At 58.8% G+C, this 65,985-nt stretch overlaps 2 long non-coding RNA genes across 2 annotated transcripts; both read left to right on the plus strand.

Annotated features, from left to right (window-relative positions):
- Positions 1-31,205: 31,205 nt before the first annotated feature.
- Positions 31,206-37,573, plus strand: LOC142359247 (uncharacterized). The gene is made up of 3 exons (XR_012762213.1): positions 31,206-31,311; positions 36,585-36,694; positions 37,366-37,573. It is a non-coding gene; the product is annotated as an uncharacterized LOC142359247 (long non-coding RNA).
- A 12,262-nt stretch (positions 37,574-49,835) lies between these two features.
- LOC142359246 (uncharacterized) lies at positions 49,836-56,287 on the plus strand. The gene is made up of 3 exons (XR_012762212.1): positions 49,836-49,865; positions 50,647-50,756; positions 55,965-56,287. It is a non-coding gene; the product is annotated as an uncharacterized LOC142359246 (long non-coding RNA).
- Positions 56,288-65,985: the final 9,698 nt, after the last annotated feature.

Consider the following 65,985-nt stretch of genomic DNA (forward strand, 5'->3'; position numbering starts at 1 on the left):
GCCTGGCGCTGCGGGTGAGGAAGGCTCCGTCTTGGTAGCCCGCAGCAGGCCAGGCCGCCAGCGTGCCCCGCAGGGTCTGTATGTGTCACCAGCAGCAGCATGGTCCGGTTGTGGAGCGCGCGAGCGCGGCTGCGTGCGTAGGGAGCCTTGTCTCGTAAGAGCTGCGAGACATGGACGTTTTGTCTTAGGTGGGGGACAGCCAAGCGACCGGAGTTACTGAAGAGGAATGGAGGAGAGCAGGACAGAGAAGCGTCTGAAGCGGCAGAGTCTCCCGGGAGCGCGGAGAGCGAGAGCCGCGGTGAGTGGCGGGCCCTCGGGGCCCTGTCGCCCCTCTTCTGCGTCCCGAGCTGTCCCCTGGATCCTTCTCTCTCCCACGCTGCTGTGATTTTTTTTTTTTTCTTTTTCCTTTTGTTTTCCTTTCCCTGTACCTCCCGTCTTCTGTCTGTGTTTGTGTTCTGCTCACTCTCCCTCTTTTTCTCCCTTCAGAATTTCTCTAGCCGGCTCCCTGTCTCTATTTGTCTGTCCTGCTGGCTGTCCGGTCGTTTCTTGCTGTACCTCCCTGTCCAGCCGGCTCTCTTTTTGCTCTCCCTTTTTGCCTTTCTCTCCTTCTCTGTCCTGCTTCGTGGCCCTTTCTTCTCTTTCTCTCCCTCTCTGTTCTCTAGCCCCTTGCTGGTTTGTTTTGGGGTTTCCCTGCACACACGCCCCCCGCCCCTTTCTTGGTCTCTTTGTCTAGATCTGACCCTTTCTTTGTTTCTCGGTCCCTTTTTTCCTGTTCACTGTCCTTTTTCTCTCTCTGTCTGTGTCCCCTGCGCTCCGTTGCCATCTTTATCTCTCCTTTCTTCTTCATCTCCTCCCCCTGCCCCCGTCTCTCTCTCCCTCTTTCGCGCTCACCGGCCCTACATTTTCGTGCTCCGTCTCTGCAAGGCTCCTCGTCCCTGTATTTCTTGATTTCTCTACCTCTCTGGCGTTTCCTTTCGACCCTTCTTTCTCTCTGAGCTCCTCGGTCTTCTCCCTTGTCTTATTTTCCTCTTCCTAGTGCTCTGCCCTGCTCCCCATCGCTTATTTTCTCTCTCCGTTTCTCTGCCCTGCTCCCCGTCCCTGTCTGTCTTTCTCCGTCCCCCTCTGCTGCTCCACAGCAGAGTTTTTCCTTTCTCCGGCTCTCTGACCCCCTCCCCGCCCACCCAGGTTGACCGTCCCAGGTTTTGTTCTGCGTCTCCATCCTGCCGCTGTCCTCATCTATCCTTTTGTGCCCTTCTCTTTCTGTCTCTTTTCGTGTGTCCCCGCTGCTTTTTTTCCCATCTCTGTCCAGCTCCCTGTCCCTTTCCTTTTTCCTCTTGCTGTCCTTTTGCCCTGCTTCCTCTTGCTGTTTTTTCTGCCTTTCTCTCTCTGCGCCATTCCCTCTCCCATCCTTTCTTTCTCGATCCCCCTGTGCAGCTCGCTGTCCCTTGTTTCCTTTCTCTCTTCCTCGGTATTTTTTTTCTTTCTCCATACCTCTCTCCCGCTGCCCGTCACGGTCGCATTTCTCCCCCCAACGCTGTCCTGCTCTGTCCCTTTTCTCTCTCTCTGTCGTTTTGTCCCGCTCCCTGTGTTTGTTTTTTAATTCCTCCCTCAGGGTCCCTCAGCCCGGTGCTGTTTTTTCCCTTCTCCGCCTCTGTCTCCTGCTGCCCAGCTGAGGCTTTTCCCCCTCCGTCTCTGTCCTGCTCCCCCGTCTCTTACTTGTGCCTGTCTTTCACTTTGTCCTGCCTCCTTGTCCCCTTTTTCTCTCTCAGTATCACCTTGTCCGCTCCCTGTCCCTGTCTTTCTCTGACAATCTGTCCCGCTCCTTGTCCTTCTCTTTCCCTTTGCTGTTATTCCCCGTCCTTGTTCTGGCCTTTCTTCCTTCTCTTTCTGTCCTGCTGCCCCAGTGCCTCTTTTTCCACCGCTGTCCTGCTCCCTGGCCCTTGTTTCCTCTCGCCGTCCCTCTGTCCTGCTTCCTGTCCCCAGTTTTTCTGTCTCTCTTTCTCGATCCTGCTGCCTGTCCGGTCGTTTCTTGCTGTACCTGCCTGTGAAGCCGGCTCTCCCTTTTTGCCTTTCTCTCCTTCTCTTCCTGCTTCCCGGCCGTTCTTGTCTTCCTCTCTGTCTGTCCTCTATCCCCTTGCTGGTTTGTGTTGGGGTTCCAACCCTGACCACCCACCCCCTTCTTCGTCTGACCCTTTCTTTGTTTCTTAGTACGTTTCTTCCTGTTGCCTGTCCTTTTTCTCTCTCTGTCAGTGTGTCCTGCACTGCGTGGGACGGTGGTGGGAGGCTGAAAAAGGGTGGGAAGCTGGGGGGGGCGGAGTGGAGGCTGGAAAGAGGTAGGAGGTTGCAGAGGGGTGGGAAGCTGAATTAAGTAGAGGCCAGCAAAAAGGGAGTTAGGAGGCTATCGAGGGGTGGGAGGCGGGGGGGGGGGGGGGGGGCGAGGAGGGGGGAGTAGAGGCCAGGAAAAAAAAGGAGGCCGGAAAGGGGTGGGAGGCTGCAGAGGGGTGGGAGGCCGGGGGCGAGAGTAGAGGCCAGAAAAAAGGGGAGGCCGGGGGGTGCGAGTAGAGGCCAGAAAGGCCCGTTTTTGTGGCTTCTTCCCTGTCTTTATCTCTCTTTCCTGCCTTGTTTACTCCTCTGATTCAAGTTCTCTCTCGATCCGTGTGTTCTGCTTCCCACTCATCATATTCTCTCTTTTTCTCTGTCCTGTTCCTGAGGCTTCTTGTCTAGGAAGCCACGTCTCGTATGAGCTCTAAGACAGCCACATGCATTTTCTCTCAGGTGGAGGAGAGCCAAACGATTGGAGTTGCGGAAGAAGAAGGGAAGAGAGAAGGGGAGAGAAACATCTGAAGTGTCAAAGTCTCCCGGCAGCACCGAGAGTGAGAGCTGCGGTGAGTCGTGGGCCCTCGGGGCCCTGTCACCCCTCTTGTGCATCCTGGGCCCTCCCCGGCTCCCTCTCTTTCCCCCACTGCTATGATTATTTTTTTTTTCTGCTCTTGTGTACCTTCTTTCTCCATCTGTCTCTGACTTGTCCCCATCTTTTAGGTCCTCCCTCTTTCTGCCCTGCAGCCCGTGGCATTTTTTTCCTTCTTCCCCTCTTTCTGTTCAGCTCCCGGTTACTAGTTTTGCTTTCCTCCTACTCTGTAGCCTGTCAGTACTTTTGCTGTCTTTGGTGCTCTCTGTCTGGCTCCTCGTCCCTTGATTCGAGGCCTTCCTTCTCGGCTCCGTAGCACGTCACAGATCTACTGCTTTCTCCATGTCTATTCTATTCTATTTCCTCATCTCTCTTTGTCCAGGTCCCTGCCGCTATTCTTTTTTCCTCTGTCATGCTGCAGGGTTTTTTTTTGCATCTCCTTCCTGCTCCCCGTTCTTCACTTTCGGTCTGTGTCCTGCTCCCTCTTCTTCTTTCTGCTGCCGCTCTTGCTCTCTTGCTGCTGCTTCTTTCTCCGTCTCTGTGGGACTGCCTGTCCCCGTCCTTCTCTCGCCGTCCCTTTCCCTGCTTGGTGCTTTCTCGTTCCACCGCCGCTGTCCAGCCACCTGTCACTTTTCTCCTCTCTTGTAGTGGCCTGCACCCTGCTCCTCATTTTTGGCAGCCTCTGCCGAGCAGCGCGTCTCTCCGGGAGGCGACGGACGGACTGTTCGCCGCTGGATCAACGGGCGCAGCTGCGGGAAGGAGTGCCGAGGTGTCGGAGGGGCAGAGGGAGCGTCGGGGGCCCCGAGCCCCGGAGCAGAGCGGCTCCCGGGACTGGCTGGGTGCGTGACTGAGTAAAGACCTGCGGTCCCTTTTGCCCTGGCGGCTGCGTTTGTGCTTGGTTTGCACGGGACGAGGGGCTGCGCCAGAGGCCAGGGGAGGAGGGGACGGGCTGTGGGGCTGGGGCGACGGCCCCCTGTTCCTGCCGGGGTCCAGCCGTGGGCCGGGGCCGGGGGAGCCCCAGGTGCGGGCAGCGGGGCTGATGGCGACGGCCCCTCCCTGTGCCGGTGGAGGGCCCGGTGCTGCCGTGGCGCGGGTGGCCGTGGAGGGGCCGGTGCTGCCGTGGCGCGGGTGGCCGTGGAGGGGCCGGTACGATCGCTGCTGCCACCCGGTGAGCAAAGTTCGGTACTGCGGCTCGGGCGGCGCCAATGCGCGGTGGCGCCGTGTCCAAGAGCTCGCTGCTGCCACCCGGTGAGCAAAGTTCGGTACTGCCGCTCGAGTGGCGCAGGTGCTTTGCGCGCTGGGAGGAGCCGTGCCCTGTGTGTCCGGCGCTGCAATAAGGAACGCCTGCCTGCTTGCTGAAGTGCCCAAAGGGCTTCAGAGAGTCTTTGTGTTTGCCCAATGACGGCATGGTGGGCTCCAGCCGTGGGCCGGGGCCGGAAGAGCCCCAGGTGCGGGCAGCGGGGCTGATGGCGACGGCCCCTCCCTCTGCCGGTAGAGGGCCCGGTGCTGCCGTGCCGGGCCCGATGCGAGCCGAAGGAGGAGCGGAGCCATAGCCGGGTTGCGGCTGCAGCGAGGGAGAAGGTGAGCGCGGGGTATGGGGGGGGGGGTTGGATGGAGCGGCGGGTCCCGGGGAAAAGCCCCCGGGAGGGCGGGGTCCGTGTCGGGGGCAAGGAGCGATAGGGGTGCGGCGCCGTGTCGGAGCCGCGAGTCGGGGTCTGCTCGGAGCCGGAGCCGGCGCTGGGAGCCGCCCCCGCCCCCGCTGGCGCCGCCCCCGCCCCCGCCCCCGCTGGCGCCGCCCCCGCCCCCGCTGGCGCCGCCCTTGCCCCCGCTGGCGCCGCCCTTGCCCCCGCTGGCGCCGCCCTTGCCCCCGCTGGCGCCGCCCTTGCCCCCGCTGGCGCCGCCCCCGCCCCCGCTGGCGCCGCCCCCGCCCCCGCTGGCGCCGCCCTTGCCCCCGCTGGCGCCGCCCCCGCCCCCGCTGGCGCCGCCCCCGCCCCCGCTGGCGCCGCCCCCGCCCCCGCTGGCGCCGCCCCCGCCCCCGCTGGCGCCGCCCCCGCCCCCGCTGGCGCCGCCCCCTGGCCGCAACGCGGTACTGCAGCCCGGCGTTCGGCTCAGAGTGTGGCCCCTCCGGCGCGCCGTCGGCTCGTGGCGCATGCGCGGTGCAGCGGAGCAGCATGGCGGCGGGCTGGTGTTCGGTGCCGGGGCGGCGGGGGAGCAGAGAGGCCAGCGGTGAGGCGCGGGCTCCCCTCCAGCGGGTGCGGGGGTGCGTGGTGGCTGCTCGAGGGTGGTGGGACGGGAAGCTTGGAGCCGGCCGCTGCGGCAGGCTGCAGGAGGCGAGCCGGGTGCGGGCAGCCCCGGGGCCAGAGGCGGGAGGTGACGGAAGGGAATGGGAGAAGGAGGTGGGCACCCCCCCCCCCCCAAGTCGGCAGTGCTCCCCCGGTCCCGCTCGCCCCGCGCAGCCGCCCCCAGCTGCAGCACGTCCCCTGAAGCCTGTGTCCCGGAGCGCCCGGCCTCCCCCAAGGCCCGTGGTGCGGGCTGCCTCGGCCTCCCTGAACGCGGTCGCCGCTGCTTGTTTATGTGTGGCAGGGGCCGCGCTGAGTTCGCGTTTGTCCGTTCGTGCCCTGGGGATGCCGTTGGCTGCGCCCGCTCCGGGCTTTTGTGGGCTGCGTGTGCCGGGCCCCGCTGTGCTGGCGGCGTGGGGGCGAAAAGGGAGAGGCGGAGCGCTGAGTGGCTGCGGGCAGGAGGTGGCGCGGCTGAAGCTGGAGAGTCCCGAGAAGGCTGAAGAAGAAGAAGAAATGGAAGGCCAGCTGGCTGGCAGCTGCCTGGCGCTGCGGGTGAGGAAGGCTCCGTCTTGGTAGCCCGCAGCAGGCCAGGCCGCCAGCGTGCCCCGCAGGGTCTGTATGTGTCACCAGCAGCAGCATGGTCCGGTTGTGGAGCGCGCGAGCGCGGCTGCGTGTGTAGGGATCCTTGTCTCGTAAGAGCTGCGAGACATGGACGTTTTCTCTTAGGTGGGGGACAGCCAAGCGACCGGAGTTACGGAAGAGGAATGGAGGAGAGCAGGACGGAGAAGCGTCTGAAGCGGCAGAGTCTCCCGGGAGCGCGGAGAGCGAGAGCTGCGGTGAGTGGCGGGCCCTCGGGGCCCTGTCGCCCCTCTTCTGCGTCCCGAGCTGTCCCCTGGATCCTTCTCTCTCCCACGCCGCTGTGATTTTTTTTTTTTTTTTTCTTTTTCCTTTTGTTTTCCTTTCCCTGTACCTCCCGTCTTCTGTCTGTGTTTGTGTTCTGCTCCCTCTCCCTCTTTTTCTCCCTTCAGAATTTCTCTAGCCGGCTCCCTGTCTCTATTTGTCTGTCCTGCTGGCTGTCCGGTCGTTTCTTGCTGTACCTCCCTGTCCAGCCGGCTCTCTTTTTGCTCTCCCTTTTTGCCTTTCTCTCCTTCTCTGTCCTGCTTCATGGCCCTTTCTTCTCTTTCTCTCCCTCTCTGTTCTCTAGCCCCTTGCTGGTTTGTTTTGGGGTTTCCCTGCACACACGCCCCCCGCCCCTTTCTTGGTCTCTTTGTCTAGATCTGACCCTTTCTTTGTTTCTCGGTCCCTTTTTTCCTGTTCACTGTCCTTTTTCTCTCTCTGTCTGTGTCCCCTGCGCTCCGTTGCCATCTTTATCTCTCCTTTCTTCTTCATCTCCTCCCCCTGCCCCCGTCTCTCTCTCCCTCTTTCGCGCTCACCGGCCCTACATTTTCGTGCTCCGTCTCTGCAAGGCTCCTCGTCCCTGTATTTCTTGATTTCTCTACCTCTCTGGCGTTTCCTTTCGACCCTTCTTTCTCTCTGAGCTCCTCGGTCTTGTCCCTTGTCTTATTTTCCTCTTCCTAGTGCTCTGCCCTGCTCCCCATCGCTTATTTTCTCTCTCCGTTTCTCTGCCCTGCTCCCCGTCCCTGTCTTTCTTTCTCCGTCCCCCTCTGCTGCTCCACAGCAGAGTTTTTCCTTTCTCCAGCGCTCTGACCTGCTCCCCACCCCCCTCCCCCCTTTTTCTCTCTGTCGTTCTTCCTGCTTCCCTGGACCTCTCTCTCTGCAATCTCGAGTCCTACTCCCTGTTTGTATCCCACTGTCCTGGTCCCCATCCCTCTCTTTGCCTCTCTATCCCTTTGTCCCTGTTTTTTCTTTCTCCGTCTCTCTGCCCTGCTGCCTAGTTCTGTCCGGTTCCCTTTCTGTTTGCTGGGTTGTTTTTTTTTTTCTCTCTTCATTCTTCTGCTTTGCTCTGTGTTCCCTCCCTCTCACTCCTGCAGCGTCCTGCTGTGTGTTACCTGTCCTTCTCCCTCTTGATATTTTTGCTCTTGCTCTGTCCCTCTGTCCTGCTGCCTGGAAGTAATTTTTTCTTCTCTGCATTTCTGTTCTTCTGACCATGGCTGTTTTTTCATTCTCCACCTCTCTCTCTCCTGCTCGCCAGCCTCGCCTTTCTCTCCCTGACGTTCTTTCCTCTTCCCAGTCCCTCTGCTTTTGTGTATCCTTGCACTCCACTCCCTCTGTCACGCTGTCTTGCTCCCCATCCCTCCCTTTCCTTTCTACCCTTCCGATGTCTGTGTCCCCCAAGCCCGCTTTGTACGTGTCCCTGTCAACACCCTTCTGTCACTCTTCTTCCCTTGCTGCTCTTGCTCTTTTTCTCTCTCTTCCTCTGTGCTGCGGCCCATCGCTGTTTTTAACTCCTCCATCCCTTTGTCCCGCTCCCTGTCCTTGTCAGTTTTGCCCTGTGCTCCAGGCTTTCCTTGTTTTCTGCATCTCTGTCCTTTTCCCTGTACCCTTTTTCTCTCTGCTCCTCAGTCCTTCTGCCTCGTCTTGTTTTTCTCTTTCTGCCGTCCCTCTCTTTTTGTCTGTGACCCTCTGTGCTCTTCTCCTTCTCCCTCTCAGTTTGCGGTTGTCCTATGTGTCCCCCTCTCTGTCTCTCTCTTCTGCTGTCCTGCTCCCCAGCCCCGTTATTTATTGCTTCACCCCTCGGTCTTGCTCTCAGTCCCTGTTTTCTCTCGTGCTCCGCCTCGCTGCCGTTCTCTCTGTTGCTCTCGTTTGCTGTCTGTCCCAGCGTCCTGCTCCCTGTCGCGCTCTCTGTTTCACAGTCTGGCGTCGTGTCCCTCACCTGTTTTCTCTCTCACTCTGTCCTTCCTCCTGGCTTTTCCTTGTCCCTCTGGCCTCTTACTCGTCGCTACTTTTTTCTTCCTTTCTCTACCTCTCTGCCTCTGCCCTGTCGCTTTCTTCCTCTCTCTCTCTGCAATGTTTCTTTCTCCATCTGTGCCCCCCTCCCTGTCCCTTTTCTCTTGTTCTCTCTGTCCTCCATCCTCCCCGTAACTCTTTGTCTGTGTATCTCCATACTGCTGCCTGTCCCTTTGTTTCTCGCTATATGCCCCTGTCCAGCTTGCTGTCCCGTTGTTCTCCTCTGTGCTGAACCGTGGCCTTTTCTATCATCCTGCAGCCCATCACCGATTTTACTTTCTCCACCTCTTTGGCCTGATCTGTGTGTCTCCTGCCCCCGTCCATCTGGCTTGTTCGCTCTACTTGTGTCTCCCTCCAGTGTTCTTTATTCCTCCGATTCAGTTTCTCTCTTGATCCATCAGTTCTGCTGCCCGCTCGTCGTTCTCTGTCTCTCTCTCTTTCCCTCTGTGCTGTTCCTGCGCGTAGCGCGCGAGCAAGCGAGGCTACGTGCCTGGGGATCCTTGTCTCGTAAGAGCTGCGAGACATGGACGTTTTCTCTTAGGTGGGGGACAGCCAAGCGACCGGAGTTACGGAAGAGGAATGGAGGAGAGCAGGACAGAGAAGCGTCTGAAGCGGCAGAGTCTCCCGGGAGCGCGGAGAGCGAGAGCCGCGGTGAGTGGCGGGCCCTCGGGGCCCTGTCGCCCCTCTTCTGCGTCCCGAGCCGTCCCCTGGATCCTTCTCTCTCCCACGCTGCTGTGATTTTTTTTTTTTTTTCTTTTTCCTTTTGTTTTCCTTTCCCTGTACCTCCCGTCTTCTGTCTGTGTGTGTGTTCTGCTCCCTCTCCCTCTTTTTCTCCCTTCAGAATTTCTCTAGCCGGCTCCCTGTCTCTCTTTCTCTGTCCTGCTGGCTGTCCGGTCGTTTCTTGCTGTACCTCCCTGTCCAGCCGGCTCTCTTTTTGCTCTCCCTTTTTGCCTTTCTCTCCTTCTCTGTCCTGCTTCGTGGCCCTTTCTTCTCTTTCTCTCCCTCTCTGTTCTCTAGCCCCTTGCTGGTTTGTTTTGGGGTTTCCCTGCACACACGCCCCCCGCCCCTTTCTTGGTCTCTTTGTCTAGATCTGACCCTTTCTTTGTTTCTCGGTCCCTTTTTTCCTGTTCACTGTCCTTTTTCTCTCTCTGTCTGTGTCCCCTGCGCTCCGTTGCCATCTTTATCTCTCCTTTCTTCTTCATCTCCTCCCCCTGCCCCCGTCTCTCTCTCCCTCTTTCGCGCTCACCGGCCCTACATTTTCGTGCTCCGTCTCTGCAAGGCTCCTCGTCCCTGTATTTCTTGATTTCTCTACCTCTCTGGCGTTTCCTTTCGACCCTTCTTTCTCTCTGAGCTCCTCGGTCTTCTCCCTTGTCTTATTTTCCTCTTCCTAGTGCTCTGCCCTGCTCCCCATCGCTTATTTTCTCTCTCCGTTTCTCTGCCCTGCTCCCCGTCCCTCTCTCTCTTTCTCCATCCCCCTCTGCTGCTCCACAGCAGTGTTTTTCCTTTCTCCAGCGCTCTGACCTGCTCCCCACCCCCCTCCCCCCTTTTTCTCTCTGTCATTCTTCCTGCTTCCCTGGACCTCTCTCTCTGCAATCTCGAGTCCTACTCCCTGTTTGTATCCCACTGTCCTGGTCCCCATCCCTCTCTTTGCCTCTCTATCCCTTTGTCCCTGTTTTTTCTTTCTCCGTCTCTCTGCCCTGCTGCCTAGTTCTGTCCGGTTCCCTTTCTGTTTGCTGGGTTGTTTTTTTTTTTCTCTCTTCATTCTTCTGCTTTGCTCTGTGTTCCCTCCCTCTCACTCCTGCAGCGTCCTGCTGTGTGTTACCTGTCCTTCTCCCTCTTGATATTTTTGCTCTTGCTCTGTCCCTCTGTCCTGCTGCCTGGAAGTAATTTTTTCTTCTCTGCATTTCTGTTCTTCTGACCATGGCTGTTTTTTCATTCTCCACCTCTCTCTCTCCTGCTCGCCAGCCTCGCCTTTCTCTCCCTGACGTTCTTTCCTCTTCCCAGTCCCTCTGCTTTTGTGTATCCTTGCACTCCACTCCCTCTGTCACGCTGTCTTGCTCCCCATCCCTCCCTTTCCTTTCTACCCTTCCGATGTCTGTGTCCCCCAAGCCCGCTTTGTACGTGTCCCTGTCAACACCCTTCTGTCACTCTTCTTCCCTTGCTGCTCTTGCTCTTTTTCTCTCTCTTCCTCTGTGCTGCGGCCCATCGCTGTTTTTAACTCCTCCATCCCTTTGTCCCGCTCCCTGTCCTTGTCAGTTTTGCCCTGTGCTCCAGGCTTTCCTTGTTTTCTGCATCTCTGTCCTTTTCCCTGTACCCTTTTTCTCTCTGCTCCTCAGTCCTTCTGCCTCGTCTTGTTTTTCTCTTTCTGCCGTCCCTCTCTTTTTGTCTGTGACCCTCTGTGCTCTTCTCCTTCTCCCTCTCAGTTTGCGGTTGTCCTATGTGTCCCCCTCTCTGTCTCTCTCTTCTGCTGTCCTGCTCCCCAGCCCCGTTATTTATTGCTTCACCCCTCGGTCTTGCTCTCAGTCCCTGTTTTCTCTCGTGCTCCGCCTCGCTGCCGTTCTCTCTGTTGCTCTCGTTTGCTGTCTGTCCCAGCGTCCTGCTCCCTGTCGCGCTCTCTGTTTCACAGTCTGGCGTCGTGTCCCTCACCTGTTTTCTCTCTCACTCTGTCCTTCCTCCTGGCTTTTCCTTGTCCCTCTGGCCTCTTACTCGTCGCTACTTTTTTCTTCCTTTCTCTACCTCTCTGCCTCTGCCCTGTCGCTTTCTTCCTCTCTCTCTCTGCAATGTTTCTTTCTCCATCTGTGCCCCCCTCCCTGTCCCTTTTCTCTTGTTCTCTCTGTCCTCCATCCTCCCCGTAACTCTTTGTCTGTGTATCTCCATACTGCTGCCTGTCCCTTTGTTTCTCGCTATATGCCCCTGTCCAGCTTGCTGTCCCGTTGTTCTCCTCTGTGCTGAACCGTGGCCTTTTCTATCATCCTGCAGCCCATCACCGATTTTACTTTCTCCACCTCTTTGGCCTGATCTGTGTGTCTCCTGCCCCCGTCCATCTGGCTTGTTCGCTCTACTTGTGTCTCCCTCCAGTGTTCTTTATTCCTCCGATTCAGTTTCTCTCTTGATCCATCAGTTCTGCTGCCCGCTCGTCGTTCTCTGTCTCTCTCTCTTTCCCTCTGTGCTGTTCCTGCGCGTAGCGCGCGAGCAAGCGAGGCTACGTGCCTGGGGATCCTTGTCTCGTAAGAGCTGCGAGACATGGACGTTTTCTCTTAGGTGGGGGACAGCCAAGCGACCGGAGTTACGGAAGAGGAATGGAGGAGAGCAGGACAGAGAAGCGTCTGAAGCGGCAGAGTCTCCCGGGAGCGCGGAGAGCGAGAGCCGCGGTGAGTGGCGGGCCCTCGGGGCCCTGTCGCCCCTCTTCTGCGTCCCGAGCCGTCCCCTGGATCCTTCTCTCTCCCACGCTGCTGTGATTTTTTTTTTTTTTTCTTTTTCCTTTTGTTTTCCTTTCCCTGTACCTCCCGTCTTCTGTCTGTGTGTGTGTTCTGCTCCCTCTCCCTCTTTTTCTCCCTTCAGAATTTCTCTAGCCGGCTCCCTGTCTCTATTTCTCTGTCCTGCTGGCTGTCCGGTCGTTTCTTGCTGTACCTCCCTGTCCAGCCGGCTCTCTTTTTGCTCTCCCTTTTTGCCTTTCTCTCCTTCTCTGTCCTGCTTCGTGGCCCTTTCTTCTCTTTCTCTCCCTCTCTGTTCTCTAGCCCCTTGCTGGTTTGTTTTGGGGTTTCCCTGCACACACGCCCCCCGCCCCTTTCTTGGTCTCTTTGTCTAGATCTGACCCTTTCTTTGTTTCTCGGTCCCTTTTTTCCTGTTCACTGTCCTTTTTCTCTCTCTGTCTGTGTCCCCTGCTCTCCGTTGCTATCTTTATCTCTCCTTTCTTCTTCATCTCCTCCCCCTGCCCCCGTCTCTCTCTCCCTCTTTCGTGCTCACCGGCCCTACATTTTCGTGCTCCGTCTCTGCAAGGCTCCTATTCCCTGTATTTCTTGATTTCTCTACCTCTCTGGCGTTTCCTTTCGACCCTTCTTTCTCTCTGAGCTTCTCGGTCTTCTCCCTTGTCTTATTTTCCTCTTCCTAGTGCTCTGCCCTGCTCCCCATCGCTTATTTTCTCTCTCCGTTTCTCTGCCCTGCTCCCCGTCCCTGTCTCTCTTTCTCCGTCCCCCTCTGCTGCTCCACAGCAGTGTTTTTCCTTTCTCCAGCGCTCTGACCTGCTCCCCACCCCCCTCCCCCCTTTTTCTCTCTGTCGTTCTTCCTGCTTCCCTGGACCTCTCTCTCTGCAATCTCGAGTCCTACTCCCTGTTTGTATCCCACTGTCCTGGTCCCCATCCCTCTCTTTGCCTCTCTATCCCTTTGTCCCTGTTTTTTCTTTCTCCGTCTCTCTGCCCTGCTGCCTAGTTCTGTCCGGTTCCCTTTCTGTTTGCTGGGTTGTTTTTTTTTTTCTCTCTTCATTCTTCTGCTTTGCTCTGTGTTCCCTCCCTCTCACTCCTGCAGCGTCCTGCTGTGTGTTACCTGTCCTTCTCCCTCTTGATATTTTTGCTCTTGCTCTGTCCCTCTGTCCTGCTGCCTGGAAGTAATTTTTTCTTCTCTGCATTTCTGTTCTTCTGACCATGGCTGTTTTTTCATTCTCCACCTCTCTCTCTCCTGCTCGCCAGCCTCGCCTTTCTCTCCCTGACGTTCTTTCCTCTTCCCAGTCCCTCTGCTTTTGTGTATCCTTGCACTCCACTCCCTCTGTCACGCTGTCTTGCTCCCCATCCCTCCCTTTCCTTTCTACCCTTCCGATGTCTGTGTCCCCCAAGCCCGCTTTGTACGTGTCCCTGTCAACACCCTTCTGTCACTCTTCTTCCCTTGCTGCTCTTGCTCTTTTTCTCTCTCTTCCTCTGTGCTGCGGCCCATCGCTGTTTTTAACTCCTCCATCCCTTTGTCCCGCTCCCTGTCCTTGTCAGTTTTGCCCTGTGCTCCAGGCTTTCCTTGTTTTCTGCATCTCTGTCCTTTTCCCTGTACCCTTTTTCTCTCTGCTCCTCAGTCCTTCTGCCTCGTCTTGTTTTTCTCTTTCTGCCGTCCCTCTCTTTTTGTCTGTGACCCTCTGTGCTCTTCTCCTTCTCCCTCTCAGTTTGCGGTTGTCCTATGTGTCCCCCTCTCTGTCTCTCTCTTCTGCTGTCCTGCTCCCCAGCCCCGTTATTTATTGCTTCACCCCTCGGTCTTGCTCTCAGTCCCTGTTTTCTCTCGTGCTCCGCCTCGCTGCCGTTCTCTCTGTTGCTCTCGTTTGCTGTCTGTCCCAGCGTCCTGCTCCCTGTCGCGCTCTCTGTTTCACAGTCTGGCGTCGTGTCCCTCACCTGTTTTCTCTCTCACTCTGTCCTTCCTCCTGGCTTTTCCTTGTCCCTCTGGCCTCTTACTCGTCGCTACTTTTTTCTTCCTTTCTCTACCTCTCTGCCTCTGCCCTGTCGCTTTCTTCCTCTCTCTCTCTGCAATGTTTCTTTCTCCATCTGTGCCCCCCTCCCTGTCCCTTTTCTCTTGTTCTCTCTGTCCTCCATCCTCCCCGTAACTCTTTGTCTGTGTATCTCCATACTGCTGCCTGTCCCTTTGTTTCTCGCTATATGCCCCTGTCCAGCTTGCTGTCCCGTTGTTCTCCTCTGTGCTGAACCGTGGCCTTTTCTATCATCCTGCAGCCCGTCACCGATTTTACTTTCTCCACCTCTTTGGCCTGATCTGTGTGTCTCCTGCCCCCGTCCATCTGGCTTGTTCGCTCTACTTGTGTCTCCCTCCAGTGTTCTTTATTCCTCCGATTCAGTTTCTCTCTTGATCCATCAGTTCTGCTGCCCGCTCGTCGTTCTCTGTCTCTCTCTCTTTCCCTCTGTGCTGTTCCTGCGCGTAGCGCGCGAGCAAGCGAGGCTACGTGCCTGGGGATCCTTGTCTCGTAAGAGCTGCGAGACATGGACATTTTCTCTTAGGTGGGGGACAGCCAAGCGACCGGAGTTACGGAAGAGGAATGGAGGAGAGCAGGAGAGAGAAGCGTCTGAAGCGGCAGAGTCTCCCGGGAGCGCGGAGAGCGAGAGCCGCGGTGAGTGGCGGGCCCTCGGGGCCCTGTCGCCCCTCTTCTGCGTCCCGGGCCCTCCCCTGGATCCTTCTCTCTCCCACGCTGCTGTGATTTTTTTTTTTTTTTTTCTTTTTCCTTTTGTTTTCCTTTCCCTGTACCTCCCGTCTTCTGTCTGTGTTTGTGTTCTGCTCCCTCTCCCTCTTTTTCTCCCTTCAGAATTTCTCTAGCCGGCTCCCTGTCTCTCTTTCTCTGTCCTGCTGGCTGTCCGGTCGTTTCTTGCTGTACCTCCCTGTCCAGCCGGCTCTCTTTTTGCTCTCCCTTTTTGCCTTTCTCTCCTTCTCTGTCCTGCTTCGTGGCCCTTTCTTCTCTTTCTCTCCCTCTCTGTTCTCTAGCCCCTTGCTGGTTTGTTTTGGGGTTTCCCTGCACACACGCCCCCCGCCCCTTTCTTGGTCTCTTTGTCTAGATCTGACCCTTTCTTTGTTTCTCGGTCCCTTTTTTCCTGTTCACTGTCCTTTTTCTCTCTCTGTCTGTGTCCCCTGCGCTCCGTTGCCATCTTTATCTCTCCTTTCTTCTTCATCTCCTCCCCCTGCCCCCGTCTCTCTCTCCCTCTTTCGCGCTCACCGGCCCTACATTTTCGTGCTCCGTCTCTGCAAGGCTCCTCGTCCCTGTATTTCTTGATTTCTCTACCTCTCTGGCGTTTCCTTTCGACCCTTCTTTCTCTCTGAGCTTCTCGGTCTTGTCCCTTGTCTTATTTTCCTCTTCCTAGTGCTCTGCCCTGCTCCCCATCGCTTATTTTCTCTCTCCGTTTCTCTGCCCTGCTCCCCGTCCCTCTCTCTCTTTCTCCGTCCCCCTCTGCTGCTCCACAGCAGTGTTTTTCCTTTCTCCAGCGCTCTGACCTGCTCCCCACCCCCCTCCCCCCTTTTTCTCTCTGTCATTCTTCCTGCTTCCCTGGACCTCTCTCTCTGCAATCTCGAGTCCTACTCCCTGTTTGTATCCCACTGTCCTGGTCCCCATCCCTCTCTTTGCCTCTCTATCCCTTTGTCCCTGTTTTTTCTTTCTCCGTCTCTCTGCCCTGCTGCCTAGTTCTGTCCGGTTCCCTTTCTGTTTGCTGGGTTGTTTTTTTTTTTCTCTCTTCATTCTTCTGCTTTGCTCTGTGTTCCCTCCCTCTCACTCCTGCAGCGTCCTGCTGTGTGTTACCTGTCCTTCTCCCTCTTGATATTTTTGCTCTTGCTCTGTCCCTCTGTCCTGCTGCCTGGAAGTAATTTTTTCTTCTCTGCATTTCTGTTCTTCTGACCATGGCTGTTTTTTCATTCTCCACCTCTCTCTCTCCTGCTCGCCAGCCTCGCCTTTCTCTCCCTGACGTTCTTTCCTCTTCCCAGTCCCTCTGCTTTTGTGTATCCTTGCACTCCACTCCCTCTGTCACGCTGTCTTGCTCCCCATCCCTCCCTTTCCTTTCTACCCTTCCGATGTCTGTGTCCCCCAAGCCCGCTTTGTACGTGTCCCTGTCAACACCCTTCTGTCACTCTTCTTCCCTTGCTGCTCTTGCTCTTTTTCTCTCTCTTCCTCTGTGCTGCGGCCCATCGCTGTTTTTAACTCCTCCATCCCTTTGTCCCGCTCCCTGTCCTTGTCAGTTTTGCCCTGTGCTCCAGGCTTTCCTTGTTTTCTGCATCTCTGTCCTTTTCCCTGTACCCTTTTTCTCTCTGCTCCTCAGTCCTTCTGCCTCGTCTTGTTTTTCTCTTTCTGCCGTCCCTCTCTTTTTGTCTGTGACCCTCTGTGCTCTTCTCCTTCTCCCTCTCAGTTTGCGGTTGTCCTATGTGTCCCCCTCTCTGTCTCTCTCTTCTGCTGTCCTGCTCCCCAGCCCCGTTATTTATTGCTTCACCCCTCGGTCTTGCTCTCAGTCCCTGTTTTCTCTCGTGCTCCGCCTCGCTGCCGTTCTCTCTGTTGCTCTCGTTTGCTGTCTGTCCCAGCGTCCTGCTCCCTGTCGCGCTCTCTGTTTCACAGTCTGGCGTCGTGTCCCTCACCTGTTTTCTCTCACTCTGTCCTTCCTCCTGGCTTTTCCTTGTCCCTCTGGCCTCTTACTCGTCGCTACTTTTTTCTTCCTTTCTCTACCTCTCTGCCTCTGCCCTGTCGCTTTCTTCCTCTCTCTCTCTGCAATGTTTCTTTCTCCATCTGTGCCCCCCTCCCTGTCCCTTTTCTCTTGTTCTCTCTGTCCTCCATCCTCCCCGTAACTCTTTGTCTGTGTATCTCCATACTGCTGCCTGTCCCTTTGTTTCTCGCTATATGCCCCTGTCCAGCTTGCTGTCCCGTTGTTCTCCTCTGTGCTGAACCGTGGCCTTTTCTATCATCCTGCAGCCCGTCACCGATTTTACTTTCTCCACCTCTTTGGCCTGATCTGTGTGTCTCCTGCCCCCGTCCATCTGGCTTGTTCGCTCTACTTGTGTCTCCCTCCAGTGTTCTTTATTCCTCCGATTCAGTTTCTCTCTTGATCCATCAGTTCTGCTGCCCGCTCGTCGTTCTCTGTCTCTCTCTCTTTCCCTCTGTGCTGTTCCTGCGCGTAGCGCGCGAGCAAGCGAGGCTACGTGCCTGGGGATCCTTGTCTCGTAAGAGCTGCGAGACATGGACGTTTTCTCTTAGGTGGGGGACAGCCAAGCGACCGGAGTTACGGAAGAGGAATGGAGGAGAGCAGGAGAGAGAAGCGTCTGAAGCGGCAGAGTCTCCCGGGAGCGCGGAGAGCGAGAGCCGCGGTGAGTGGCGGGCCCTCGGGGCCCTGTCGCCCCTCTTCTGCGTCCCGGGCCCTCCCCTGGATCCTTCTCTCTCCCACGCTGCTGTGATTTTTTTTTTTTTTCTTTTTCCTTTTGTTTTCCTTTCCCTGTACCTCCCGTCTTCTGTCTGTGTGTGTGTTCTGCTCCCTCTCCCTCTTTTTCTCCCTTCAGAATTTCTCTAGCCGGCTCCCTGTCTCTATTTGTCTGTCCTGCTGGCTGTCCGGTCGTTTCTTGCTGTACCTCCCTGTCCAGCCGGCTCTCTTTTTGCTCTCCCTTTTTGCCTTTCTCTCCTTCTCTGTCCTGCTTCGTGGCCCTTTCTTCTCTTTCTCTCCCTCTCTGTTCTCTAGCCCCTTGCTGGTTTGTTTTGGGGTTTCCCTGCACACACGCCCCCCGCCCCTTTCTTGGTCTCTTTGTCTAGATCTGACCCTTTCTTTGTTTCTCGGTCCCTTTTTTCCTGTTCACTGTCCTTTTTCTCTCTCTGTCTGTGTCCCCTGCGCTCCGTTGCCATCTTTATCTCTCCTTTCTTCTTCATCTCCTCCCCCTGCCCCCGTCTCTCTCTCCCTCTTTCGCGCTCACCGGCCCTACATTTTCGTGCTCCGTCTCTGCAAGGCTCCTCGTCCCTGTATTTCTTGATTTCTCTACCTCTCTGGCGTTTCCTTTCGACCCTTCTTTCTCTCTGAGCTCCTCGGTCTTCTCCCTTGTCTTATTTTCCTCTTCCTAGTGCTCTGCCCTGCTCCCCATCGCTTATTTTCTCTCTCCGTTTCTCTGCCCTGCTCCCCGTCCCTGTCTGTCTTTCTCCGTCCCCCTCTGCTGCTCCACAGCAGAGTTTTTCCTTTCTCCGGCTCTCTGACCCGCTCCCCGCCCACCCAGGTTGACCGTCCCAGGTTTTGTTCTGCGTCTCCATCCTGCCGCTGTCCTCATCTATCCTTTTGTGCCCTTCTCTTTCTGTCTCTTTTCGTGTGTCCCCGCTGCTTTTTTTCCCATCTCTGTCCAGCTCCCTGTCCCTTTCCTTTTTCCTCTTGCTGTCCTTTTGCCCTGCTTCCTCTTGCTGTTTTTTCTGCCTTTCTCTCTCTGCGCCATTCCCTCTCCCATCCTTTCTTTCTCGATCCCCCTGTGCAGCTCGCTGTCCCTTGTTTCCTTTCTCTCTTCCTCGGTATTTTTTTTCTTTCTCCATACCTCTCTCCCGCTGCCCGTCACGGTCGCATTTCTCCCCCCAACGCTGTCCTGCTCTGTCCCTTTTCTCTCTCTCTGTCGTTTTGTCCCGCTCCCTGTGTTTGTTTTTTAATTCCTCCCTCAGGGTCCCTCAGCCCGGTGCTGTTTTTTCCCTTCTCCGCCTCTGTCTCCTGCTGCCCCGCTGAGGCTTTTCCCCCTCCGTCTCTGTCCTGCTCCCCCGTCTCTTACTTGTGCCTGTCTTTCACTTTGTCCTGCCTCCTTGTCCCCTTTTTCTCTCTCAGTATCACCTTGTCCCGCTCCCTGTCCCTGTCTTTCTCTGACAATCTGTCCCGCTCCTTGTCCTTCTCTTTCCCTTTGCTGTTATTCCCCGTCCTTGTTCTGGCCTTTCTTCCTTCTCTTTCTGTCCTGCTGCCCCAGTGCCTCTTTTTCCACCGCTGTCCTGCTCCCTGGCCCTTGTTTCCTCTCGCCGTCCCTCTGTCCTGCTTCCTGTCCCCAGTTTTTCTGTCTCTCTTTCTCGATCCTGCTGCCTGTCCGGTCGTTTCTTGCTGTACCTGCCTGTGCAGCTGGCTCTCCCTTTTTGCCTTTCTCTCCTTCTCTTCCTGCTTCCCGGCCCGTTCTTGTCTTCCTCTCTGTCTGTCCTCTATCCCCTTGCTGGTTTGTGTTGGGGTTCCAACCCTGACCACCCACCCCCTTCTTCGTCTGACCCTTTCTTTGTTTCTTAGTACGTTTCTTCCTGTTGCCTGTCCTTTTTCTCTCTCTGTCAGTGTGTCCTGCACTGCGTGGGACGGTGGTGGGAGGCTGAAAAAGGGTGGGAAGCTGGGGGGGCGGAGTGGAGGCTGGAAAGAGGTAGGAGGTTGCAGAGGGGTGGGAAGCTGAATTAAGTAGAGGCCAGCAAAAAGGGAGTTCGGAGGCTATCGAGGGGTGGGAGGCGGGGGGGGGGGGGGGGGGGCGAGGAGGGGGGAGTAGAGGCCAGGAAAAAAAAGGAGGCCGGAAAGGGGTGGGAGGCTGCAGAGGGGTGGGAGGCCGGGGGCGAGAGTAGAGGCCAGAAAAAAGGGGAGGCCGGGGGGTGCGAGTAGAGGCCAGAAAGGCCCTTTTCTTGTGGCTTCTTCCCTGTCTTTATCTCTCTTTCCTGCCTTGTTTACTCCTCTGATTCAAGTTCTCTCTCGATCCGTGTGTTCTGCTTCCCACTCATCATATTCTCTCTTTTTCTCTGTCCTGTTCCTGAGGCTTGTTGTCTAGGAAGCCACGTCTCGTATGAGCTCTAAGACAGCCACATGCATTTTCTCTCAGGTGCAGGAGAGCCAAACGATTGGAGTTGCGGAAGAAGAGGGGAAGAGAGAAGGGGAGAGAAACATCTGAAATGTCAAAGTCTCCCGGCAGCACCGAGAGTGAGAGCTGCGGTGAGTCGTGGGCCCTCGGGGCCCTGTCACCCCTCTTGTGCATCCTGGGCCCTCCCCGGCTCCCTCTCTTTCCCCCACTGCTACGATTATTTTTTTTTTCTGCTCTTGTGTACCTTCTTTCTCCATCTGTCTCTGACTTGTCCCCATCTTTTAGGTCCTCCCTCTTTCTGCCCTGCAGCCCGTGGCATTTTTTTCCTTCTTCCCCTCTTTCTGTTCAGCTCCCGGTTACTAGTTTTGCTTTCCTCCTACTCTGTAGCCTGTCAGTACTTTTGCTGTCTTTGGTGCTCTCTGTCTGGCTCCTCGTCCCTTGATTCGAGGCCTTCCTTCTCGGCTCCGTAGCACGTCACAGATCTACTGCTTTCTCCATGTCTATTCTATTCTATTTCCTCATCTCTCTTTGTCCAGGTCCCTGCCGCTATTCTTTTTTCCTCTGTCATGCTGCAGGGTTTTTTTTTGCATCTCCTTCCTGCTCCCCGTTCTTCATTTTCGGTCTGTGTCCTGCTCCCTCTTCTTCTTTCTGCTGCCGCTCTTGCTCTCTTGCTGCTGCTTCTTTCTCCATGTCTGTGGGACTGCCTGTCCCCGTCCTTCTCTCGCCGTCCCTTTCCCTGCTTGGTGCTTTCTCGTTCCACCGCTGCTGTCCAGCCACCTGTCACTTTTCTCCTCTCTTGTAGTGGCCTGCACCCTGCTCCTCATTTTTGGCAGCCTCTGCCGAGCAGCGCGTCTCTCCGGGAGGCGACGGACGGACTGTTCGCCGCTGGATCAACGGGCGCAGCTGCGGGAAGGAGTGCCGAGGTGTCGGAGGGGCAGAGGGAGCGTCGGGGGCCCCGACCCCGGAGCAGAGCGGCTCCCGGGACTGGCTGGGTGCGTGACTGAGTAAAGACCTGCGGTCCCTTTTGCCCTGGCGGCTGCGTTTGTGCTTGGTTTGCACGGGACGAGGGGCTGCGCCAGAGGCCAGGGGAGGAGGGGACGGGCTGTGGGGCTGGGGCGACGGCCCCCTGTTCCTGCCGGGGTCCAGCCGTGGGCCGGGGCCGGGGGAGCCCCAGGTGCGGGCAGCGGGGCTGATGGCGACGGCCCCTCCCTGTGCCGGTGGAGGGCCCGGTGCTGCCGTGGCGCGGGTGGCCGTGGAGGGGCCGGTGCTGCCGTGGCGCGGGTGGCCGTGGAGGGGCCGGTACGATCGCTGCTGCCACCCGGTGAGCAAAGTTCGGTACTGCGGCTCGGGCGGCGCCAATGCGCGGTGGCGCCGTGTCCAAGAGCTCGCTGCTGCCACCCGGTGAGCAAAGTTCGGTACTGCCGCTCGAGTGGCGCAGGTGCTTTGCGCGCTGGGAGGAGCCGTGCCCTGTGTGTCCGGCGCTGCAATAAGGAACGCCTGCCTGCTTGCTGAAGTGCCCAAAGGGCTTCAGAGAGTCTTTGTGTTTGCCCAATGACGGCATGGTGGGCTCCAGCCGTGGGCCGGGGCCGGAAGAGCCCCAGGTGCGGGCAGCGGGGCTGATGGCGACGGCCCCTCCCTCTGCCGGTAGAGGGCCCGGTGCTGCCGTGCCGGGCCCGATGCGAGCCGAAGGAGGAGCGGAGCCATAGCCGGGTTGCGGCTGCAGCGAGGGAGAAGGTGAGCGCGGGGTATGGGGGGGGGGGTTGGATGGAGCGGCGGGTCCCGGGGAAAAGCCCCCGGGAGGGCGGGGTCCGTGTCGGGGGCAAGGAGCGATAGGGGTGCGGCGCCGTGTCGGAGCCGCGAGTCGGGGTCTGCTCGGAGCCGGAGCCGGCGCTGGGAGCCGCCCCCGCCCCCGCAGGCGCCGCCCCCGCCCCCGCTGGCGCCGCCCCCGCCCCCGCTGGCGCCGCCCCCGCCCCCGCTGGCGCCGCCCTTGCCCCCGCTGGCGCCGCCCTTGCCCCCGCTGGCGCCGCCCCCGCCCCCGCTGGCGCCGCCCCCGCCCCCGCTGGCGCCGCCCCCGCCCCCGCTGGCGCCGCCCCCGCCCCAGCTGGCGCCGCCCCCGCCCCCGCTGGCGCCGCCCCCGCCCCCGCTGGCGCCGCCCCCGCCCCCGCTGGCGCCGCCCCCGCCCCCGCTGGCGCCGCCCCCGCCCCCGCTGGCGCCGCCCCCGCCCCCGCTGGCGCCGCCCCCGCCCCCGCTGGCGCCGCCCCCGCTGGCGCCGCCCCCGGCCCCGCTGGCGCCGCCCCCGGCCCCGCTGGCGCCGCCCCCGGCCCCGCTGGCGCCGCCCCCTGGCCGCAACGCGGTACTGCAGCCCGGCGTTCGGCTCAGAGTGTGGCCCCTCCGGCGCGCCGTCGGCTCGTGGCGCATGCGCGGTGCGGCGGAGCAGCATGGCGGCGGGCTGGTGTTCGGTGCCGGGGCGGCGGGGGAGCAGAGAGGCCAGCGGTGAGGCGCGGGCTCCCCTCCAGCGGGTGTGGGGGTGCGTGGTGGCTGCTCGAGGGTGGTGGGATGGGAAACTTGGAGCCGGCCGCTGCGGCAGGCTGCAGGAGGCGAGCCGGGTGCGGGCAGCCCCGGGGCCAGAGGCGGGAGGTGACGGAAGGGAATGGGAGAAGGAGGCGGGCACCCCCCCCCCCCCCCAAGTCGGCAGTGCTCCCCCGGCCCCGCTCGCCCCGCGCAGCCGCCCCCAGCTGCAGCACGTCCCCTGAAGCCTGTGTCCCGGAGCGCCCGGCCTCCCCCAAGGCCCGTGGTGCGGGCTGCCTCGGCCTCCCTGAACGCGGTCGCCGCTGCTTGTTTATGTGTGGCAGGGGCTGCGCTGAGGACGCGTTTGTCCGTTCGTGCCCTGGGGATGCCGTTGGCTGCGCCCGCTCCGGGCTTGTGTGGGCTGCGTGTGCCGGGCCCCGCTGTGCTGGCGGCGTGGGGGCGAAAAGGGAGAGGCGGAGCGCTGAGTGGCTGCGGACAGGAGGTGGCGCGGCTGAAGCTGGAGAGTCCCGAGAAGGCTGAAGAAGAAGAAGAAATGGAAGGCCAGCTGGCTGGCAGCTGCCTGGCGCTGCGGGTGAGGAAGGCTCCGTCTTGGTAGCCCGCAGCAGGCCAGGCCGCCAGCGTGCCCCGCAGGGTCTGTATGTGTCACCAGCAGCAGCATGGTCCGGTTGTGGAGCGCGCGAGCGCGGCTGCGTGCGTAGGGAGCCTTGTCTCGTAAGAGCTGCGAGACATGGACGTTTTCTCTTAGGTGGGGGACAGCCAAGCGACCGGAGTTACGGAAGAGGAATGGAGGAGAGCAGGACGGAGAAGCGTCTGAAGCGGCAGAGTCTCCCGGGAGCGCGGAGAGCGAGAGCTGCGGTGAGTGGCGGGCCCTCGGGGCCCTGTCGCCCCTCTTCTGCGTCCCGGGCCCTCCCCTGGATCCTTCTCTCTCCCACGCTGCTGTGATTTTTTTTTTTTTCTCTTTTTCCTTTTGTTTTCCTTTCCCTTTACCTCCCGTCTTCTGTCTGTGTTTGTGTCCTGCTCCCTCTCCCTCTTTTTCTCCCTTCAGAATTTCTCTAGCCGGCTCCCTGTCTCTATTTCTCTGTCCTGCTGGCTGTCCGGTCGTTTCTTACTGTACCTCCCTGTCCAGCCGGCTCTCTTTTTGCTCTCCCTTTTTGCCTTTCTCTCCTTCTCTGTCCTGCTTCGTGGCCCTTTCTTCTCTTTCTCTCCCTCTCTGTTCTCTAGCCCCTTGCTGGTTTGTTTTGGGGTTTCCCTGCACACACGCCCCCCGCCCCTTTCTTGGTCTCTTTGTCTAGATCTGACCCTTTCTTTGTTTCTCGGTCCCTTTTTTCCTGTTCACTGTCCTTTTTCTCTCTCTGTCTGTGTCCCCTGCTCTCCGTTGCTATCTTTATCTCTCCTTTCTTCTTCATCTCCTCCCCCTGCCCCCGTCTCTCTCTCCCTCTTTCGTGCTCACTGGCCCTACATTTTCGTGCTCCGTCTCTGCAAGGCTCCTATTCCCTGTATTTCTTGATTTCTCTACCTCTCTGGCGTTTCCTTTCGACCCTTCTTTCTCTCTGAGCTTCTCGGTCTTCTCCCTTGTCTTATTTTCCTCTTCCTAGTGCTCTGCCCTGCTCCCCATCGCTTATTTTCTCTCTCCGTTTCTCTGCCCTGCTCCCTGTCCCTCTCTCTCTTTCTCCGTCCCCCTCTGCTGCTCCACAGCAGTGTTTTTCCTTTCTCCAGCGCTCTGACCTGCTCCCCACCCCCCTCCCCCCTTTTTCTCTCTGTCGTTCTTCCTGCTTCCCTGGACCTCTCTCTCTGCAATCTCGAGTCCTACTCCCTGTTTGTATCCCACTGTCCTGGTCTCCATCCCTCTCTTTGCCTCTCTATCCCTTTGTCCCTGTTTTTTCTTTCTCCGTCTCTCTGCCCTGCTGCCTAGTTCTGTCCGGTTCCCTTTCTGTTTGCTGGGTTGTTTTTTTTTTTCTCTCTTCATTCTTCTGCTTTGCTCTGTGTTCCCTCCCTCTCACTCCTGCAGCGTCCTGCTGTGTGTTACCTGTCCTTCTCCCTCTTGATATTTTTGCTCTTGCTCTGTCCCTCTGTCCTGCTGCCTGGAAGTAATTTTTTCTTCTCTGCATTTCTGTTCTTCTGACCATGGCTGTTTTTTCATTCTCCACCTCTCTCTCTCCTGCTCGCCAGCCTCGCCTTTCTCTCCCTGACGTTCTTTCCTCTTCCCAGTCCCTCTGCTTTTGTGTATCCTTGCACTCCACTCCCTCTGTCACGCTGTCTTGCTCCCCATCCCTCCCTTTCCTTTCTACCCTTCCGATGTCTGTGTCCCCCAAGCCCGCTTTGTACGTGTCCCTGTCAACACCCTTCTGTCACTCTTCTTCCCTTGCTGCTCTTGCTCTTTTTCTCTCTCTTCCTCTGTGCTGCGGCCCATCGCTGTTTTTAACTCCTCCATCCCTTTGTCCCGCTCCCTGTCCTTGTCAGTTTTGCCCTGTGCTCCAGGCTTTCCTTGTTTTCTGCATCTCTGTCCTTTTCCCTGTACCCTTTTTCTCTCTGCTCCTCAGTCCTTCTGCCTCGTCTTGTTTTTCTCTTTCTGCCGTCCCTCTCTTTTTGTCTGTGACCCTCTGTGCTCTTCTCCTTCTCCCTCTCAGTTTGCGGTTGTCCTATGTGTCCCCCTCTCTGTCTCTCTCTTCTGCTGTCCTGCTCCCCAGCCCCGTTATTTATTGCTTCACCCCTCGGTCTTGCTCTCAGTCCCTGTTTTCTCTCGTGCTCCGCCTCGCTGCCGTTCTCTCTGTTGCTCTCGTTTGCTGTCTGTCCCAGCGTCCTGCTCCCTGTCGCGCTCTCTGTTTCACAGTCTGGCGTCGTGTCCCTCACCTGTTTTCTCTCTCACTCTGTCCTTCCTCCTGGCTTTTCCTTGTCCCTCTGGCCTCTTACTCGTCGCTACTTTTTTCTTCCTTTCTCTACCTCTCTGCCTCTGCCCTGTCGCTTTCTTCCTCTCTCTCTCTGCAATGTTTCTTTCTCCATCTGTGCCCCCCTCCCTGTCCCTTTTCTCTTGTTCTCTCTGTCCTCCATCCTCCCCGTAACTCTTTGTCTGTGTATCTCCATACTGCTGCCTGTCCCTTTGTTTCTCGCTATATGCCCCTGTCCAGCTTGCTGTCCCGTTGTTCTCCTCTGTGCTGAACCGTGGCCTTTTCTATCATCCTGCAGCCCATCACCGATTTTACTTTCTCCACCTCTTTGGCCTGATCTGTGTGTCTCCTGCCCCCGTCCATCTGGCTTGTTCGCTCTACTTGTGTCTCCCTCCAGTGTTCTTTATTCCTCCGATTCAGTTTCTCTCTTGATCCATCAGTTCTGCTGCCCGCTCGTCGTTCTCTGTCTCTCTCTCTTTCCCTCTGTGCTGTTCCTGCGCGTAGCGCGCGAGCAAGCGCGGCTACGTGCCTGGGGATCCTTGTCTCGTAAGAGCTGCGAGACATGGACGTTTTCTCTTAGGTGGGGGACAGCCAAGCGACCGGAGTTACGGAAGAGGAATGGAGGAGAGCAGGACGGAGAAGCGTCTGAAGCGGCAGAGTCTCCCGGGAGCGCGGAGAGCGAGAGCCGCGGTGAGTGGCGGGCCCTCGGGGCCCTGTCGCCCCTCTTCTGCGTCCCGAGCTGTCCCCTGGATCCTTCTCTCTCCCACGCTGCTGTGATTTTTTTTTTTTTTTTTCTTTTTCCTTTTGTTTTCCTTTCCCTGTACCTCCCGTCTTCTGTCTGTGTGTGTGTTCTGCTCCCTCTCCCTCTTTTTCTCCCTTCAGAATTTCTCTAGCCGGCTCCCTGTCTCTATTTCTCTGTCCTGCTGGCTGTCCGGTCGTTTCTTGCTGTACCTCCCTGTCCAGCCGGCTCTCTTTTTGCTCTCCCTTTTTGCCTTTCTCTCCTTCTCTGTCCTGCTTCGTGGCCCTTTCTTCTCTTTCTCTCCCTCTCTGTTCTCTAGCCCCTTGCTGGTTTGTTTTGGGGTTTCCCTGCACACACGCCCCCCGCCCCTTTCTTGGTCTCTTTGTCTAGATCTGACCCTTTCTTTGTTTCTCGGTCCCTTTTTTCCTGTTCACTGTCCTTTTTCTCTCTCTGTCTGTGTCCCCTGCGCTCCGTTGCCATCTTTATCTCTCCTTTCTTCTTCATCTCCTCCCCCTGCCCCCGTCTCTCTCTCCCTCTTTCGCGCTCACCGGCCCTACATTTTCGTGCTCCGTCTCTGCAAGGCTCCTCGTCCCTGTATTTCTTGATTTCTCTACCTCTCTGGCGTTTCCTTTCGACCCTTCTTTCTCTCTGAGCTCCTCGGTCTTCTCCCTTGTCTTATTTTCCTCTTCCTAGTGCTCTGCCCTGCTCCCCATCGCTTATTTTCTCTCTCCGTTTCTCTGCCCTGCTCCCCGTCCCTGTCTGTCTTTCTCCGTCCCCCTCGGCTGCTCCACAGCAGAGTTTTTCCTTTCTCCGGCTCTCTGACCCGCTCCCCGCCCACCCAGGTTGACCGTCCCAGGTTTTGTTCTGCGTCTCCATCCTGCCGCTGTCCTCATCTATCCTTTTGTGCCCTTCTCTTTCTGTCTCTTTTCGTGTGTCCCCGCTGCTTTTTTTCCCATCTCTGTCCAGCTCCCTGTCCCTCTCCTTTTTCCTCTTGCTGTCCTTTTGCCCTGCTTCCTCTTGCTGTTTTTTCTGCCTTTCTCTCTCTGCGCCATTCCCTCTCCCATCCTTTCTTTCTCGATCCCCCTGTGCAGCTCGCTGTCCCTTGTTTCCTTTCTCTCTTCCTCGGTATTTTTTTTCTTTCTCCATACCTCTCTCCCGCTGCCCGTCACGGTCGCATTTCTCCCCCCAACGCTGTCCTGCTCTGTCCCTTTTCTCTCTCTCTGTCGTTTTGTCCCGCTCCCTGTGTTTGTTTTTTAATTCCTCCCTCAGGGTCCCTCAGCCCGGTGCTGTTTTTTCCCTTCTCCGCCTCTGTCTCCTGCTGCCCCGCTGAGGCTTTTCCCCCTCCGTCTCTGTCCTGCTCCCCCGTCTCTTACTTGTGCCTGTCTTTCACTTTGTCCTGCCTCCTTGTCCCCTTTTTCTCTCTCAGTATCACCTTGTCCCGCTCCCTGTCCCTGTCTTTCTCTGACAATCTGTCCCGCTCCTTGTCCTTCTCTTTCCCTTTGCTGTTATTCCCCGTCCTTGTTCTGGCCTTTCTTCCTTCTCTTTCTGTCCTGCTGCCCCAGTGCCTCTTTTTCCACCGCTGTCCTGCTCCCTGGCCCTTGTTTCCTCTCGCCGTCCCTCTGTCCTGCTTCCTGTCCCCAGTTTTTCTGTCTCTCTTTCTCGATCCTGCTGCCTGTCCGGTCGTTTCTTGCTGTACCTGCCTGTGCAGCTGGCTCTCCCTTTTTGCCTTTCTCTCCTTCTCTTCCTGCTTCCCGGCCCGTTCTTGTCTTCCTCTCTGTCTGTCCTCTATCCCCTTGCTGGTTTGTGTTGGGGTTCCAACCCTGACCACCCACCCCCTTCTTCGTCTGACCCTTTCTTTGTTTCTTAGTACGTTTCTTCCTGTTGCCTGTCCTTTTTCTCTCTCTGTCAGTGTGTCCTGCACTGCGTGGGACGGTGGTGGGAGGCTGAAAAAGGGTGGGAAGCTGGGGGGGCGGAGTGGAGGCTGGAAAGAGGTAGGAGGTTGCAGAGGGGTGGGAAGCTGAATTAAGTAGAGGCCAGCAAAAAGGGAGTTCGGAGGCTATCGAGGGGTGGGAGGCGGGGGGGGGGGGGGCGAGGAGGGGGGAGTAGAGGCCAGGAAAAAAAAGGAGGCCGGAAAGGGGTGGGAGGCTGCAGAGGGGTGGGAGGCCGGGGGCGAGAGTAGAGGCCAGAAAAAAGGGGAGGCCGGGGGGTGCGAGTAGAGGCCAGAAAGGCCCTTTTCTTGTGGCTTCTTCCCTGTCTTTATCTCTCTTTCCTGCCTTGTTTACTCCTCTGATTCAAGTTCTCTCTCGATCCGTGTGTTCTGCTTCCCACTCATCATATTCTCTCTTTTTCTCTGTCCTGTTCCTGAGGCTTGTTGTCTAGGAAGCCACGTCTCGTATGAGCTCTAAGACAGCCACATGCATTTTCTCTCAGGTGCAGGAGAGCCAAACGATTGGAGTTGCGGAAGAAGAGGGGAAGAGAGAAGGGGAGAGAAACATCTGAAATGTCAAAGTCTCCCGGCAGCACCGAGAGTGAGAGCTGCGGTGAGTCGTGGGCCCTCGGGGCCCTGTCACCCCTCTTGTGCATCCTGGGCCCTCCCCAGCTCCCTCTCTTTCCCCCACTGCTACGATTATTTTTTTTTTCTGCTCTTGTGTACCTTCTTTCTCCATCTGTCTCTGACTTGTCCCCATCTTTTAGGTCCTCCCTCTTTCTGCCCTGCAGCCCGTGGCATTTTTTTCCTTCTTCCCCTCTTTCTGTTCAGCTCCCGGTTACTAGTTTTGCTTTCCTCCTACTCTGTAGCCTGTCAGTACTTTTGCTGTCTTTGGTGCTCTCTGTCTGGCTCCTCGTCCCTTGATTCGAGGCCTTCCTTCTCGGCTCCGTAGCACGTCACAGATCTACTGCTTTCTCCATGTCTATTCTATTCTATTTCCTCATCTCTCTTTGTCCAGGTCCCTGCCGCTATTCTTTTTTCCTCTGTCATGCTGCAGGGTTTTTTTTTGCATCTCCTTCCTGCTCCCCGTTCTTCATTTTCGGTCTGTGTCCTGCTCCCTCTTCTTCTTTCTGCTGCCGCTCTTGCTCTCTTGCTGCTGCTTCTTTCTCCATGTCTGTGGGACTGCCTGTCCCCGTCCTTCTCTCGCCGTCCCTTTCCCTGCTTGGTGCTTTCTCGTTCCACCGCTGCTGTCCAGCCACCTGTCACTTTTCTCCTCTCTTGTAGTGGCCTGCACCCTGCTCCTCATTTTTGGCAGCCTCTGCCGAGCAGCGCGTCTCTCCGGGAGGCGACGGACGGACTGTTCGCCGCTGGATCAACGGGCGCAGCTGCAGGAAGGAGTGCCGAGGTGTCGGAGGGGCAGAGGGAGCGTCGGGGGCCCCGACCCCGGAGCAGAGCGGCTCCCGGGACTGGCTGGGTGCGTGACTGAGTAAAGACCTGCGGTCCCTTTTGCCCTGGCGGCTGCGTTTGTGCTTGGTTTGCACGGGACGAGGGGCTGCGCCAGAGGCCAGGGGAGGAGGGGACGGGCTGTGGGGCTGGGGCGACGGCCCCCTGTTCCTGCCGGGGTCCAGCCGTGGGCCGGGGCCGGGGGAGCCCCAGGTGCGGGCAGCGGGGCTGATGGCGACGGCCCCTCCCTGTGCCGGTGGAGGGCCCGGTGCTGCCGTGGCGCGGGTGGCCGTGGAGGGGCCGGTGCTGCCGTGGCGCGGGTGGCCGTGGAGGGGCCGGTACGATCGCTGCTGCCACCCGGTGAGCAAAGTTCGGTACTGCGGCTCGGGCGGCGCCAATGCGCGGTGGCGCCGTGTCCAAGAGCTCGCTGCTGCCACCCGGTGAGCAAAGTTCGGTACTGCCGCTCGAGTGGCGCAGGTGCTTTGCGCGCTGGGAGGAGCCGTGCCCTGTGTGTCCGGCGCTGCAATAAGGAACGCCTGCCTGCTTGCTGAAGTGCCCAAAGGGCTTCAGAGAGTCTTTGTGTTTGCCCAATGACGGCATGGTGGGCTCCAGCCGTGGGCCGGGGCCGGAAGAGCCCCAGGTGCGGGCAGCGGGGCTGATGGCGACGGCCCCTCCCTCTGCCGGTAGAGGGCCCGGTGCTGCCGTGCCGGGCCCGATGCGAGCCGAAGGAGGAGCGGAGCCATAGCCGGGTTGCGGCTGCAGCGAGGGAGAAGGTGAGCGCGGGGTATGGGGGGGGGGGGTTGGATGGAGCGGCGGGTCCCGGGGAAAAGCCCCCGGGAGGGCGGGGTCCGTGTCGGGGGCAAGGAGCGATAGGGGTGCGGCGCCGTGTCGGAGCCGCGAGTCGGGGTCTGCTCGGAGCCGGAGCCGGCGCTGGGAGCCGCCCCCGCCCCCGCAGGCGCCGCCCCCGCCCCCGCTGGCGCCGCCCCCGCCCCCGCTGGCGCCGCCCCCGCCCCCGCTGGCGCCGCCCTTGCCCCAGCTGGCGCCGCCCTTGCCCCCGCTGGCGCCGCCCCCGCCCCCGCTGGCGCCGCCCCCGCCCCAGCTGGCACCGCCCTTGCCCCCGCTGGCGCCGCCCCCGCCCCCGCTGGCGCCGCCCCCGCCCCCGCTGGCGCCGCCCCCGCCCCCGCTGGCGCCGCCCCCGCCCCCGCTGGCGCCGCCCCCGCCCCCGCTGGCGCCGCCCCCGCCCCCGCTGGCGCCGCCCCCGCCCCCGCTGGCGCCGCCCCCGCCCCCGCTGGCGCCGCCCCCGCTGGCACCGCCCCCGGCCCCGCTGGCGCCGCCCCCGGCCCCGCTGGCGCCGCCCCCGGCCCCGCTGGCGCCGCCCCCTGGCCGCAACGCGGTACTGCAGCCCGGCGTTCGGCTCAGAGTGTGGCCCCTCCGGCGCGCCGTCGGCTCGTGGCGCATGCGCGGTGCGGCGGAGCAGCATGGCGGCGGGCTGGTGTTCGGTGCCGGGGCGGCGGGGGAGCAGAGAGGCCAGCGGTGAGGCGCGGGCTCCCCTCCAGCGGGTGTGGGGGTGCGTGGTGGCTGCTCGAGGGTGGTGGGATGGGAAACTTGGAGCCGGCCGCTGCGGCAGGCTGCAGGAGGCGAGCCGGGTGCGGGCAGCCCCGGGGCCAGAGGCGGGAGGTGACGGAAGGGAATGGGAGAAGGAGGCGGGCACCCCCCCCCCCCCCAAGTCGGCAGTGCTCCCCCGGCCCCGCTCGCCCCGCGCAGCCGCCCCCAGCTGCAGCACGTCCCCTGAAGCCTGTGTCCCGGAGCGCCCGGCCTCCCCCAAGGCCCGTGGTGCGGGCTGCCTCGGCCTCCCTGAACGCGGTCGCCGCTGCTTGTTTATGTGTGGCAGGGGCTGCGCTGAGGACGCGTTTGTCCGTTCGTGCCCTGGGGATGCCGTTGGCTGCGCCCGCTCCGGGCTTGTGTGGGCTGCGTGTGCCGGGCCTCGCTGTGCTGGCGGCGTGGGGGCGAAAAGGGAGAGGCGGAGCGCTGAGTGGCTGCGGACAGGAGGTGGCGCGGCTGAAGCTGGAGAGTCCCGAGAAGGCTGAAGAAGAAGAAGAAATGGAAGGCCAGCTGGCTGGCAGCTGCCTGGCGCTGCGGGTGAGGAAGGCTCCGTCTTGGTAGCCCGCAGCAGGCCAGGCCGCCAGCGTGCCCCGCAGGGTCTGTATGTGTCACCAGCAGCAGCATGGTCCGGTTGTGGAGCGCGCGAGCGCGGCTGCGTGCGTAGGGAGCCTTGTCTCGTAAGAGCTGCGAGACATGGACGTTTTCTCTTAGGTGGGGGACAGCCAAGCGACCGGAGTTACGGAAGAGGAATGGAGGAGAGCAGGACGGAGAAGCGTCTGAAGCGGCAGAGTCTCCCGGGAGCGCGGAGAGCGAGAGCTGCGGTGAGTGGCGGGCCCTCGGGGCCCTGTCGCCCCTCTTCTGCGTCCCGGGCCCTCCCCTGGATCCTTCTCTCTCCCACGCTGCTGTGATTTTTTTTTTTTTCTCTTTTTCCTTTTGTTTTCCTTTCCCTTTACCTCCCGTCTTCTGTCTGTGTTTGTGTCCTGCTCCCTCTCCCTCTTTTTCTCCCTTCAGAATTTCTCTAGCCGGCTCCCTGTCTCTATTTCTCTGTCCTGCTGGCTGTCCGGTCGTTTCTTACTGTACCTCCCTGTCCAGCCGGCTCTCTTTTTGCTCTCCCTTTTTGCCTTTCTCTCCTTCTCTGTCCTGCTTCGTGGCCCTTTCTTCTCTTTCTCTCCCTCTCTGTTCTCTAGCCCCTTGCTGGTTTGTTTTGGGGTTTCCCTGCACACACGCCCCCCGCCCCTTTCTTGGTCTCTTTGTCTAGATCTGACCCTTTCTTTGTTTCTCGGTCCCTTTTTTCCTGTTCACTGTCCTTTTTCTCTCTCTGTCTGTGTCCCCTGCGCTCCGTTGCCATCTTTATCTCTCCTTTCTTCTTCATCTCCTCCCCCTGCCCCCGTCTCTCTCTCCCTCTTTCGCGCTCACCGGCCCTACATTTTCGTGCTCCGTCTCTGCAAGGCTCCTCGTCCCTGTATTTCTTGATTTCTCTACCTCTCTGGCGTTTCCTTTCGACCCTTCTTTCTCTCTGAGCTTCTCGGTCTTCTCCCTTGTCTTATTTTCCTCTTCCTAGTGCTCTGCCCTGCTCCCCATCGCTTATTTTCTCTCTCCGTTTCTCTGCCCTGCTCCCCGTCCCTGTCTTTCTTTCTCCGTCCCCCTCTGCTGCTCCACAGCAGTGTTTTTCCTTTCTCCAGCGCTCTGACCTGCTCCCCACCCCCCTCCCCCCTTTTTCTCTCTGTCATTCTTCCTGCTTCCCTGGACCTCTCTCTCTGCAATCTCGAGTCCTACTCCCTGTTTGTATCCCACTGTCCTGGTCCCCATCCCTCTCTTTGCCTCTCTATCCCTTTGTCCCTGTTTTTTCTTTCTCCGTCTCTCTGCCCTGCTGCCTAGTTCTGTCCGGTTCCCTTTCTGTTTGCTGGGTTGTTTTTTTTTTTCTCTCTTCATTCTTCTGCTTTGCTCTGTGTTCCCTCCCTCTCACTCCTGCAGCGTCCTGCTGTGTGTTACCTGTCCTTCTCCCTCTTGATATTTTTGCTCTTGCTCTGTCCCTCTGTCCTGCTGCCTGGAAGTAATTTTTTCTTCTCTGCATTTCTGTTCTTCTGACCATGGCTGTTTTTTCATTCTCCACCTCTCTCTCTCCTGCTCGCCAGCCTCGCCTTTCTCTCCCTGACGTTCTTTCCTCTTCCCAGTCCCTCTGCTTTTGTGTATCCTTGCACTCCACTCCCTCTGTCACGCTGTCTTGCTCCCCATCCCTCCCTTTCCTTTCTACCCTTCCGATGTCTGTGTCCCCCAAGCCCGCTTTGTACGTGTCCCTGTCAACACCCTTCTGTCACTCTTCTTCCCTTGCTGCTCTTGCTCTTTTTCTCTCTCTTCCTCTGTGCTGCGGCCCATCGCTGTTTTTAACTCCTCCATCCCTTTGTCCCGCTCCCTGTCCTTGTCAGTTTTGCCCTGTGCTCCAGGCTTTCCTTGTTTTCTGCATCTCTGTCCTTTTCCCTGTACCCTTTTTCTCTCTGCTCCTCAGTCCTTCTGCCTCGTCTTGTTTTTCTCTTTCTGCCGTCCCTCTCTTTTTGTCTGTGACCCTCTGTGCTCTTCTCCTTCTCCCTCTCAGTTTGCGGTTGTCCTATGTGTCCCCCTCTCTGTCTCTCTCTTCTGCTGTCCTGCTCCCCAGCCCCGTTATTTATTGCTTCACCCCTCGGTCTTGCTCTCAGTCCCTGTTTTCTCTCGTGCTCCGCCTCGCTGCCGTTCTCTCTGTTGCTCTCGTTTGCTGTCTGTCCCAGCGTCCTGCTCCCTGTCGCGCTCTCTGTTTCACAGTCTGGCGTCGTGTCCCTCACCTGTTTTCTCTCTCACTCTGTCCTTCCTCCTGGCTTTTCCTTGTCCCTCTGGCCTCTTACTCGTCGCTACTTTTTTCTTCCTTTCTCTACCTCTCTGCCTCTGCCCTGTCGCTTTCTTCCTCTCTCTCTCTGCAATGTTTCTTTCTCCATCTGTGCCCCCCTCCCTGTCCCTTTTCTCTTGTTCTCTCTGTCCTCCATCCTCCCCGTAACTCTTTGTCTGTGTATCTCCATACTGCTGCCTGTCCCTTTGTTTCTCGCTATATGCCCCTGTCCAGCTTGCTGTCCCGTTGTTCTCCTCTGTGCTGAACCGTGGCCTTTTCTATCATCCTGCAGCCCGTCACCGATTTTACTTTCTCCACCTCTTTGGCCTGATCTGTGTGTCTCCTGCCCCCGTCCATCTGGCTTGTTCGCTCTACTTGTGTCTCCCTCCAGTGTTCTTTATTCCTCCGATTCAGTTTCTCTCTTGATCCATCAGTTCTGCTGCCCGCTCGTCGTTCTCTGTCTCTCTCTCTTTCCCTCTGTGCTGTTCCTGCGCGTAGCGCGCGAGCAAGCGAGGCTACGTGCCTGGGGATCCTTGTCTCGTAAGAGCTGCGAGACATGGACGTTTTCTCTTAGGTGGGGGACAGCCAAGCGACCGGAGTTACGGAAGAGGAATGGAGGAGAGCAGGACGGAGAAGCGTCTGAAGCGGCAGAGTCTCCCGGGAGCGCAGAGAGCGAGAGCCGCGGTGAGTGGCGGGCCCTCGGGGCCCTGTCGCCCCTCTTCTGCGTCCCGAGCTGTCCCCTGGATCCTTCTCTCTCCCACGCTGCTGTGATTTTTTTTTTTTTTTCTTTTTCCTTTTGTTTTCCTTTCCCTGTACCTCCCGTCTTCTGTCTGTGTGTGTGTTCTGCTCCCTCTCCCTCTTTTTCTCCCTTCAGAACTTCTCTAGCCGGCTCCCTGTCTCTATTTGTCTGTCCTGCTGGCTGTCCGGTCGTTTCTTGCTGTACCTCCCTGTCCAGCCGGCTCTCTTTTTGCTCTCCCTTTTTGCCTTTCTCTCCTTCTCTGTCCTGCTTCGTGGCCCTTTCTTCTCTTTCTCTCCCTCTCTGTTCTCTAGCCCCTTGCTGGTTTGTTTTGGGGTTTCCCTGCACACACGCCCCCCGCCCCTTTCTTGGTCTCTTTGTCTAGATCTGACCCTTTCTTTGTTTCTCGGTCCCTTTTTTCCTGTTCACTGTCCTTTTTCTCTCTCTGTCTGTGTCCCCTGCGCTCCGTTGCCATCTTTATCTCTCCTTTCTTCTTCATCTCCTCCCCCTGCCCCCGTCTCTCTCTCCCTCTTTCGCGCTCACCGGCCCTACATTTTCGTGCTCCGTCTCTGCAAGGCTCCTCGTCCCTGTATTTCTTGATTTCTCTACCTCTCTGGCGTTTCCTTTCGACCCTTCTTTCTCTCTGAGCTCCTCGGTCTTGTCCCTTGTCTTATTTTCCTCTTCCTAGTGCTCTGCCCTGCTCCCCATCGCTTATTTTCTCTCTCCGTTTCTCTGCCCTGCTCCCCGTCCCTGTCTGTCTTTCTCCGTCCCCCTCGGCTGCTCCACAGCAGAGTTTTTCCTTTCTCCGGCTCTCTGACCCGCTCCCCGCCCACCCAGGTTGACCGTCCCAGGTTTTGTTCTGCGTCTCCATCCTGCCGCTGTCCTCATCTATCCTTTTGTGCCCTTCTCTTTCTGTCTCTTTTCGTGTGTCCCCGCTGCTTTTTTTCCCATCTCTGTCCAGCTCCCTGTCCCTTTCCTTTTTCCTCTTGCTGTCCTTTTGCCCTGCTTCCTCTTGCTGTTTTTTCTGCCTTTCTCTCTCTGCGCCATTCCCTCTCCCATCCTTTCTTTCTCGATCCCCCTGTGCAGCTCGCTGTCCCTTGTTTCCTTTCTCTCTTCCTCGGTATTTTTTTTCTTTCTCCATACCTCTCTCCCGCTGCCCGTCACGGTCGCATTTCTCCCCCCAACGCTGTCCTGCTCTGTCCCTTTTCTCTCTCTCTGTCGTTTTGTCCCGCTCCCTGTGTTTGTTTTTTAATTCCTCCCTCAGGGTCCCTCAGCCCGGTGCTGTTTTTTCCCTTCTCCGCCTCTGTCTCCTGCTGCCCAGCTGAGGCTTTTCCCCCTCCGTCTCTGTCCTGCTCCCCCGTCTCTTACTTGTGCCTGTCTTTCACTTTGTCCTGCCTCCTTGTCCCCTTTTTCTCTCTCAGTATCACCTTGTCCCGCTCCCTGTCCCTGTCTTTCTCTGACAATCTGTCCCGCTCCTTGTCCTTCTCTTTCCCTTTGCTGTTATTCCCCGTCCTTGTTCTGGCCTTTCTTCCTTCTCTTTCTGTCCTGCTGCCCCAGTGCCTCTTTTTCCACCGCTGTCCTGCTCCCTGGCCCTTGTTTCCTCTCGCCGTCCCTCTGTCCTGCTTCCTGTCCCCAGTTTTTCTGTCTCTCTTTCTCGATCCTGCTGCCTGTCCGGTCGTTTCTTGCTGTACCTGCCTGTGCAGCCGGCTCTCCCTTTTTGCCTTTCTCTCCTTCTCTTCCTGCTTCCCGGCCCGTTCTTGTCTTCCTCTCTGTCTGTCCTCTATCCCCTTGCTGGTTTGTGTTGGGGTTCCAACCCTGACCACCCACCCCCTTCTTCGTCTGACCCTTTCTTTGTTTCTTAGTACGTTTCTTCCTGTTGCCTGTCCTTTTTCTCTCTCTGTCAGTGTGTCCTGCACTGCGTGGGACGGTGGTGGGAGGCTGAAAAAGGGTGGGAAGCTGGGGGGGCGGAGTGGAGGCTGGAAAGAGGTAGGAGGTTGCAGAGGGGTGGGAAGCTGAATTAAGTAGAGGCCAGCAAAAAGGGAGTTAGGAGGCTATCGAGGGGTGGGAGGCGGGGGGGGGGGGGGGGGGCGAGGAGGGGGGAGTAGAGGCCAGGAAAAAAAAAGGAGGCCGGAAAGGGGTGGGAGGCTGCAGAGGGGTGGGAGGCCGGGGGCGAGAGTAGAGGCCAGAAAAAAAGGGAGGCCGGAAAGGGGTGGGAGGCTGCAGAGGGGTGGGAGGCTGGGGGCGAGAGTAGAGGCCAGAAAAAAAAGGAGGCCGGGGGGTGCGAGTAGAGGCCAGAAAGGCCCTTTTTTGTGGCTTCTTCCCTGTCTTTATCTCTCTTTCCTGCCTTGTTTACTCCTCTGATTCAAGTTCTCTCTCGATCCATGTGTTCTGCTTCCCACTCATCATATTCTCTCTTTTTCTCTGTCCTGTTCCTGAGGCTTGTTGTCTAGGAAGCCACGTCTCGTATGAGCTCTAAGACGGCCACATGCATTTTCTCTCAGGTGCAGGAGAGCCAAACGATTGGAGTTGCGGAAGAAGAGGGGAAGAGAGAAGGGGAGAGAAACATCGGAAGTGTCAAAGTCTCCCGGCAGCACCGAGAGTGAGAGCTGCGGTGAGTCGTGGGCCCTCGGGGCCCTGTCACCCCTCTTGTGCATCCTGGGCCCTCCCCGGCTCCCTCTCTTTCCCCCACTGCTACGATTATTTTTTTTTTCTGCTCTTGTGTACCTTCTTTCTCCATCTGTCTCTGACTTGTCCCCATCTTTTAGGTCCTCCCTCTTTCTGCCCTGCAGCCCGTGGCATTTTTTTCCTTCTTCCCCTCTTTCTGTTCAGCTCCCGGTTACTAGTTTTGCTTTCCTCCTACTCTGTAGCCTGTCAGTACTTTTGCTGTCTTTGGTGCTCTCTGTCTGGCTCCTCGTCCCTTGATTCGAGGCCTTCCTTCTCGGCTCCGTAGCACGTCACAGATCTACTGCTTTCTCCATGTCTATTCTATTCTATTTCCTCATCTCTCTTTGTCCAGGTCCCTGCCGCTATTCTTTTTTCCTCTGTCATGCTGCAGGGTTTTTTTTTGCATCTCCTTCCTGCTCCCCGTTCTTCACTTTCGGTCTGTGTCCTGCTCCCTCTTCTTCTTTCTGCTGCCGCTCTTGCTCTCTTGCTGCTGCTTCTTTCTCCGTCTCTGTGGGACTGCCTGTCCCCGTCCTTCTCTCGCCGTCCCTTTCCCTGCTTGGTGCTTTCTCGTTCCACCGCCGCTGTCCAGCCACCTGTCACTTTTCTCCTCTCTTGTAGTGGCCTGCACCCTGCTCCTCATTTTTGGCAGCCTCTGCCGAGCAGCGCGTCGCTCCGGGAGGCGAGGGACGGACTGTTCGCCGCTGGATCAACGGGCGCAGCTGCGGGAAGGAGTGCCGAGGTGTCGGAGGGGCAGAGGGAGCGTCGGGGGCCCCGAGCCCGGAGCAGAGCGGCTCCCGGGACTGGCTGGGTGCGTGACTGAGTAAAGACCTGCGGTCCCTTTTGCCCTGGCGGCTGCGTTTGTGCTTGGTTTGCACGGGACGAGGGGCTGCGCCAGAGGCCAGGGGAGGAGGGGACGGGCTGTGGGGCTGGGGCGACGGCCCCCTGTTCCTGCCGGGGTCCAGCCGTGGGCCGGGGCCGGGGGAGCCCCAGGTGCGGGCAGCGGGGCTGATGGCGACGGCCGCTCCCTGTGCCGGTGGAGGGCCCGGTGCTGCCGTGGCGCGGGTGGCCGTGGAGGGGCCGGTACGATCGCTGCTGCCACCCGGTGAGCAAAGTTCGGTACTGCGGCTCGGGCGGCGCCAATGCGCGGTGGCGCCGTGTCCAAGGGCTCGCTGCTGCCACCCGGTGAGCAAAGTTCGGTACTGCGGCTCGGGTGGCGCCGTGTCCAAGGGCTCGCTGCTGCCACCCGGTGAGCAAAGTTCGGTACTGCCGCTCGAGTGGCGCAGGTGCTTTGCGCGCTGGGAGGAGCCGTGCCCTGTGTGTCCGGCGCTGCAATAAGGAACGCCTGCCTGCTTGCTGAAGTGCCCAAAGGGCTTCAGAGAGTCTTTGTGTTTGCCCAATGACGGCATCGTGGGCTCCAGCCGTGGGCCGGGGCCGGAAGAGCCCCAGGTGCGGGCAGCGGGGCTGATGGCGACGGCCCCTCCCTCTGCCGGTAGAGGGCCCGGTGCTGCCGTGCCGGGCCCGATGCGAGCCGAAGGAGGAGCGGAGCCATAGCCGGGTTGCGGCTGCAGCGAGGGAGAAGGTGAGCGCGGGGTATGGGGGGGGGGGTTGGATGGAGCGGCGGGTCCCGGGGAAAAGCCCCCGGGAGGGCGGGGTCCGTGTCGGGGGCAAGGAGCGATGGGGGTGCGGCGCCGTGTCGGAGCCGCGAGTCGGGGTCTGCTCGGAGCCGGAGCCGGCGCTGGGCGCCGCCCCCGCCCCCGCTGGCGCCGCCCCCGCCCCCGCTGGCGCCGCCCCCGCCCCCGCTGGCGCCGCCCCCGGCCCCGCTGGCGCCGCCCCCGGCCCCGCTGGCACCGCCCCCGGCCCCGCTGGCGCCGCCCTCGCCCCCGCCGCCCCCTGGCCGCAACGCGGTACTGCAGCCCGGCGTTCGGCTCAGAGTGTGGCCCCTCCGGCGCGCCGTCGGCGCGTGGCGCATGCGCGGTGCGGCGGAGCAGCATGGCGGCGGCCTGGTGTCCGGTGCCGGGGCGGCGGGGGAGCAGAGAGGCCAGCGGTGAGGCGCGGGCTCCCCTCCAGCGGGTGCGGGGGTGCGTGGTGGCTGCTCGAGGGTGGTGGGACGGGAAGCTTGGAGCCGGCCGCTGCGGCAGGCTGCAGGAGGCGAGCCGGGTGCGGGCAGCCCCGGGGCCAGAGGCGGGAGGTGACGGAAGGGAATGGGAGAAGGAGGCGGGCACCCCCCCCCCCCCCCCCCCCAAGTCGGCAGTGCTCCCCCGGCCCCGCTCGCCCCGCGCAGCCGCCCCCAGCTGCCTCACGTCCCCTGAAGCCTGTGTCCCGGAGCGCCCGGCCTCCCCCAAGGCCCGTGGTGCGGGCTGCCTCGGCCTCCCTGAACGCGGTCGCCGCTGCTTGTTTATGTGTGGCAGGGGCTGCGCTGAGGACGCGTTTGTCCGTTCGTGCCCTGGGGATGCCGTTGGCTGCGCCCGCTCCGGGCTTTTGTGGGCTGCGTGTGCCGGGCCTCGCTGTGCTGGCGGCGTGGGGGCGAAAAGGGAGAGGCGGAGCGCTGAGTGGCTGCGGACAGGAGGTGGCGCGGCTGAAGCTGGAGAGTCCCGAGAAGGCTGAAGAAGAAGAAGAAATGGAAGGCCACCTGGCTGGCAGCTGCCTGGCGCTGCGGGTGAGGAAGGCTCCGTCTTGGTAGCCCGCAGCAGGCCAGGCCGCCAGCGTGCCCCGCAGGGTCTGTATGTGTCACCAGCAGCAGCATGGTCCGGTTGTGGAGCGCGTGAGTGCGGCTGCGTGCGTAGGGAGCCTTGTCTCGTAAGAGCTGCGAGACATGGACGTTTTGTCTTAGGTGGGGGACAGCCAAGCGACCGGAGTTACGGAAGAGGAATGGAGGAGAGCAGGACAGAGAAGCGTCTGAAGCGGCAGAGTCTCCCGGGAGCGCGGAGAGCGAGAGCCGCGGTGAGTGGCGGGCCCTCGGGGCCCTGTCGCCCCTCTTCTGCGTCCCGGGCCCTCCCCTGGATCCTTCTCTCTCCCACGCTGCTGTGATTTTTTTTTTTTTTTTTCTTTTTCCTTTTGTTTTCCTTTCCCTGTACCTCCCGTCTTCTGTCTGTGTTTGTGTTCTGCTCCCTCTCCCTCTTTTTCTCCCTTCAGAATTTCTCTAGCTGGCTCCCTGTCTCTATTTCTCTGTCCTGCTGGCTGTCCGGTCGTTTCTTGCTGTACCTCCCTGTCCAGCCGGCTCTCTTTTTGCTCTCCCTTTTTGCCTTTCTCTCCTTCTCTGTCCTGCTTCATGGCCCTTTCTTCTCTTTCTCTCCCTCTCTGTTCTCTAGCCCCTTGCTGGTTTGTTTTGGGGTTTCCCTGCACACACGCCCCCCGCCCCTTTCTTGGTCTCTTTGTCTAGATCTGACCCTTTCTTTGTTTCTCGGTCCCTTTTTTCCTGTTCACTGTCCTTTTTCTCTCTCTGTCTGTGTCCCCTGCGCTCCGTTGCTATCTTTATCTCTCCTTTCTTCTTCATCTCCTCCCCCTGCCCCCGTCTCTCTCTCCCTCTTTCGCGCTCACCGGCCCTACATTTTCGTGCTCCGTCTCTGCAAGGCTCCTCGTCCCTGTATTTCTTGATTTCTCTACCTCTCTGGCGTTTCCTTTCGACCCTTCTTTCTCTCTGAGCTTCTCGGTCTTCTCCCTTGTCTTATTTTCCTCTTCCTAGTGCTCTGCCCTGCTCCCCATCGCTTATTTTCTCTCTCCGTTTCTCTGCCCTGCTCCCCGTCCCTGTCTGTCTTTCTCCGTCCCCCTCTGCTGCTCCACAGCAGAGTTTTTCCTTTCTCCAGCGCTCTGACCTGCTCCCCACCCCCCTCCCCCCTTTTTCTCTCTGTCATTCTTCCTGCTTCCCTGGACCTCTCTCTCTGCAATCTCGAGTCCTACTCCCTGTTTGTATCCCACTGTCCTGGTCCCCATCCCTCTCTTTGCCTCTCTATCCCTTTGTCCCTGTTTTTTCTTTCTCCGTCTCTCTGCCCTGCTGCCTAGTTCTGTCCGGTTCCCTTTCTGTTTGCTGGGTTGTTTTTTTTTTTCTCTCTTCATTCTTCTGCTTTGCTCTGTGTTCCCTCCCTCTCACTCCTGCAGCGTCCTGCTGTGTGTTACCTGTCCTTCTCCCTCTTGATATTTTTGCTCTTGCTCTGTCCCTCTGTCCTGCTGCCTGGAAGTAATTTTTTCTTCTCTGCATTTCTGTTCTTCTGACCATGGCTGTTTTTTCATTCTCCACCTCTCTCTCTCCTGCTCGCCAGCCTCGCCTTTCTCTCCCTGACGTTCTTTCCTCTTCCCAGTCCCTCTGCTTTTGTGTATCCTTGCACTCCACTCCCTCTGTCACGCTGTCTTGCTCCCCATCCCTCCCTTTCCTTTCTACCCTTCCGATGTCTGTGTCCCCCAAGCCCGCTTTGTACGTGTCCCTGTCAACACCCTTCTGTCACTCTTCTTCCCTTGCTGCTCTTGCTCTTTTTCTCTCTCTTCCTCTGTGCTGCGGCCCATCGCTGTTTTTAACTCCTCCATCCCTTTGTCCCGCTCCCTGTCCTTGTCAGTTTTGCCCTGTGCTCCAGGCTTTCCTTGTTTTCTGCATCTCTGTCCTTTTCCCTGTACCCTTTTTCTCTCTGCTCCTCAGTCCTTCTGCCTCGTCTCGTTTTTCTCTTTCTGCCGTCCCTCTCTTTTTGTCTGTGACCCTCTGTGCTCTTCTCCTTCTCCCTCTCAGTTTGCGGTTGTCCTATGTGTCCCCCTCTCTGTCTCTCTCTTCTGCTGTCCTGCTCCCCAGCCCCGTTATTTATTGCTTCACCCCTCGGTCTTGCTCTCAGTCCCTGTTTTCTCTCGTGCTCCGCCTCGCTGCCGTTCTCTCTGTTGCTCTCGTTTGCTGTCTGTCCCAGCGTCCTGCTCCCTGTCGCGCTCTCTGTTTCACAGTCTGGCGTCGTGTCCCTCACCTGTTTTCTCTCTCACTCTGTCCTTCCTCCTGGCTTTTCCTTGTCCCTCTGGCCTCTTACTCGTCGCTACTTTTTTCTTCCTTTCTCTACCTCTCTGCCTCTGCCCTGTCGCTTTCTTCCTCTCTCTCTCTGCAATGTTTCTTTCTCCATCTGTGCCCCCCTCCCTGTCCCTTTTCTCTTGTTCTCTCTGTCCTCCATCCTCCCCGTAACTCTTTGTCTGTGTATCTCCATACTGCTGCCTGTCCCTTTGTTTCTCGCTATATGCCCCTGTCCAGCTTGCTGTCCCGTTGTTCTCCTCTGTGCTGAACCGTGGCCTTTTCTATCATCCTGCAGCCCGTCACCGATTTTACTTTCTCCACCTCTTTGGCCTGATCTGTGTGTCTCCTGCCCCCGTCCATCTGGCTTGTTCGCTCTACTTGTGTCTCCCTCCAGTGTTCTTTATTCCTCCGATTCAGTTTCTCTCTTGATCCATCAGTTCTGCTGCCCGCTCGTCGTTCTCTGTCTCTCTCTCTTTCCCTCTGTGCTGTTCCTGCGCGTAGCGCGCGAGCAAGCGAGGCTACGTGCCTGGGGATCCTTGTCTCGTAAGAGCTGCGAGACATGGACGTTTTCTCTTAGGTGGGGGACAGCCAAGCGACTGGAGTTACGGAAGAGGAATGGAGGAGAGCAGGACAGAGAAGCGTCTGAAGCGGCAGAGTCTCCCGGGAGCGCGGAGAGCGAGAGCCGCGGTGAGTGGCGGGCCCTCGGGGCCCTGTCGCCCCTCTTCTGCGTCCCGAGCTGTCCCCTGGATCCTTCTCTCTCCCACGCTGCTGTGATTTTTTTTTTTTTTTTCTTTTTCCTTTTGTTTTCCTTTCCCTGTACCTCCCGTCTTCTGTCTGTGTTTGTGTTCTGCTCCCTCTCCCTCTTTTTCTCCCTTCAGAATTTCTCTAGCCGGCTCCCTGTCTCTCTTTCTCTGTCCTGCTGGCTGTCCGGTCGTTTCTTGCTGTACCTCCCTGTCCAGCCGGCTCTCTTTTTGCTCTCCCTTTTTGCCTTTCTCTCCTTCTCTGTCCTGCTTCGTGGCCCTTTCTTCTCTTTCTCTCCCTCTCTGTTCTCTAGCCCCTTGCTGGTTTGTTTTGGGGTTTCCCTGCACACACGCCCCCCGCCCCTTTCTTGGTCTCTTTGTCTAGATCTGACCCTTTCTTTGTTTCTCGGTCCCTTTTTTCCTGTTCACTGTCCTTTTTCTCTCTCTGTCTGTGTCCCCTGCGCTCCGTTGCCATCTTTATCTCTCCTTTCTTCTTCATCTCCTCCCCCTGCCCCCGTCTCTCTCTCCCTCTTTCGCGCTCACCGGCCCTACATTTTCGTGCTCCGTCTCTGCAAGGCTCCTCGTCCCTGTATTTCTTGATTTCTCTACCTCTCTGGCGTTTCCTTTCGACCCTTCTTTCTCTCTGAGCTCCTCGGTCTTGTCCCTTGTCTTATTTTCCTCTTCCTAGTGCTCTGCCCTGCTCCCCATCGCTTATTTTCTCTCTCCGTTTCTCTGCCCTGCTCCCCGTCCCTCTCTCTCTTTCTCCGTCCCCCTCTGCTGCTCCACAGCAGTGTTTTTCCTTTCTCCAGCGCTCTGACCTGCTCCCCACCCCCCTCCCCCCTTTTTCTCTCTGTCATTCTTCCTGCTTCCCTGGACCTCTCTCTCTGCAATCTCGAGTCCTACTCCCTGTTTGTATCCCACTGTCCTGGTCCCCATCCCTCTCTTTGCCTCTCTATCCCTTTGTCCCTGTTTTTTCTTTCTCCGTCTCTCTGCCCTGCTGCCTAGTTCTGTCCGGTTCCCTTTCTGTTTGCTGGGTTGTTTTTTTTTTTCTCTCTTCATTCTTCTGCTTTGCTCTGTGTTCCCTCCCTCTCACTCCTGCAGCGTCCTGCTGTGTGTTACCTGTCCTTCTCCCTCTTGATATTTTTGCTCTTGCTCTGTCCCTCTGTCCTGCTGCCTGGAAGTAATTTTTTCTTCTCTGCATTTCTGTTCTTCTGACCATGGCTGTTTTTTCATTCTCCACCTCTCTCTCTCCTGCTCGCCAGCCTCGCCTTTCTCTCCCTGACGTTCTTTCCTCTTCCCAGTCCCTCTGCTTTTGTGTATCCTTGCACTCCACTCCCTCTGTCACGCTGTCTTGCTCCCCATCCCTCCCTTTCCTTTCTACCCTTCCGATGTCTGTGTCCCCCAAGCCCGCTTTGTACGTGTCCCTGTCAACACCCTTCTGTCACTCTTCTTCCCTTGCTGCTCTTGCTCTTTTTCTCTCTCTTCCTCTGTGCTGCGGCCCATCGCTGTTTTTAACTCCTCCATCCCTTTGTCCCGCTCCCTGTCCTTGTCAGTTTTGCCCTGTGCTCCAGGCTTTCCTTGTTTTCTGCATCTCTGCCCTTTTCCCTGTACCCTTTTTCTCTCTGCTCCTCAGTCCTTCTGCCTCGTCTTGTTTTTCTCTTTCTGCCGTCCCTCTCTTTTTGTCTGTGACCCTCTGTGCTCTTCTCCTTCTCCCTCTCAGTTTGCGGTTGTCCTATGTGTCCCCCTCTCTGTCTCTCTCTTCTGCTGTCCTGCTCCCCAGCCCCGTTATTTATTGCTTCACCCCTCGGTCTTGCTCTCAGTCCCTGTTTTCTCTCGTGCTCCGCCTCGCTGCCGTTCTCTCTGTTGCTCTCGTTTGCTGTCTGTCCCAGCGTCCTGCTCCCTGTCGCGCTCTCTGTTTCACAGTCTGGCGTCGTGTCCCTCACCTGTTTTCTCTCTCACTCTGTCCTTCCTCCTGGCTTTTCCTTGTCCCTCTGGCCTCTTACTCGTCGCTACTTTTTTCTTCCTTTCTCTACCTCTCTGCCTCTGCCCTGTCGCTTTCTTCCTCTCTCTCTCTGCAATGTTTCTTTCTCCATCTGTGCCCCCCTCCCTGTCCCTTTTCTCTTGTTCTCTCTGTCCTCCATCCTCCCCGTAACTCTTTGTCTGTGTATCTCCATACTGCTGCCTGTCCCTTTGTTTCTCGCTATATGCCCCTGTCCAGCTTGCTGTCCCGTTGTTCTCCTCTGTGCTGAACCGTGGCCTTTTCTATCATCCTGCAGCCCGTCACCGATTTTACTTTCTCCACCTCTTTGGCCTGATCTGTGTGTCTCCTGCCCCCGTCCATCTGGCTTGTTCGCTCTACTTGTGTCTCCCTCCAGTGTTCTTTATTCCTCCGATTCAGTTTCTCTCTTGATCCATCAGTTCTGCTGCCCGCTCGTCGTTCTCTGTCTCTCTCTCTTTCCCTCTGTGCTGTTCCTGCGCGTAGCGCGCGAGCAAGCGAGGCTACGTGCCTGGGGATCCTTGTCTCGTAAGAGCTGCGAGACATGGACGTTTTCTCTTAGGTGGGGGACAGCCAAGCGACCGGAGTTACGGAAGAGGAATGGAGGAGAGCAGGACGGAGAAGCGTCTGAAGCGGCAGAGTCTCCCGGGAGCGCGGAGAGCGAGAGCCGCGGTGAGTGGCGGGCCCTCGGGGCCCTGTCGCCCCTCTTCTGCGTCCCGAGCTGTCCCCTGGATCCTTCTCTCTCCCACGCTGCTGTGATTTTTTTTTTTTTTTCTTTTTCCTTTTGTTTTCCTTTCCCTGTACCTCCCGTCTTCTGTCTGTGTGTGTGTTCTGCTCCCTCTCCCTCTTTTTCTCCCTTCAGAATTTCTCTAGCCGGCTCCCTGTCTCTATTTCTCTGTCCTGCTGGCTGTCCGGTCGTTTCTTGCTGTACCTCCCTGTCCAGCCGGCTCTCTTTTTGCTCTCCCTTTTTGCCTTTCTCTCCTTCTCTGTCCTGCTTCGTGGCCCTTTCTTCTCTTTCTCTCCCTCTCTGTTCTCTAGCCCCTTGCTGGTTTGTTTTGGGGTTTCCCTGCACACACGCCCCCCGCCCCTTTCTTGGTCTCTTTGTCTAGATCTGACCCTTTCTTTGTTTCTCGGTCCCTTTTTTCCTGTTCACTGTCCTTTTTCTCTCTCTGTCTGTGTCCCCTGCGCTCCGTTGCCATCTTTATCTCTCCTTTCTTCTTCATCTCCTCCCCCTGCCCCCGTCTCTCTCTCCCTCTTTCGCGCTCACCGGCCCTACATTTTCGTGCTCCGTCTCTGCAAGGCTCCTCGTCCCTGTATTTCTTGATTTCTCTACCTCTCTGGCGTTTCCTTTCGACCCTTCTTTCTCTCTGAGCTCCTCGGTCTTCTCCCTTGTCTTATTTTCCTCTTCCTAGTGCTCTGCCCTGCTCCCCATCGCTTATTTTCTCTCTCCGTTTCTCTGCCCTGCTCCCCGTCCCTGTCTGTCTTTCTCCGTCCCCCTCGGCTGCTCCACAGCAGAGTTTTTCCTTTCTCCGGCTCTCTGACCCGCTCCCCGCCCACCCAGGTTGACCGTCCCAGGTTTTGTTCTGCGTCTCCATCCTGCCGCTGTCCTCATCTATCCTTTTGTGCCCTTCTCTTTCTGTCTCTTTTCGTGTGTCCCCGCTGCTTTTTTTCCCATCTCTGTCCAGCTCCCTGTCCCTTTCCTTTTTCCTCTTGCTGTCCTTTTGCCCTGCTTCCTCTTGCTGTTTTTTCTGCCTTTCTCTCTCTGCGCCATTCCCTCTCCCATCCTTTCTTTCTCGATCCCCCTGTGCAGCTCGCTGTCCCTTGTTTCCTTTCTCTCTTCCTCGGTATTTTTTTTCTTTCTCCATACCTCTCTCCCGCTGCCCGTCACGGTCGCATTTCTCCCCCCAACGCTGTCCTGCTCTGTCCCTTTTCTCTCTCTCTGTCGTTTTGTCCCGCTCCCTGTGTTTGTTTTTTAATTCCTCCCTCAGGGTCCCTCAGCCCGGTGCTGTTTTTTCCCTTCTCCGCCTCTGTCTCCTGCTGCCCAGCTGAGGCTTTTCCCCCTCCGTCTCTGTCCTGCTCCCCCGTCTCTTACTTGTGCCTGTCTTTCACTTTGTCCTGCCTCCTTGTCCCCTTTTTCTCTCTCAGTATCACCTTGTCCCGCTCCCTGTCCCTGTCTTTCTCTGACAATCTGTCCCGCTCCTTGTCCTTCTCTTTCCCTTTGCTGTTATTCCCCGTCCTTGTTCTGGCCTTTCTTCCTTCTCTTTCTGTCCTACTGCCCCAGTGCCTCTTTTTCCACCGCTGTCCTGCTCCCTGGCCCTTGTTTCCTCTCGCCGTCCCTCTGTCCTGCTTCCTGTCCCCAGTTTTTCTGTCTCTCTTTCTCGATCCTGCTGCCTGTCCGGTCGTTTCTTGCTGTACCTGCCTGTGCAGCCGGCTCTCCCTTTTTGCCTTTCTCTCCTTCTCTTCCTGCTTCCCGGCCCGTTCTTGTCTTCCTCTCTGTCTGTCCTCTATCCCCTTGCTGGTTTGTGTTGGGGTTCCAACCCTGACCACCCACCCCCTTCTTCGTCTGACCCTTTCTTTGTTTCTTAGTACGTTTCTTCCTGTTGCCTGTCCTTTTTCTCTCTCTGTCAGTGTGTCCTGCACTGCGTGGGACGGTGGTGGGAGGCTGAAAAAGGGTGGGAAGCTGGGGGGGGCGGAGTGGAGGCTGGAAAGAGGTAGGAGGTTGCAGAGGGGTGGGAAGCTGAATTAAGTAGAGGCCAGCAAAAAGGGAGTTCGGAGGCTATCGAGGGGTGGGAGGCGGGGGGGGGGGGGGGCGCGAGGAGGGGGGAGTAGAGGCCAGGAAAAAAAAGGAGGCCGGAAAGGGGTGGGAGGCTGCAGAGGGGTGGGAGGCCGGGGGCGAGAGTAGAGGCCAGAAAAAAAGGGAGGCCGGAAAGGGGTGGGAGGCTGCAGAGGGGTGGGAGGCTGGGGGCGAGAGTAGAGGCCAGAAAAAAAAGGAGGCCGGGGGGTGCGAGTAGAGGCCAGAAAGGCCCTTTTTTGTGGCTTCTTCCCTGTCTTTATCTCTCTTTCCTGCCTTGTTTACTCCTCTGATTCAAGTTCTCTCTCGATCCGTGTGTTCTGCTTCCCACTCATCATATTCTCTCTTTTTCTCTGTCCTGTTCCTGAGGCTTCTTGTCTAGGAAGCCACGTCTCGTATGAGCTCTAAGACAGCCACATGCATTTTCTCTCAGGTGCAGGAGAGCCAAACGATTGGAGTTGCGGAAGAAGAGGGGAAGAGAGAAGGGGAGAGAAACATCGGAAGTGTCAAAGTCTCCCGGCAGCACCGAGAGTGAGAGCTGCGGTGAGTCGTGGGCCCTCGGGGCCCTGTCACCCCTCTTGTGCATCCTGGGCCCTCCCCGGCTCCCTCTCTTTCCCCCACTGCTACGATTATTTTTTTTTCCTGCTCTTGTGTACCTTCTTTCTCCATCTGTCTCTGACTTGTCCCCATCTTTTAGGTCCTCCCTCTTTCTGCCCTGCAGCCCGTGGCATTTTTTTCCTTCTTCCCCTCTTTCTGTTCAGCTCCCGGTTACTAGTTTTGCTTTCCTCCTACTCTGTAGCCTGTCAGTACTTTTGCTGTCTTTGGTGCTCTCTGTCTGCCTCCTCGTCCCTTGATTCGAGGCCTTCCTTCTCGGCTCCGTAGCACGTCACAGATCTACTGCTTTCTCCATGTCTATTCTATTCTGTTTCCTCATCTCTCTTTGTCCAGGTCCCTGCCGCTATTCTTTTTTCCTCTGTCATGCTGCAGGGTTTTTTTTTGCATCTCCTTCCTGCTCCCCGTTCTTCACTTTCGGTCTGTGTCCTGCTCCCTCTTCTTCTTTCTGCTGCCGCTCTTGCTCTCTTGCTGCTGCTTCTTTCTCCGTCTCTGTGGGACTGCCTGTCCCCGTCCTTCTCTCGCCGTCCCTTTCCCTGCTTGGTGCTTTCTCGTTCCACCGCCGCTGTCCAGCCACCTGTCACTTTTCTCCTCTCTTGTAGTGGCCTGCACCCTGCTCCTCATTTTTGGCAGCCTCTGCCGAGCAGCGCGTCGCTCCGGGAGGCGACGGACGGACTGTTCGCCGCTGGATCAACGGGCGCAGCTGCGGGAAGGAGTGCCGAGGTGTCGGAGGGGCAGAGGGAGCGTCGGGGGCCCCGACCCCGGAGCAGAGCGGCTCCCGGGACTGGCTGGGTGCGTGACTGAGTAAAGACCTGCGGTCCCTTTTGCCCTGGCGGCTGCGTTTGTGCTTGGTTTGCACGGGACGAGGGGCTGCGCCAGAGGCCAGGGGAGGAGGGGACGGGCTGTGGGGCTGGGGCGACGGCCCCCTGTTCCTGCCGGGGTCCAGCCGTGGGCCGGGGCCGGGGGAGCCCCAGGTGCGGGCAGCGGGGCTGATGGCGACGGCCGCTCCCTGTGCCGGTGGAGGGCCCGGTGCTGCCGTGGCGCGGGTGGCCGTGGAGGGGCCGGTACGATCGCTGCTGCCACCCGGTGAGCAAAGTTCGGTACTGCGGCTCGGGCGGCGCCAATGCGCGGTGGCGCCGTGTCCAAGGGCTCGCTGCTGCCACCCGGTGAGCAAAGTTCGGTACTGCCGCTCGAGTGGCGCAGGTGCTTTGCGCGCTGGGAGGAGCCGTGCCCTGTGTGTCCGGCGCTGCAATAAGGAACGCCTGCCTGCTTGCTGAAGTGCCCAAAGGGCTTCAGAGAGTCTTTGTGTTTGCCCAATGACGGCATCGTGGGCTCCAGCCGTGGGCCGGGGCCGGAAGAGCCCCAGGTGCGGGCAGCGGGGCTGATGGCGACGGCCCCTCCCTCTGCCGGTAGAGGGCCCGGTGCTGCCGTGCCGGGCCCGATGCGAGCCGAAGGAGGAGCGGAGCCATAGCCGGGTTGCGGCTGCAGCGAGGGAGAAGGTGAGCGCGGGGTATGGGGGGGGGTTGGATGGAGCGGCGGGTCCCGGGGAAAAGCCCCCGGGAGGGCGGGGTCCGTGTCGGGGGCAAGGAGCGGCGGGGGTGCGGCGCCGTGTCGGAGCCGCGAGTCGGGGTCTGCTCGGAGCCGGAGCCGGCGCTGGGCGCCGCCCCCGCCCCCGCAGGCGCCGCCCCCGCCCCCGCAGGCTCCGCCCCCGCCCCCGCTGGCGCCGCCCCCGCCCCCGCTGGCGCCGCCCCCGCCCCCGCTGGCGCCGCCCCCGCCCCCGCTGGCGCCGCCCCCGCCCCCGCTGGCACCGCCCCCGGCCCCGCTGGCGCCGCCCCCGCTCCCGCCGCCCCCTGGCCGCAACGCGGTACTGCAGCCCGGCGTTCGGCTCAGAGTGTGGCCCCGCCGGCGCGCCGTCGGCTCGTGGCGCATGCGCGGTGCGGCGGAGCAGCATGGCGGCGGCCTGGTGTCCGGTGCAGGGGCGGCGGGGGAGCAGAGAGGCCAGCGGTGAGGCGCGGGCTCCCCTCTGGCGGGTGCGGGGGTGCGTGGTGGCTGCTCGAGGGTGGTGGGACGGGAAGCTTGGAGCCGGCCGCTGCGGCAGGCTGCAGGAGGCGAGCCGGGTGCGGGCAGCCCCGGGGCCAGAGGCGGGAGGTGACGGAAGGGAATGGGAGAAGGAGGCGGGCACCCCCCCCCCCCCCCAAGTCGGCAGTGCTCCCCCGGCCCCGCTCGCCCCGCGCAGCCGCCCCCAGCTGCAGCACGTCCCCTGAAGCCTGTGTCCCGGAGCGCCCGGCCTCCCCCAAGGCCCGTGGTGCGGGCTGCCTCGGCCTCCCTGAACGCGGTCGCCGCTGCTTGTTTATGTGTGGCAGGGGCCGCGCTGAGGACGCGTTTGTCCGTTCGTGCCCTGGGGATGCCGTTGGCTGCGCCCGCTCCGGGCTTTTGTGGGCTGCGTGTGCCGGGCCTCGCTGTGCTGGCGGCGTGGGGGCGAAAAGGGAGAGGCGGAGCGCTGAGTGGCTGCGGACAGGAGGTGGCGCGGCTGAAGCTGGAGAGTCCCGAGAAGGCTGAAGAAGAAGAAGAAATGGAAGGCCACCTGGCTGGCAGCTGCCTGGTGCTGCGGGTGAGGAAGGCTCCGTCTTGGTAGCCCGCAGCAGGCCAGGCCGCCAGCGTGCCCCGCAGGGTCTGTATGTGTCACCAGCAGCAGCATGGTCCGGTTGTGGAGCGCGCGAGTGCGGCTGCGTGCGTAGGGAGCCTTGTCTCGTAAGAGCTGCGAGACATGGACGTTTTCTCTTAGGTGGGGGACAGCCAAGCGACCGGAGTTACGGAAGAGGAATGGAGGAGAGCAGGACAGAGAAGCGTCTGAAGCGGCAGAGTCTCCCGGGAGCGCGGAGAGCGAGAGCTGCGGTGAGTGGCGGGCCCTCGGGGCCCTGTCGCCCCTCTTCTGCGTCCCGAGCTGTCCCCTGGATCCTTCTCTCTCCCACGCTGCTGTGATTTTTTTTTTTTTTTTCTTTTTCCTTTTGTTTTCCTTTCCCTGTACCTCCCGTCTTCTGTCTGTGTGTGTGTTCTGCTCCCTCTCCCTCTTTTTCTCCCTTCAGAATTTCTCTAGCCGGCTCCCTGTCTCTATTTCTCTGTCCTGCTGGCTGTCCGGTCGTTTCTTGCTGTACCTCCCTGTCCAGCCGGCTCTCTTTTTGCTCTCCCTTTTTGCCTTTCTCTCCTTCTCTGTCCTGCTTCATGGCCCTTTCTTCTCTTTCTCTCCCTCTCTGTTCTCTAGCCCCTTGCTGGTTTGTTTTGGGGTTTCCCTGCACACACGCCCCCCGCCCCTTTCTTGGTCTCTTTGTCTAGATCTGACCCTTTCTTTGTTTCTCGGTCCCTTTTTTCCTGTTCACTGTCCTTTTTCTCTCTCTGTCTGTGTCCCCTGCGCTCCGTTGCCATCTTTATCTCTCCTTTCTTCTTCATCTCCTCCCCCTGCCCCCGTCTCTCTCTCCCTCTTTCGCGCTCACCGGCCCTACATTTTCGTGCTCCGTCTCTGCAAGGCCCCTCGTCCCTGTATTTCTTGATTTCTCTACCTCTCTGGCGTTTCCTTTCGACCCTTCTTTCTCTCTGAGCTTCTCGGTCTTCTCCCTTGTCTTATTTTCCTCTTCCTAGTGCTCTGCCCTGCTCCCCATCGCTTATTTTCTCTCTCCGTTTCTCTGCCCTGCTCCCCGTCCCTGTCTCTCTTTCTCCGTCCCCCTCTGCTGCTCCACAGCAGTGTTTTTCCTTTCTCCAGCGCTCTGACCTGCTCCCCACCCCCCTCCCCCCTTTTTCTCTCTGTCATTCTTCCTGCTTCCCTGGACCTCTCTCTCTGCAATCTCGAGTCCTACTCCCTGTTTGTATCCCACTGTCCTGGTCCCCATCCCTCTCTTTGCCTCTCTATCCCTTTGTCCCTGTTTTTTCTTTCTCCGTCTCTCTGCCCTGCTGCCTAGTTCTGTCCGGTTCCCTTTCTGTTTGCTGGGTTGCTTTTTTTTTTTCTCTCTTCATTCTTCTGCTTTGCTCTGTGTTCCCTCCCTCTCACTCCTGCAGCGTCCTGCTGTGTGTTACCTGTCCTTCTCCCTCTTGATATTTTTGCTCTTGCTCTGTCCCTCTGTCCTGCTGCCTGGAAGTAATTTTTTCTTCTCTGCATTTCTGTTCTTCTGACCATGGCTGTTTTTTCATTCTCCACCTCTCTCTCCCCTGCTCGCCAGCCTCGCCTTTCTCTCCCTGACGTTCTTTCCTCTTCCCAGTCCCTCTGCTTTTGTGTATCCTTGCACTCCACTCCCTCTGTCACGCTGTCTTGCTCCCCATCCCTCCCTTTCCTTTCTACCCTTCCGATGTCTGTGTCCCCCAAGCCCGCTTTGTACGTGTCCCTGTCAACACCCTTCTGTCACTCTTCTTCCCTTGCTGCTCTTGCTCTTTTTCTCTCTCTTCCTCTGTGCTGCGGCCCATCGCTGTTTTTAACTCCTCCATCCCTTTGTCCCGCTCCCTGTCCTTGTCAGTTTTGCCCTGTGCTCCAGGCTTTCCTTGTTTTCTGCATCTCTGTCCTTTTCCCTGTACCCTTTTTCTCTCTGCTCCTCAGTCCTTCTGCCTCGTCTTGTTTTTCTCTTTCTGCCGTCCCTCTCTTTTTGTCTGTGACCCTCTGTGCTCTTCTCCTTCTCCCTCTCAGTTTGCGGTTGTCCTATGTGTCCCCCTCTCTGTCTCTCTCTTCTGCTGTCCTGCTCCCCAGCCCCGTTATTTATTGCTTCACCCCTCGGTCTTGCTCTCAGTCCCTGTTTTCTCTCGTGCTCCGCCTCGCTGCCGTTCTCTCTGTTGCTCTCGTTTGCTGTCTGTCCCAGCGTCCTGCTCCCTGTCGCGCTCTCTGTTTCACAGTCTGGCGTCGTGTCCCTCACCTGTTTTCTCTCTCACTCTGTCCTTCCTCCTGGCTTTTCCTTGTCCCTCTGGCCTCTTACTCGTCGCTACTTTTTTCTTCCTTTCTCTACCTCGCTGCCTCTGCCCTGTCGCTTTCTTCCTCTCTCTCTCTGCAATGTTTCTTTCTCCATCTGTGCCCCCCTCCCTGTCCCTTTTCTCTTGTTCTCTCTGTCCTCCATCCTCCCCGTAACTCTTTGTCTGTGTATCTCCATACTGCTGCCTGTCCCTTTGTTTCTCGCTATATGCCCCTGTCCAGCTTGCTGTCCCGTTGTTCTCCTCTGTGCTGAACCGTGGCCTTTTCTATCATCCTGCAGCCCATCACCGATTTTACTTTCTCCACCTCTTTGGCCTGATCTGTGTGTCTCCTGCCCCCGTCCATCTGGCTTGTTCGCTCTACTTGTGTCTCCCTCCAGTGTTCTTTATTCCTCCGATTCAGTTTCTCTCTTGATCCATCAGTTCTGCTGCCCGCTCGTCGTTCTCTGTCTCTCTCTCTTTCCCTCTGTGCTGTTCCTGCGCGTAGCGCGCGAGCAAGCGCGGCTACGTGCCTGGGGATCCTTGTCTCGTAAGAGCTGCGAGACATGGACGTTTTCTCTTAGGTGGGGGACAGCCAAGCGACCGGAGTTACGGAAGAGGAATGGAGGAGAGCAGGACAGAGAAGCGTCTGAAGCGGCAGAGTCTCCCGGGAGCGCGGAGAGCGAGAGCCGCGGTGAGTGGCGGGCCCTCGGGGCCCTGTCGCCCCTCTTCTGCGTCCCGAGCCGTCCCCTGGATCCTTCTCTCTCCCACGCTGCTGTGATTTTTTTTTTTTTTTTTTTTTCTTTTTCCTTTTGTTTTCCTTTTCCTGTACCTCCCGTCTTCTGTCTGTGTTTGTGTTCTGCTCCCTCTCCCTCTTTTTCTCCCTTCAGAATTTCTCTAGCCGGCTCCCTGTCTCTATTTGTCTGTCCTGCTGGCTGTCCGGTCATTTCTTGCTGTACCTCCCTGTCCAGCCGGCTCTCTTTTTGCTCTCCCTTTTTGCCTTTCTCTCCTTCTCTGTCCTGCTTCGTGGCCCTTTCTTCTCTTTCTCTCCCTCTCTGTTCTCTAGCCCCTTGCTGGTTTGTTTTGGGGTTTCCCTGCACACACGCCCCCCGCCCCTTTCTTGGTCTCTTTGTCTAGATCTGACCCTTTCTTTGTTTCTCGGTCCCTTTTTTCCTGTTCACTGTCCTTTTTCTCTCTCTGTCTGTGTCCCCTGCGCTCCGTTGCCATCTTTATCTCTCCTTTCTTCTTCATCTCCTCCCCCTGCCCCCGTCTCTCTCTCCCTCTTTCGCGCTCACCGGCCCTACATTTTCGTGCTCCGTCTCTGCAAGGCTCCTATTCCCTGTATTTCTTGATTTCTCTACCTCTCTGGCGTTTCCTTTCGACCCTTCTTTCTCTCTGAGCTCCTCGGTCTTGTCCCTTGTCTTATTTTCCTCTTCCTAGTGCTCTGCCCTGCTCCCCATCGCTTATTTTCTCTCTCCGTTTCTCTGCCCTGCTCCCCGTCCCTGTCTGTCTTTCTCCGTCCCCCTCTGCTGCTCCACAGCAGAGTTTTTCCTTTCTCCGGCTCTCTGACCCGCTCCCCGCCCACCCAGGTTGACCGTCCCAGGTTTTGTTCTGCGTCTCCATCGTGCCGCTGTCCTCATCTATCCTTTTGTGCCCTTCTCTTTCTGTCTCTTTTCGTGTGTCCCCGCTGCTTTTTTTCCCATCTCTGTCCAGCTCCCTGTCCCTTTCCTTTTTCCTCTTGCTGTCCTTTTGCCCTGCTTCCTCTTGCTGTTTTTTCTGCCTTTCTCTCTCTGCGCCATTCCCTCTCCCATCCTTTCTTTCTCGATCCCCCTGTGCAGCTCGCTGTCCCTTGTTTCCTTTCTCTCTTCCTCGGTATTTTTTTTCTTTCTCCATACCTCTCTCCCGCTGCCCGTCACGGTCGCATTTCTCCCCCCAACGCTGTCCTGCTCTGTCCCTTTTCTCTCTCTCTGTCGTTTTGTCCTGCTCCCTGTGTTTGTTTTTTAATTCCTCCCTCAGGGTCCCTCAGCCCGGTGCTGTTTTTTCCCTTCTCTGCCTCTGTCTCCTGCTGCCCCGCTGAGGCTTTTCCCCCTCCGTCTCTGTCCTGCTCCCCCGTCTCTTACTTGTGCCTGTCTTTCACTTTGTCCTGCCTCCTTGTCCCCTTTTTCTCTCTCAGTATCACCTTGTCCCGCTCCCTGTCCCTGTCTTTCTCTGACAATCTGTCCCGCTCCTTGTCCTTCTCTTTCCCTTTGCTGTTATTCCCCGTCCTTGTTCTGGCCTTTCTTCCTTCTCTTTCTGTCCTGCTGCCCCAGTGCCTCTTTTTCCACCGCTGTCCTGCTCCCTGGCCCTTGTTTCCTCTCGCCGTCCCTCTGTCCTGCTTCCTGTCCCCAGTTTTTCTGTCTCTCTTTCTCGATCCTGCTGCCTGTCCGGTCGTTTCTTGCTGTACCTGCCTGTGCAGCTGGCTCTCCCTTTTTGCCTTTCTCTCCTTCTCTTCCTGCTTCCCGGCCCGTTCTTGTCTTCCTCTCTGTCTGTCCTCTATCCCCTTGCTGGTTTGTGTTGGGGTTCCAACCCTGACCACCCACCCCCTTCTTCGTCTGACCCTTTCTTTGTTTCTTAGTACGTTTCTTCCTGTTGCCTGTCCTTTTTCTCTCTCTGTCAGTGTGTCCTGCACTGCGTGGGACGGTGGTGGGAGGCTGAAAAAGGGTGGGAAGCTGGGGGGGCGGAGTGGAGGCTGGAAAGAGGTAGGAGGTTGCAGAGGGGTGGGAAGCTGAATTAAGTAGAGGCCAGCAAAAAGGGAGTTAGGAGGCTATCGAGGGGTGGGAGGCGGGGGGGGGGGGGGGGGGCGAGGAGGGGGGAGTAGAGGCCAGGAAAAAAAAGGAGGCCGGAAAGGGGTGGGAGGCTGCAGAGGGGTGGGAGGCCGGGGGCGAGAGTAGAGGCCAGAAAAAAGGGGAGGCCGGGGGGTGCGAGTAGAGGCCAGAAAGGCCCGTTTTTGTGGCTTCTTCCCTGTCTTTATCTCTCTTTCCTGCCTTGTTTACTCCTCTGATTCAAGTTCTCTCTCGATCCGTGTGTTCTGCTTCCCACTCATCATATTCTCTCTTTTTCTCTGTCCTGTTCCTGAGGCTTGTTGTCTAGGAAGCCACGTCTCGTATGAGCTCTAAGACAGCCACATGCATTTTCTCTCAGGTGGAGGAGAGCCAAACGATTGGAGTTGCGGAAGAAGAAGGGAAGAGAGAAGGGGAGAGAAACATCTGAAGTGTCAAAGTCTCCCGGCAGCACCGAGAGTGAGAGCTGCGGTGAGTCGTGGGCCCTCGGGGCCCTGTCACCCCTCTTGTGCATCCTGGGCCCTCCCCGGCTCCCTCTCTTTCCCCCACTGCTACGATTATTTTTTTTTTCTGCTCTTGTGTACCTTCTTTCTCCATCTGTCTCTGACTTGTCCCCATCTTTTAGGTCCTCCCTCTTTCTGCCCTGCAGCCCGTGGCATTTTTTTCCTTCTTCCCCTCTTTCTGTTCAGCTCCCGGTTACTAGTTTTGCTTTCCTCCTACTCTGTAGCCTGTCAGTACTTTTGCTGTCTTTGGTGCTCTCTGTCTGGCTCCTCGTCCCTTGATTCGAGGCCTTCCTTCTCGGCTCCGTAGCACGTCACAGATCTACTGCTTTCTCCATGTCTATTCTATTCTATTTCCTCATCTCTCTTTGTCCAGGTCCCTGCCGCTATTCTTTTTTCCTCTGTCATGCTGCAGGGTTTTTTTTTGCATCTCCTTCCTGCTCCCCGTTCTTCACTTTCGGTCTGTGTCCTGCTCCCTCTTCTTCTTTCTGCTGCCGCTCTTGCTCTCTTGCTGCTGCTTCTTTCTCCGTCTCTGTGGGACTGCCTGTCCCCGTCCTTCTCTCGCCGTCCCTTTCCCTGCTTGGTGCTTTCTCGTTCCACCGCCGCTGTCCAGCCACCTGTCACTTTTCTCCTCTCTTGTAGTGGCCTGCACCCTGCTCCTCATTTTTGGCAGCCTCTGCCGAGCAGCGCGTCTCTCCGGGAGGCGACGGACGGACTGTTCGCCGCTGGATCAACGGGCGCAGCTGCGGGAAGGAGTGCCGAGGTGTCGGAGGGGCAGAGGGAGCGTCGGGGGCCCCGACCCCGGAGCAGAGCGGCTCCCGGGACTGGCTGGGTGCGTGACTGAGTAAAGACCTGCGGTCCCTTTTGCCCTGGCGGCTGCGTTTGTGCTTGGTTTGCACGGGACGAGGGGCTGCGCCAGAGGCCAGGGGAGGAGGGGACGGGCTGTGGGGCTGGGGCGACGGCCCCCTGTTCCTGCCGGGGTCCAGCCGTGGGCCGGGGCCGGGGGAGCCCCAGGTGCGGGCAGCGGGGCTGATGGCGACGGCCCCTCCCTGTGCCGGTGGAGGGCCCGGTGCTGCCGTGGCGCGGGTGGCCGTGGAGGGGCCGGTGCTGCCGTGGCGCGGGTGGCCGTGGAGGGGCCGGTACGATCGCTGCTGCCACCCGGTGAGCAAAGTTCGGTACTGCGGCTCGGGCGGCGCCAATGCGCGGTGGCGCCGTGTCCAAGAGCTCGCTGCTGCCACCCGGTGAGCAAAGTTCGGTACTGCCGCTCGAGTGGCGCAGGTGCTTTGCGCGCTGGGAGGAGCCGTGCCCTGTGTGTCCGGCGCTGCAATAAGGAACGCCTGCCTGCTTGCTGAAGTGCCCAAAGGGCGTCAGAGAGTCTTTGTGTTTGCCCAATGACGGCATCGTGGGCTCCAGCCGTGGGCCGGGGCCGGAAGAGCCCCAGGTGCGGGCAGCGGGGCTGATGGCGACGGCCCCTCCCTCTGCCGGTAGAGGGCCCGGTGCTGCCGTGCCGGGCCCGATGCGAGCCGAAGGAGGAGCGGAGCCATAGCCGGGTTGCGGCTGCAGCGAGGGAGAAGGTGAGCGCGGGGTATGGGGGGGGGGGTTGGATGGAGCGGCGGGTCCCGGGGAAAAGCCCCCGGGAGGGCGGGGTCCGTGTCGGGGGCAAGGAGCGATGGGGGTGCGGCGCCGTGTCGGAGCCGCGAGTCGGGGTCTGCTCGGAGCTGGAGCCGGCGCTGGGAGCCGCCCCCGCCCCCGCTGGCGCCGCCCCCTCTCCCGCTGGCGCCGCCCCCTCTCCCGCTGGCGCCGCCCCCTCTCCCGCTGGCGCCGCCCCCTCTCCCGCTGGCGCCGCCCCCTCTCCCGCTGGCGCCGCCCCCTCTCCCGCTGGCGCCGCCCCCTCTCCCGCTGGCGCCGCCCCCTCTCCCGCTGGCGCCGCCCCCTCTCCCGCTGGCGCCGCCCTTGCCCCCGCTGGCGCCGCCCCCTCTCCCGCTGGCGCCGCCCCCTCTCCCGCTGGCGCCGCCCCCGCCCCCGCTGGCGCCGCCCCCGCCCCCGCTGGCGCCGCCCCCGCCCCCGCTGGCGCCGCCCCCGCCCCCGCTGGCGCCGCCCCCGCCCCCGCTGGCGCCGCCCCCGCCCCCGCTGGCGCCGCCCCCGCCCCCGCTGGCGCCGCCCCCGCCCCCGCTGGCGCCGCCCCCGCCCCCGCTGGCGCCGCCCCCGCCCCCGCTGGCGCCGTCGGCACCGCCCCCGCCCCCGCTGGCGCCGCCCCCGCCCCCGCTGGCGCCGCCCCCGCTGGCACCGCCCCCGCCCCCGCTGGCGCCGCCCCGGCCCCGCTGGCGCCGCCCCCTGGCCGCAACGCGGTACTGCAGCCCGGCGTTCGGCTCAGAGTGTGGCCCCTCCGGCGCGCCGTCGGCTCGTGGCGCATGCGCGGTGCAGCGGAGCAGCATGGCGGCGGGCTGGTGTTCGGTGCCGGGGCGGCGGGGGAGCAGAGAGGCCAGCGGTGAGGCGCGGGCTCTCCTCCAGCGGGTGCGGGGGTGCGTGGTGGCTGCTCGAGGGTGGTGGGACGGGAAGCTTGGAGCCGGCCGCTGCGGCAGGCTGCAGGAGGCGAGCCGGGTGCGGGCAGCCCCGGGGCCAGAGGCGGGAGGTGACGGAAGGGAATGGGAGAAGGAGGTGGGCACCCCCCCCCCCCCCCAAGTCGGCAGTGCTCCCCCGGCCCCGCTCGCCCCGCGCAGCCGCCCCCAGCTGCAGCACGTCCCCTGAAGCCTGTGTCCCGGAGCGCCCGGCCTCCCCCAAGGCCCGTGGTGCGGGCTGCCTCGGCCTCCCTGAACGCGGTCGCCGCTGCTTGTTTATGTGTGGCAGTGGCCGCGCTGAGTTCGCGTTTGTCCGTTCGTGCCCTGGGGATGCCGTTGGCTGCGCCCGCTCCGGGCTTTTGTGGGCTGCGTGTGCCGGGCCCCGCTGTGCTGGCGGCGTGGGGGCGAAAAGGGAGAGGCGGAGCGCTGAGTGGCTGCGGACAGGAGGTGGCGCGGCTGAAGCTGGAGAGTCCCGAGAAGGCTGAAGAAGAAGAAGAAATGGAAGGCCAGCTGGCTGGCAGCTGCCTGGCGCTGCGGGTGAGGAAGGCTCCGTCTTGGTAGCCCGCAGCAGGCCAGGCCGCCAGCGTGCCCCGCAGGGTCTGTATGTGTCACCAGCAGCAGCATGGTCCGGTTGTGGAGCGCGCGAGCGCGGCTGCGTGCGTAGGGAGCCTTGTCTCGTAAGAGCTGCGAGACATGGACGTTTTGTCTTAGGTGGGGGACAGCCAAGCGACCGGAGTTACGGAAGAGGAATGGAGGAGAGCAGGACGGAGAAGCGTCTGAAGCGGCAGAGTCTCCCGGGAGCGCGGAGAGCGAGAGCCGCGGTGAGTGGCGGGCCCTCGGGGCCCTGTCGCCCCTCTTCTGCGTCCCGGGCCCTCCCCTGGATCCTTCTCTCTCCCACGCTGCTGTGATTTTTTTTTTTTTTTTCTTTTTCCTTTTGTTTTCCTTTCCCTGTACCTCCCGTCTTCTGTCTGTGTGTGTGTTCTGCTCCCTCTCCCTCTTTTTCTCCCTTCAGAATTTCTCTAGCCGGCTCCCTGTCTCTATTTGTCTGTCCTGCTGGCTGTCCGGTCGTTTCTTGCTGTACCTCCCTGTCCAGCCGGCTCTCTTTTTGCTCTCCCTTTTTGCCTTTCTCTCCTTCTCTGTCCTGCTTCATGGCCCTTTCTTCTCTTTCTCTCCCTCTCTGTTCTCTAGCCCCTTGCTGGTTTGTTTTGGGGTTTCCCTGCACACACGCCCCCCGCCCCTTTCTTGGTCTCTTTGTCTAGATCTGACCCTTTCTTTGTTTCTCGGTCCCTTTTTTCCTGTTCACTGTCCTTTTTCTCTCTCTGTCTGTGTCCCCTGCGCTCCGTTGCCATCTTTATCTCTCCTTTCTTCTTCATCTCCTCCCCCTGCCCCCGTCTCTCTCTCCCTCTTTCGCGCTCACCGGCCCTACATTTTCGTGCTCCGTCTCTGCAAGGCTCCTCGTCCCTGTATTTCTTGATTTCTCTACCTCTCTGGCGTTTCCTTTCGACCCTTCTTTCTCTCTGAGCTTCTCGGTCTTCTCCCTTGTCTTATTTTCCTCTTCCTAGTGCTCTGCCCTGCTCCCCATCGCTTATTTTCTCTCTCCGTTTCTCTGCCCTGCTCCCCGTCCCTGTCTGTCTTTCTCCGTCCCCCTCTGCTGCTCCACAGCAGTGTTTTTCCTTTCTCCAGCGCTCTGACCTGCTCCCCACCCCCCTGCCCCCTTTTTCTCTCTGTCATTCTTCCTGCTTCCCTGGACCTCTCTCTCTGCAATCTCGAGTCCTACTCCCTGTTTGTATCCCACTGTCCTGGTCCCCATCCCTCTCTTTGCCTCTCTATCCCTTTGTCCCTGTTTTTTCTTTCTCCGTCTCTCTGCCCTGCTGCCTAGTTCTGTCCGGTTCCCTTTCTGTTTGCTGGGTTGTTTTTTTTTTTCTCTCTTCATTCTTCTGCTTTGCTCTGTGTTCCCTCCCTCTCACTCCTGCAGCGTCCTGCTGTGTGTTACCTGTCCTTCTCCCTCTTGATATTTTTGCTGTTGCTCTGTCCCTCTGTCCTGCTGCCTGGAAGTAATTTTTTCTTCTCTGCATTTCTGTTCTTCTGACCATGGCTGTTTTTTCATTCTCCACCTCTCTCTCTCCTGCTCGCCAGCCTCGCCTTTCTCTCCCTGACGTTCTTTCCTCTTCCCAGTCCCTCTGCTTTTGTGTATCCTTGCACTCCACTCCCTCTGTCACGCTGTCTTGCTCCCCATCCCTCCCTTTCCTTTCTACCCTTCCGATGTCTGTGTCCCCCAAGCCCGCTTTGTACGTGTCCCTGTCAACACCCTTCTGTCACTCTTCTTCCCTTGCTGCTCTTGCTCTTTTTCTCTCTCTTCCTCTGTGCTGCGGCCCATCGCTGTTTTTAACTCCTCCATCCCTTTGTCCCGCTCCCTGTCCTTGTCAGTTTTGCCCTGTGCTCCAGGCTTTCCTTGTTTTCTGCATCTCTGTCCTTTTCCCTGTACCCTTTTTCTCTCTGCTCCTCAGTCCTTCTGCCTCGTCTTGTTTTTCTCTTTCTGCCGTCCCTCTCTTTTTGTCTGTGACCCTCTGTGCTCTTCTCCTTCTCCCTCTCAGTTTGCGGTTGTCCTATGTGTCCCCCTCTCTGTCTCTCTCTTCTGCTGTCCTGCTCCCCAGCCCCGTTATTTATTGCTTCACCCCTCGGTCTTGCTCTCAGTCCCTGTTTTCTCTCGTGCTCCGCCTCGCTGCCGTTCTCTCTGTTGCTCTCGTTTGCTGTCTGTCCCAGCGTCCTGCTCCCTGTCGCGCTCTCTGTTTCACAGTCTGGCGTCGTGTCCCTCACCTGTTTTCTCTCTCACTCTGTCCTTCCTCCTGGCTTTTCCTTGTCCCTCTGGCCTCTTACTCGTCGCTACTTTTTTCTTCCTTTCTCTACCTCGCTGCCTCTGCCCTGTCGCTTTCTTCCTCTCTCTCTCTGCAATGTTTCTTTCTCCATCTGTGCCCCCCTCCCTGTCCCTTTTCTCTTGTTCTCTCTGTCCTCCATCCTCCCCGTAACTCTTTGTCTGTGTATCTCCATACTGCTGCCTGTCCCTTTGTTTCTCGCTATATGCCCCTGTCCAGCTTGCTGTCCCGTTGTTCTCCTCTGTGCTGAACCGTGGCCTTTTCTATCATCCTGCAGCCCATCACCGATTTTACTTTCTCCACCTCTTTGGCCTGATCTGTGTGTCTCCTGCCCCCGTCCATCTGGCTTGTTCGCTCTACTTGTGTCTCCCTCCAGTGTTCTTTATTCCTCCGATTCAGTTTCTCTCTTGATCCATCAGTTCTGCTGCCCGCTCGTCGTTCTCTGTCTCTCTCTCTTTCCCTCTGTGCTGTTCCTGCGCGTAGCGCGCGAGCAAGCGCGGCTACGTGCCTGGGGATCCTTGTCTCGTAAGAGCTGCGAGACATGGACGTTTTCTCTTAGGTGGGGGACAGCCAAGCGACCGGAGTTACGGAAGAGGAATGGAGGAGAGCAGGAGAGAGAAGCGTCTGAAGCGGCAGAGTCTCCCGGGAGCGCGGAGAGCGAGAGCCGCGGTGAGTGGCGGGCCCTCGGGGCCCTGTCGCCCCTCTTCTGCGTCCCGAGCCGTCCCCTGGATCCTTCTCTCTCCCACGCTGCTGTGATTTTTTTTTTTTTTTTTTTTTCTTTTTCCTTTTGTTTTCCTTTTCCTGTACCTCCCGTCTTCTGTCTGTGTTTGTGTTCTGCTCCCTCTCCCTCTTTTTCTCCCTTCAGAATTTCTCTAGCCGGCTCCCTGTCTCTATTTCTCTGTCCTGCTGGCTGTCCGGTCATTTCTTGCTGTACCTCCCTGTCCAGCCGGCTCTCTTTTTGCTCTCCCTTTTTGCCTTTCTCTCCTTCTCTGTCCTGCTTCGTGGCCCTTTCTTCTCTTTCTCTCCCTCTCTGTTCTCTAGCCCCTTGCTGGTTTGTTTTGGGGTTTCCCTGCACACACGCCCCCCGCCCCTTTCTTGGTCTCTTTGTCTAGATCTGACCCTTTCTTTGTTTCTCGGTCCCTTTTTTCCTGTTCACTGTCCTTTTTCTCTCTCTGTCTGTGTCCCCTGCGCTCCGTTGCCATCTTTATCTCTCCTTTCTTCTTCATCTCCTCCCCCTGCCCCCGTCTCTCTCTCCCTCTTTCGCGCTCACCGGCCCTACATTTTCGTGCTCCGTCTCTGCAAGGCTCCTATTCCCTGTATTTCTTGATTTCTCTACCTCTCTGGCGTTTCCTTTCGACCCTTCTTTCTCTCTGAGCTCCTCGGTCTTGTCCCTTGTCTTATTTTCCTCTTCCTAGTGCTCTGCCCTGCTCCCCATCGCTTATTTTCTCTCTCCGTTTCTCTGCCCTGCTCCCCGTCCCTGTCTGTCTTTCTCCGTCCCCCTCTGCTGCTCCACAGCAGAGTTTTTCCTTTCTCCGGCTCTCTGACCCGCTCCCCGCCCACCCAGGTTGACCGTCCCAGGTTTTGTTCTGCGTCTCCATCCTGCCGCTGTCCTCATCTATCCTTTTGTGCCCTTCTCTTTCTGTCTCTTTTCGTGTGTCCCCGCTGCTTTTTTTCCCATCTCTGTCCAGCTCCCTGTCCCTTTCCTTTTTCCTCTTGCTGTCCTTTTGCCCTGCTTCCTCTTGCTGTTTTTTCTGCCTTTCTCTCTCTGCGCCATTCCCTCTCCCATCCTTTCTTTCTCGATCCCCCTGTGCAGCTCGCTGTCCCTTGTTTCCTTTCTCTCTTCCTCGGTATTTTTTTTCTTTCTCCATACCTCTCTCCCGCTGCCCGTCACGGTCGCATTTCTCCCCCCAACGCTGTCCTGCTCTGTCCCTTTTCTCTCTCTCTGTCGTTTTGTCCTGCTCCCTGTGTTTGTTTTTTAATTCCTCCCTCAGGGTCCCTCAGCCCGGTGCTGTTTTTTCCCTTCTCTGCCTCTGTCTCCTTCTGCCCCGCTGAGGCTTTTCCCCCTCCGTCTCTGTCCTGCTCCCCCGTCTCTTACTTGTGCCTGTCTTTCACTTTGTCCTGCCTCCTTGTCCCCTTTTTCTCTCTCAGTATCACCTTGTCCCGCTCCCTGTCCCTGTCTTTCTCTGACAATCTGTCCCGCTCCTTGTCCTTCTCTTTCCCTTTGCTGTTATTCCCCGTCCTTGTTCTGGCCTTTCTTCCTTCTCTTTCTGTCCTGCTGCCCCAGTGCCTCTTTTTCCACCGCTGTCCTGCTCCCTGGCCCTTGTTTCCTCTCGCCGTCCCTCTGTCCTGCTTCCTGTCCCCAGTTTTTCTGTCTCTCTTTCTCGATCCTGCTGCCTGTCCGGTCGTTTCTTGCTGTACCTGCCTGTGCAGCCGGCTCTCCCTTTTTGCCTTTCTCTCCTTCTCTTCCTGCTTCCCGGCCCGTTCTTGTCTTCCTCTCTGTCTGTCCTCTATCCCCTTGCTGGTTTGTGTTGGGGTTCCAACCCTGACCACCCACCCCCTTCTTCGTCTGACCCTTTCTTTGTTTCTTAGTACGTTTCTTCCTGTTGCCTGTCCTTTTTCTCTCTCTGTCAGTGTGTCCTGCACTGCGTGGGACGGTGGTGGGAGGCTGAAAAAGGGTGGGAAGCTGGGGGGGCGGAGTGGAGGCTGGAAAGAGGTAGGAGGTTGCAGAGGGGTGGGAAGCTGAATTAAGTAGAGGCCAGCAAAAAGGGAGTTAGGAGGCTATCGAGGGGTGGGAGGCGGGGGGGGGGGGGGGGGGGCGAGGAGGGGGGAGTAGAGGCCAGGAAAAAAAAGGAGGCCGGAAAGGGGTGGGAGGCTGCAGAGGGGTGGGAGGCCGGGGGCGAGAGTAGAGGCCAGAAAAAAGGGGAGGCCGGGGGGTGCGAGTAGAGGCCAGAAAGGCCCGTTTTTGTGGCTTCTTCCCTGTCTTTATCTCTCTTTCCTGCCTTGTTTACTCCTCTGATTCAAGTTCTCTCTCGATCCGTGTGTTCTGCTTCCCACTCATCATATTCTCTCTTTTTCTCTGTCCTGTTCCTGAGGCTTGTTGTCTAGGAAGCCACGTCTCGTATGAGCTCTAAGACAGCCACATGCATTTTCTCTCAGGTGGAGGAGAGCCAAACGATTGGAGTTGCGGAAGAAGAAGGGAAGAGAGAAGGGGAGAGAAACATCTGAAGTGTCAAAGTCTCCCGGCAGCACCGAGAGTGAGAGCTGCGGTGAGTCGTGGGCCCTCGGGGCCCTGTCACCCCTCTTGTGCATCCTGGGCCCTCCCCGGCTCCCTCTCTTTCCCCCACTGCTACGATTATTTTTTTTTTCTGCTCTTGTGTACCTTCTTTCTCCATCTGTCTCTGACTTGTCCCCATCTTTTAGGTCCTCCCTCTTTCTGCCCTGCAGCCCGTGGCATTTTTTTCCTTCTTCCCCTCTTTCTGTTCAGCTCCCGGTTACTAGTTTTGCTTTCCTCCTACTCTGTAGCTGTCAGTACTTTTGCTGTCTTTGGTGCTCTCTGTCTGGCTCCTCGTCCCTTGATTCGAGGCCTTCCTTCTCGGCTCCGTAGCACGTCACAGATCTACTGCTTTCTCCATGTCTATTCTATTCTATTTCCTCATCTCTCTTTGTCCAGGTCCCTGCCGCTATTCTTTTTTCCTCTGTCATGCTGCAGGGTTTTTTTTTGCATCTCCTTCCTGCTCCCCGTTCTTCATTTTCGGTCTGTGTCCTGCTCCCTCTTCTTCTTTCTGCTGCCGCTCTTGCTCTCTTGCTGCTGCTTCTTTCTCCGTCTCTGTGGGACTGCCTGTCCCCGTCCTTCTCTCGCCGTCCCTTTCCCTGCTTGGTGCTTTCTCGTTCCACCGCCGCTGTCCAGCCACCTGTCACTTTTCTCCTCTCTTGTAGTGGCCTGCACCCTGCTCCTCATTTTTGGCAGCCTCTGCCGAGCAGCGCGTCTCTCCGGGAGGCGACGGACGGACTGTTCGCCGCTGGATCAACGGGCGCAGCTGCGGGAAGGAGTGCCGAGGTGTCGGAGGGGCAGAGGGAGCGTCGGGGGCCCCGAGCCCCGGAGCAGAGCGGCTCCCGGGACTGGCTGGGTGCGTGACTGAGTAAAGACCTGCGGTCCCTTTTGCCCTGGCGGCTGCGTTTGTGCTTGGTTTGCACGGGACGAGGGGCTGCGCCAGAGGCCAGGGGAGGAGGGGACGGGCTGTGGGGCTGGGGCGACGGCCCCCTGTTCCTGCCGGGGTCCAGCCGTGGGCCGGGGCCGGGGGAGCCCCAGGTGCGGGCAGCGGGGCTGATGGCGACGGCCCCTCCCTGTGCCGGTGGAGGGCCCGGTGCTGCCGTGGCGCGGGTGGCCGTGGAGGGGCCGGTGCTGCCGTGGCGCGGGTGGCCGTGGAGGGGCCGGTACGATCGCTGCTGCC

This window comes from Opisthocomus hoazin, unplaced genomic scaffold (genome assembly GCF_030867145.1).
Source record: "Opisthocomus hoazin isolate bOpiHoa1 unplaced genomic scaffold, bOpiHoa1.hap1 HAP1_SCAFFOLD_122, whole genome shotgun sequence".
NCBI lineage: Eukaryota > Metazoa > Chordata > Aves > Opisthocomiformes > Opisthocomidae > Opisthocomus > Opisthocomus hoazin.